Here is a 72089-nt window from a genome sequence, read left to right as displayed (position 1 = left end):
GGGTCCAGCGGCGGTCCGGAATGGCAGCGGTCCGGAACGGGCTCCTGCTACTGAATCTTGTTGTCTTCGGCCGGCGCCATTTTCCAAAATGGCGCCGAAAAATGGCGGCGGCCATAGACGAACACGATTGGATGGCAGGAGGTCCTTCCGGACCCCCGCTGGACTTTTGGCAAGTCTTGTGGGGGTCAGGAGGCCCCCCCCAAGCTGGCCAAAAGTTCCTGGAGGTCCAGCGGGGGTCAGGGAGCGATTTCCCGCCGCGAATCGTTTTCGTACGGAAAATGGCGCCGGCCATACGCGTATGGCCGGCGCCATTTTCTGTACGGAAAATGGCGCCGGCAGGAGATCGACTGCAGGAGGTCGTTCAGCGAGGGTTCCGGCGCCTCGCTGAACGACCTCCTGCAGTCGATCTCCTGCCGGCGCCATTTTCCGTACGAAAACGATTCGCGGCGGGAAATCGCTCCCTGACCCCCGCTGGACCTCCAGGAACTTTTGGCCAGCTTGGGGGGGGGCCTCCTGACCCCCACAAGACTTGCCAAAAGTCCAGCGGGGGTCCGGAAGGACCTCCTGCCGTCCAATCGTGTTCGTCTATGGCCGCCGCCATTTTTCGGCGCCATTTTGGAAAATGGCGCCGGCCGAAGACAACAAGATTCAGTAGCAGGAGCCCGTTCCGGACCGCTGCCGTTCCGGACCGCCGCTGGACCCGCAGGTTATTTAAGTCATTTGGGGGGGGGGTTCGGGAGGGTGGGGGATTTAATTTAAAGGGTCGGGGGTGGGTTTTAGGGGGGTTTAATGTGCCGGTTTTGCGATTTTACGTTTTTTCGATTTTTTACGATTTTTCACGATTTTTCACGATTTTTCACGATTTTTCACGATATTTTACCCCCCAAACGGCAACAATACGATTCCCTCCCCCTCCCAGCCGAAATCAATCGTTAAGACGATCGAGGACACGATTCACATCTCTATCAAATACTTCTAGATCGACTGTCAGAAATTGGTCTTGCTGAAAAAACTCTACAATGGTTCACATCATTTCTTACCAACAGAAGCTACCAAGTTTCTTTAATAATAAAGTATCTAAGAAAATTGACCTCAAAACTGGAGTTCCACAAGGATCTGCATTGTCTGCCACCCTATTTAATATTTATCTTTTACCAATCTGCCAACTACTAGATGATCTACAAATAACATACTACCTCTATGCAGATGATGTACAACTTATTCCCATAAAAAAAACTCCATTGATGAAACATACAAAGATACCTCCATGATACTTGACTCAATAAAACAACTCCTATCAAATTTAAAACTAATAATCAATATTGATAAAACAGAAATAATTATCATGAACAAAAAATCCAACTTAATTCCACCACCTCAATTCATTGCTAACAATCAAATCAATTTTATATCCCCTGTCAATCACACCAGAAACCTTGGAGTTATCATGGATAAAAACCTTTCCTACAATATGCAAATAACTACTAAAATCAAAGAAGGATATCACAAGCTCCTAGTTCTCAGACGTTTAAAACCGTTCCTAAATTCATTAGATTTCAGAACTGTCTTACAACTCTTAATTTTCTCAACAATAGACTATTGTAATTCCCTTCTGATTGGTCTTCCATTCATTAGCATCAAACCTCTGCAGATTCTTCAGAATGCAGCAGCTAGAATTTTAGCTGGAACAAAAAAATATGATCACATCACCCCAATACTAGTGTCGCTTCACTGGCTTCCTATTAAATCTCGAATTGATTATAAGATCCTGACCATCATTCACAAATTAGTGAATGCTGATCACCATAAACATACTGGTTTAAAAGTCACTCCACAAATTACCAAAAAAAATCTTCGATCTAATAACACTTCTTGTCTAAATATTCCTCCCATCAAAGATGCTCGACTATCATCCACTAGAAATAGAGCTTTCTCCATTGTTTGTCCAAAAAAATGGAACTCTCTACCACTTTATTTGAGAATTCAAACCAATATCAAAAAGTTCAAGAAAGATCTAAAAACTTTCCTACATTAATGATCATCTATATCAACAATCCATCTACAATCAACTCAACCAACCAAACCCAGGCATGAAAGAAAAAGTATCTACAACTAGCATCAACCATATTCATTACAATTTGGAACTTATAAGAAGTAATGATAGAATCCCTCCTTTATGATTAATACTATTACTGTTACTTCCCTTTTTTTTTCCCTTTTCCTCCCTTTTTCACCCCACCATCTTCCCCTTCCTTCCATTCCCCCCCCCCATTGTTACTTTTTTGTAACTATGTATAATTTATCTGTTTTTTGTTTGACTTTGTAAATGGTTATGATGGCTGAACCGAATGACGGTATATAAAAATGAATAAATAAATAAATAAATAATAGTTTTTTCATTACAATCTGCATTGATCCTATCATAGTGGGTCATCGGCTTCTGACTTACAGGTTTCGGACAATCGTCTATAAGATGATATTCATCTAATAATTGTTTATATGTGATTTGCATTTTTTCAAGGACGTCACTGTATGACATCACATCTTTTTGAGTATTTAATGAGACATCCACGTCAGCCTCGTTTCTTTCTTTCCAATGAAGAAGACAGCTGAGACTTCGTGTCCATTTTGAAATGGTAGCCTGCGGGTGTTGAGATAAGTGTTCGCTTTTTTCTTTATTATTTAAATTTTTTTTTCTGAGACTGTGTTTTTGTTCATTTCAGGCAAATACTCTTGTGCTAATACCTATCACATGCCCTTGAGGAAGCTTTTCCGTGAAACACCGGCTGTGTAGGGCTGTGTTTACTTTTTACAACAAAGAGACTGCTACTTATATCTTCTTCTATATTTATATTGGAGTTGAAGGTCTACTAAAGACTTTTATATAAAGCTAAAAACTAAAACACAAAAATAACATTTTTTGATTCATTAATAAAATATTTTTGACAGTGATGGTGAATGATTAGAAGACAGGTTGGGTTTTGTGTTAAAATCACAACATCTGGCTTGCTGACACCATCACAGGCTATATTAAAAACTGAATTTGGTTTCCTTGATTATTTACAGTTTACCAATTGGGTTACTGTACTGACTCTCATTGTTTACAAATTTAAGACTTCAATTGCCCCAATATTGACTGGGTAAATGTATCATCAGTACATGCTAGAGATATAAAGGTCCTGGATGGAATAAATGACATTTTTATGGAGCAATTGGTTCAGGAACCGACAAGAGAGGGAACAATTTTAGATCTAATTCTCAGTGGAGCACAAGATTTGGTGAGATGGGTAACTGTAGTGGGGCCGCTTGGCAATAGTGATCATAATATGATCAAATTTGAATTAATGACTGGAAGGGGGACAGTAAGCAAATCCACAGCTCTCGTGCTAAACTTTCAAAAGGGAAATTTTGATGAAATGAGAAAAATTGTTAGAAAAAAACTGAAAGGAGCAACTACAAAGGTAAAAAGTGTGCAAGAGGCGTGGTCATTGTTAAAAAATACCATCCTAGAAGCACAGTCCAGATGTATTCCACACATCAAGAAAGGTGGAAAGAAGGCAAAATGATTACCAGCATGGTTAAAGGGGGAGGTGAAAGAAGCTATTTTAGCCAAAAGATCTTCATTCAAAAATTGGAAGAAGGATCCAATAGAAGAAAATAGGATAATGCATATGCGTTGGCAAATTAAATGTAAGACATTGATAAGTCAGGCTAAGAGAGAATTTGAAAAGAAGTTGGCCATAGAGGCAAAAACTCACAGTAAAAACCTTTTTAAATATATCCAAAGCAGAAAGCCTGTGAGGGAGTCAGTTGGACCATTAGATGATCGAGGGGTTAAAGGGGCACTTAGAGAAATAAGGCCATCACAGAAAGATTAAATGATTTCTTTGCTTCTGTGTTTACTGAAGAGGATTTTGGGGAGGTACCCGTACTGGAGAAGGTTTTCATGAGTAATGATTCAGATGGACTGAACCAAATCACGATGAACTTAGAAGATGTGGTAGGCCTGATTGACAAACTGAAGAGTAGTACATCACCTGGACCGGATGGTATGCACCCCAGAGTTCTGAAGGAACTAAAAAATGAAATTTCAGACCTATTAGTAAAAATGTGTAACTTATCATTAAAATTATCCATTGTACCTGAAGACTGGAGGATAGCTAATATAACCCCAATATTTAAAAAGGGCTCCAGGGGTGATCCGGGAAACTACAGACCAGTTAGCCTGACTTCAGTGCCAGAAAAAATAGTGGAAAACATCAACATCACAGAACATATAGAAAGACATGGTTAATGGAACAAAGTCCGCATGGCTTTACCCAAGGCAAATCTTGCCTCACAAATCTGCTTTACTTTTTTGAAGGAGTTAATAAACATGTAGATAAAGGTGAACCGGCAGATGTATTGTATTTGGATTTTCAGAAGGCGTTTGAAAAGGTTCCTCATGAGAAGCTTCTAGGAAAAGTAAAAAGTCATGGGATAGGTGGCGATGTCCTTTCGTGGATTACAAACTGGCTAAAAGACAGGAAACAGAGAGTAGGATTAAATAGACAATTTCTCAGTGGAAGGGAGTGGGCAGTGGAGTGCCTCAGGGATCTGTATTGGGATCCTTACTTTTCAATATATTTATAAATGATCTGGAAAGAAATACGATAAGTGAGGTAATCAAATTTGCAGATGATACAAAATTGTTCAGAGTAGTTAAATCACAAGCAGATTGTGATAAATTGCAGGAAGACCTTGTGAGACTGGAAAATTGGACATCGAAATGGCAGATGAAATTTAATGTGGATAAGTGCAAGGTGATGCATATAGGGAAAAATAACCCATGCTATAGTTATACAATGTTAGGTTCCATATTAGGTGCTACCCCCCAAGAAAGAGATCTAGGCATCATAGTGGATAACACATTGAAATCATAGGTTCAGTGTGCTGCAGCAGTCAAAAAAGCAAACAGAATGTTGGGAATTTTTAGAAAGGGAATGGTAAATAAAACAGAAAATATTAGGGATGTGAATCGTGTCCTCGATCGTCTTAACGATCGATTTCGGCTAGGAGGGGGAGGGAATCGTATTGTTGCCGTTTGGGGGGGTAAAATATCGTGAAAAATCGTTAAAAATCGTTAAAAATCGTAAAAATCGAAAAATCGAAAAACCGGCACATTAAAACCCCCTAAAACCCACCCCCGACCCTTTAAATTAAATCCCCCACCCCCCAAATAACTTAAATAATCTGCGGGTCCAGCGGCGGTCCGGAACGGGCTCCTGCTCCTGAATCTTGTCGTCTTCAGCCGGCGCCATTTTCCAAAATGGCGCCGAAAAATGGCGGCGGCCATAGACGAAAAAGATTGGACGGCAGGAGGTCCTTCCGGACCCCCGCTGGACTTTTGGCAAGTCTCGTGGGGGTCAGGAGGCCCCCCACAAGCTGGCCAAAAGTTCCTGGAGGTCCAGCGGGGGTCAGGGAGCGATTTCCCGCCGCGAATCGTTTTCGTACGGAAAATGGCGCCGGCAGGAGATCGACTGCAGGAGGTCGTTCAGCGAGGGTTCCGGCGCCTCGCTGAACGACCTCCTGCAGTCGATCTCCTGCCGGCGCCATTTTCCGTACGAAAACGATTCGCGGCGGGAAATCGCTCCCTGACCCCCGCTGAACCTCCAGGAACTTTTGGCCAGCTTGTGGGGGGCCTCCTGACCCCCACGAGACTTGCCAAAAGTCCAGCGGGGGTCCGGAAGGACCTCCTGCCGTCCAATCTTTTTCGTCTATGGCCGCCGCCATTTTTCGGCGCCATTTTGGAAAATGGCGCCGGCTGAAGACAACAAGATTCAGGAGCAGGAGCCCGTTCCGGACCGCTGCCGTTCCGGACCCGCAGGTTATTTAAGTTATTTGGGGGGGGGTTCGGGAGGGTGGGGGATTTAATTTAAAGGGTCGGGGGTGGGTTTTAGTGTGCCGGCTCACGATTCTAACGATTTATAACGATAAATCGTTAGAATCTGTATTGTATTGTGTTCCATAACGGTTTAAGACGATATTAAAATTATCGGACGATAATTTTAATCGTCCTAAAACGATTCACATCCCTAGAAAATATCATAATGCCTCTGTATCGCTCCATGGTGAGACCACACCTTGAATACTGTGTACAATTCTGGTCGCCACATCTCAAAAAAGATATAGTTGCGATGGAGAAGGTACAGAGAAGGGCGACCAAAATGATAAGGGGAATGGAACAGCTCCCCTATGAGGAAAGACTAAAGAGGTTAGGACTTTTCAGCTTGGAGAAGAGACGGCTGAGGGGGGATAAGATAGAGGTGTTTAAAATCATGAGAAGTCTCTAGAACGGGTAGATGTGAATCAGTTATTTACTCTTTCAGATATTAGAAAGACTAGGGGGCACTCCATGAAGTTAGCATGTGGCACATTTAAAACTAATCGGAGAAAGTTCTTTTTCACTCAACGCACAATTAAACTCTGGAATTTGTTGCCAGAGGATGTGGTTAGTGCAGTTAGTATAACTGTGTTTAAAAAAAGGATTGGATAAGTTCTTGGAGGAGAAGTCCATTACCTGCTATTAATTAAGTTGACTTAGAAAATAGCCACTGCTATTACTAGAAATAGTAACATGGAATAGACTTAGTTTTTGGGTACTTGCTAGGTTCTTATGGCCTGGATTGGCCACTGTTGGAAACAGGATGCTGGGCTTGATGGACCCTTGGTCTGACCCAGCAGCACCGCATGTTTTTATGTTCTTATATTCTTATCCTCTTCCTCCGACTTCTCTTCTGAGGAGCTGCTGGTATCTGTGAAAAGATAATGATATGTGAGGTAAGTGAGAAGGTGGTATAAAATGTAGTATGAGCTGGGGGTTGAAAGATGTGAGCTTTTTGTAAAAATGTGGGTTTGTTATGAGGACAGGTTGTGGCAAGGGGATGTGAACTAAGCATTAGAGTAATGTTTATTGATTTAGGATTTCAAGACTATACCTGAGGAGTACAAGAGAATGAGGCTTCTATAAGGCAAGAGTGAATAGCCATGTTCATAGCATACTGGGAGACCCAAGTTGTTTGGCACTGAGGAAGGGGCAACCTTTTAAACTTGGATCCAATATCTTGGTATCTGTGATGATAATTAGACCACTTTGTAAAATAATCTTGTAGGACTGGGAAAACTAAGTTAGAATTATCATTTCCCTTTTCTTTTTAGATATTCCTTTCTCTATGCAGCCCAGCATTCTTCTGGCTTTAGCTATTGCCCTGTCACATAGCTTCTAATGATATAGTGGTATAGTTGGCAGTGTGGTTTATCACATCTGTACCATTTTATTCTTTCTGAATTTCTCTTAGAGGATTGCTTCTTACTAATTTTCACTTCTGGCAAAATGGTTATCAGAAAGCTAGCACTGAGGGAGCAGGGAATATTTCTTTCAGTGATTTATTCTCCAGGAAGTGATTGTAGGTCTTTTATGATTCTTCTGTTTTCCTAGCTCTGAATTGTAGTTTACTACATAAGATACCTACTCTGTAGTTTTCCTTTCTTTTTAATGCAATAGGTTTACTCTTGGTGTTTTAAGAGAAGTTTCAATCTCTTTGGAGATGCTTTTAGGGTTGTAGCCTTTTTATTTTAAGGATTCAGTTAGATAATAAATAATTCCAACATATCACCTTCAATTTTTTTGCTTGTTGACCATTATTTCCAAGCTTTAAATGGGTTAACATGGCAATCACACTTCTTTATCAAAAAATTGCATTGAACTTAAACCAGATGGAAGTTTGCTTGGCTAGAGTTCTACCTTGAACTTTATGCACACCTCTACTAGAAGTTCAAGTTCTGAGAAACATGGATACAACCTGAGCTAAACCAGTCTGAACTGGCTGGATCTCTAAGGATTCCTTTCTCAATTATCTGGAGATTGTACTTGTAAACTATCACTATTACAGTGAAAGCATTTTTATGTAGAGTAATGAATGTGCCAGAAACCAATTAATTGTTGGCAGAACTAAGCAGTCCAGAGTGTGCTGTTTAATACATTTTGTAATTTTACTGTTTTTGTATCCAAACCATTTTGGTGGTAGCCAATCATCAATAAAACAACACTGACTTTGTAATGGTTATGTAGTCCTTTACTATATAAGTCTGGTGCACCAGGTCAGTATTCCCCTTTTCTTCTTGGGACTCACTAATTAAAACTTAGCCGAATAATGGGGTCCAGCCCATAATCAAGCCATTTAAAGCAAACACATTTGTAGTTTTCCTCCAGATGTACAAGAGAGATACATCTGCCAGATATAATTGTGCTTTTGTGATGACATCAGCCATTTTGGGTCAGAGGAATGGTTTATCAAGCCCCGCAGCCTGTCTTTGACAGTGGCCAATATGGTACTTATCGGATGTTAATGTGATCCACTCATTGTTGCTCATTCCCAGATGTAAGAGGTAGTGAACCCCAAGTCTAACTGGCTAATAATTGTTGAAGAACCTATCCTACAGAAATATGTCCAAACCTGTTTTTTTTAAACTCAGCTATACTATACCCTTTTGTTTTGGAGCAGAAGGAAAAGGCAAGAGAGTCATCTAAGAGTGGTAAGTAGCAAGGGAGGGGCACAGAGAGAGGCAAGAAAAGTGCAACATTCAAAACCATCTGCACACATCTCTACATAGGTTATTGCTTCTGAGGCAATGGAGTCAGTATTTTTAACAACTAATTCTAAAGAAGAATCGTGTCTGTGATTCCCTGAATCAAAATTTGAGGAGATAGTAGTTGAAGATAAAATGAGAGGATTAGTCAGAAGCATCTTAGCTTCCAGTTCAGTGATGGAGAGATAGATGATACTGATGGTATCATGATGGTAATAGGAGCAGGATCCGCCGAGGACTGCCCCCACCGCAACGTTGACAGACTGTGATCCGATGGCCCTTTAAAATGCTGGCCATTCTCCCAGGCAAGTCCCTTCAGTTACCTGCAATGCTGAGGGCATGAGTGCAGGAGATGGCTCCCGGACCCCCGCTGGACCACCAGGGAGTTTTGGCAAGTCTTGGCGGGGGTCTGGAGGGTGGAGGGTTTGTTTAAATTCGCTCCTTTAGATGGCTGAATAATTTGGCGAAGATTCATTATATTCGAGGGGAATCGCGATTCGTTTCGCTTCCCCACGAATACAACGAATATGGCCCTATACATTGCGGATTACCAATACATAGGAAACAAATGCACACCCCTACTGCTAACCCCCCTGCTCCTGGATTTATCTCCTTATGGATCCACAAGGTCTATCCCATGCATTTTTGAAGTCCTTTATTGTCTTCTTTCTCACCATCTCCTCCGGAAAGGCATTTCAGGTGTCTACCACCTTCCCCATGAAGAAATATTTCCTGACATTCAATTGGAGTTTTCCTCCCTGAAGTTTCATATCGTGACCTCTCATTCTCCTTATATCTTTCAAATAGAAGAGGTTTGTTTTTAATTGTGCATTGTTTATACCTTTCATGTATCTAAAGGTCTGTATCATGTCCCCTCTACACCTCCTTTCTTCCAGGGTATACATATTTAGGGCCTTCAACCTATCATTATAGGTCATATGATGGAGGCCTCCCACCATTTTGGTCGCCTTTCTCTGAACCTCCTCCATCTTACCTCTGTCCCCTTTGAGATACGGACTTCAGAACTGAACACAGTACTCCAAGTTGGGTCTCACCAAGAATCTGTACAATGGAATTATCACCTCTTTTTTCTTGCTAGATATTCCTTTTTCTATGCAGCCCTTAAATGGGACTTACCTGAGAGAGCCCTTGGCCTGGCTTTGTATACCTCTGTTTGCACCAATTAAAAAACTTTATAGAAAAATCTTTTATACCTAAAAAAGCAAAAGGCAATTATATGATTGGGTATACACAAACAAAAATACTTTTGAGTGATGCAGTAGTATTTCACACCTTATAAATCATCATTGGACAGTGATAAGCACTGGACAAATCAATGGTCTGAATATCATGCTCTACATCAGTGGTTCTCAACCCTGTCCTGGGGACCCCCCCCAGCCAGTCGGGTTTTCAGGATATCCACAATGAATATGCATGAGAGAAACTTTGCGTACACTGCCTCCATAACATGCAAATTTTCTCTCATGCATATTCCTGAAAACCCGACTGGCTGGGGGGGTTCCCAGGACAGGGTTGAGAACCACTGCTCTACATGAATATGTATCAAAATTCATTAATTCCCAAGAAACTTACACATAAGTCCATGTAACTAATACCTATGCATAAGCTTATGTTTTTCCTAAGAAATGACACTTACTTTATGGTGTATACCACTCTATCTGCCTCCATACATGGTTAGGCTTTTACCACTAAAGATTATATAAATATATAGTTCCTAGCAAGTTGTCAGCTGTGTCATTTTCAATACTTCTGCCTTAAGCTGTTTCTGGCTAGGCCTAAAAAGCAGTCTCAATCCTTATGATGGCAGTTAGCATAACCTAACTACAGATGTCAAGCCTGAAATCCAGAAATTCACCATACTTGTTGCTGCAAGATGCTAACAGCGGAGCCCAGGTACAGGTCTGGATCAGAGCATCAGGAACTGGTGACTTTTCCTTGGCATACCTTATCAGGTCTGAAGGAACCAGCCGTGGTACACTGGTTGGGAAACATTGCACCAGATGATCATTCAGGTGAGTTTTTCCTTTTCCCTCTCATGCAAAGAAATGCAAACTGCTTTCCTCTGAACCTGGTCCAATCCAACATCTTACCAGATGGCTGTTCTGAATCCACTCACAGTGCTAAGGAAGGAAAGAAACCCCTCAGCACATGGTTTGATTTTATGCAGTCCAGCAGGAGATATTGTTTAGTTTTACCCGTTATAATTTATTGTATTATTTTCATGTACTGTGAACTGCTTAGGACAGTTCTATGTCTAAGGAAGGCAGAATCCAAATCTAACATAACTGAGGACCTTCATTTTCATTGTCAGCTGTTTTTTTAATTTTATTTTTCCTAGAAATGTCAATGTTATAACAAAACAAAGAAATGGATGCCACAAGATAGTCCTTTTCAACATTTAATCAAGGAGACGTAAAATTCTTATAAACATGCCCTCACGGCTGTACTGGTTTTCCTCACGGCTGTACTGGATCGCCTACCCTGCTGTTTTTTGGGCCCATCAATGTTATAACAAAGTCATTTTTCCACGTATTTTTTTTTTGTTATAATACACAGGAGAAAAATCAGTAGAAAACTCAGTTTTCTACTCATTTTTTTTTATATATAATATTGAAATTCCCAGGAAAATAAAATAAAAACTGAAAACAAAAGTTCCTAAACATAACATAACATGCTAATCATCTATGCTTCTATGGCCAAGCCCCAAAGCAAAGAACATTCAAGCAGCATTGTCTGAATTATCAGGAAGGCTACTCACCATATAAAAATATTGCAGTAATTTTGTTATAGTTTTGATGGTTACTTGGTTTTGCTTGTAAATATTACTATCCTTAACATAAGGCAAGGGGTAACCTGCACGGAGAAGCAGTTGCTACCATGAGAAGCTTGCTAGGCAGACTAGATGAACCATTTGGTCCTTTTCTGCTGACAATACCATGTCGCTATGCTATATAAAAAAGAACATATAAATTCTGATGTTACCCGATTAACAGTGACACAAACTTCCTTGACTGCCAGACATTTTATGCAATAGCATACAATTCTACAACTGTGAATTCAATATATTTATTAAACTTTTAGATTCTACTTTTTGGAACTTCAAAGCAGATTACATTCAGGTACTGTAGGTATTTCTCTAAACCCAGAGGGCTTACAGTCTTGCTCCTAGATTCATCAAAATGAAATAATAATAAGAGGTGTGTTTAGGGTAATTTTAGAATTACTGCATGGTGTGATAAATTGTTTGCATTCCATGATACTTCCTATTGAGAGAGAGAGAGAGAGAGAGAGAACCCATCTAGAAGACCTCCATAGTAGTCAAGTATTTGTATGCCTATAGGAGGCTCATCTAATATTTCGAGGTGAGGTGTTGGTGGTAGTTTAGGTGCCAGTTTATCATGCAGATTGAGATGAACGAATAACACAGTAGACTTAGGTGAACTATACGTAGGTAAACTACCACCAACACCTCACCTCAAGCTAATAGATGAGCCTCCTATAGGCATATATCTACTTGACTACAATGGAGGCCCTCTAGATGGGTTCTTTCTCTCTCTCTCCCTCTCTCTGAAATGCAATTCTAAAAATGTATTACAAATTGCATAGCTTATTACAAAGAAAAAAGTATAACATGTGAGAGTGCCTCTTATTTTAATAACTCCTCCCTGATCCTGCCCCTTCCTGAAATTTGTATTCATGCCACGCAATAGCATTATCATCGCATTGCATTAACTGGGTATCACCACAACACATTTTGATGAATGACCCTGTAAGTTTGTATCTGAGGTAATGGAGGATAAAGTGACTTGCTCAACATCATAAGGAACAACAATGGGACTGGAACCCTGATCTCTCCAGTTCATAGATCACTGCTCTAGCCACTACGCTACTTCTCTATGCTGTAGTAAGCTCTTTTAGTCTATATTATATGAAGGGCAGCATAATTATGTTTTCTTGCTTCCATTCAGGTACTAGAACATAAGAACAGCCATACTAGGCCAGATCAAGGATCAATCAAGCCCAGTATCCTGCATCCAACAGTGGCCAATCCAGGTCACAAGAACCTAGCAGGATTTCAAATAGCAGATAAATTCCATGCTGTAGATAAATTCTTTGCTGCCTATGCCCAAGGATAATCAGTGCCTTTCCCCAAGTCTGACTAAACAGTTTATAGATTTTAACTCCAGGAACTATGCTACACTAACTGCCTTTACCATGTTTTCCTGCAATGAATTCCAAAGAATTATGCATTGAATTAAAAATATTTTCTCTGATTTGTTTTAAGTATGCTTCTTAGTAACTTCATGGAGCATTCCCTAGTCTTTTTATTTTTTGAAATATTAAAAAGCTGATTTGCATTTCTACTCCACTGATGATTTTATAGATCTCTATCATATCTCCCCTCAGTCATCTCTTCTCCAAGCTGAAAAGCCCTAATTTCTTTCTTCCTAAGGCTGTTGTTCCATCCCTTAATCATTTTGGTCCCCTTTCTCTTTCCTTTTTCTGGTTCTGCTATATATATTTTTTTAAATGTGGCACCAGAATTAATGGCTAGTTTTCAAAGTTTAGAAAGGTGAATAGTGGCACGCCCCAGGAATCTCTCCTGGGACTAGATCTGTTCAACTTATTCGTTTATGATCTGAAGAGAAGACTGATTATTGAAGTGATCAAATTTGTGTTATGGTTACGTATGTTTACGTATCCTTGGGTGCTGTGGAGATGACCATGCCCACAGGGAGGAGCACCATGAGGAGCCACAGCACTGGGCTAGACTGGTACTACACAAAAACACAAATAGTTCTTTATTAGACAGCTTGAAGAGAGCCACCAGGTGGCAGTAGTGAGGCAGTCCATAGTTGCAGTCTCAGGGACCTCGGCAGAGGGAGCCCTTCTCTCCTAGATGACGTCAGGAGGTTCCGCAGCATGTCTTCCAGTGAGGAGATACTGTGGATGAGATAGACTGAGAGTTAGAGTACACACTAGCAGGTCGATACAGTACAGTGCGCTCCAGTGGAGCGCACTGTTAACCCGCGATTGGAAGCGCGTTTTCAACGCACTAGCTTTACCCCTTATTCAGTAAGGGGTAATAGCTCGTCGAAAACGCGCGTCCAACCCCCCCAAACCTAATAGCGCCAGCAACATGCAAATATCATGGCGATATTAAGTCGGAGGTCCCGAAAGTTAAAAAAAGTTAAAAAAAAGAAAAAAAATTTGAAATAGGTCCGCGGCTCGCGGGTTGAAAACCGAATGCTCAATTTTGCCGGCGTCCGGTTTCCAAACCTGTGGCTGTCAGCGGGCTTAAGAACTGACACCGGCAAAATTGAGCGCCGGCTGTCAAACCTGCTGAAAGCTGCCTCTCCTGTCCGAAAAGAGGCACTAGGGACGCGCTAGTGTCCCTAGCGCCTTTTTTTACCGCCGGCCCTAATTTAAATAAATTAAATTACTATATTGCGCGCACAGGAGGGTGTCCTGTGCGCGCGCTGGGAGAGCGGGCGTTCACCCGCTCTCCCACGATTTTTACTGTATCAGCCCATAGGTGTTGCTGTAGATATGCAATTTCACTAGGTATGTAGTAGAAGGTATAGGCACCGAGGCAGGGAGAGCAGGCCCTCAAGGAGCGAGTACCTGTTCCCTGTAAGACACCTGGAATAAAGCAGAGGGCCCCCGAGGAATGGGTACCCAGGTTAGCAGTTACCCCGAAGGACAGAGAGCTTCCTGCGGCAGCATGGAAGTGGCAGAATAGCGTAAACAAAAATGGATTCGAGTCTTTGCTAACTCAAAGAGCTAGCAAATTAGTGAAGGTAATATACCTGGATAGCGTGACTTCAGAGTGAGGGAATGCCCTCGAGGTTCACTCCAAGGGTGGTACAAAGATGTGGGTTGCGTGCGCGTGCACACCCTAGTAAGTACCTGGGAGGAGCAATGGCGGGAGGCTGCACCATAGCTGTTCCGGGGACGCCAGAGAGGTCGGCTTGTAGACGCGGTGGTAGGCATCTTTCCCAGGTAAGCGGGAGGAGCCGTGAATAAGGTGAGGCAAACGGGGCGAAGCCATCTAGGACCGACGGATGCAACAGTACCCCCTTCAAAGGGCATCCACGCTGTTTCCTACCAGGTCTTGGTTTTAGAAGATGCAAGTGTTGGAAGTTCTGTAGCATCTCTTTATCCAGGATATTAGACATTGGTGTCCAAGAGTTTTCTTCAGGGCCATACCCTTCCCATGACAGGAAGTATTCCCATACTCTGCCTCGTCTTCTCACATCGAGAACTGAGTCTACTTTGTATTCGATGTCTTCTTCTGCATCTATAGGTGTATCTTCGGGTATCTTGTTAGAGAACTCACTAAGGATCAATGGCTTCAATAGTGAGATGTGGAATGCATTGTGGATCTTTAAAGTAGATGGTAGCTTCAGACTGTAGGTGAGATTGCCCAGTCATCGGAGAATGGGAAATGGTCCAATGAAATGAGGAGCGAAGCGAGCTGAAGGAAGATTAAGTCTTAAGTGCTTCGTGGAAAGCCAGACTATCACCAGGCTTGAAGTCTGGAGCCTTGCAGTGATGAGTGATGTATCCTTTCTTTGCTCGAAGTTCTGCTTTAACAAGCATCTCTTTTGTCTGAGTCCAAAGTTGTTGGATATCTTTGGCAGTAGATTGAGCTGCTGGGGACGACACAGATAATGGTAGTCATCCGTAAACCACTTCAAATGGTGTTGATCCAGTGGATGTTGCTGGATGAGAATTAATGGCAAATTCTGCCCAGGGCAACAGTTCACTCCAATCATTCTGGGGAGTGTTCATGTAGGCATGAATGAACTGCTTGAGTGTCCTGCTCATCCTCTCTGTTTGCCTGTTGGATTGAGGGTGGTATGCTGAGGTGAAGTCGAGAGAAATATTGAACCTCTTACATAGTGCCTTCCAGAAGTTAGCTGTGAATTGGGCTCCTCGATCAGCGACTATGTGCTTAGGCATGCCATGCAGGAGGAAGATGTGCGTAATGAATAGTTTGGCAAGCTCCATGGCAGTGGGTAAGCCTGGGAGAGCCACAAAATGAGCCTTCTTCAAGAACCGATCTAGTTACCCAAATGGTGTTGTTTCCTCCTGAAGATGGTAAGTCAACCACGAAGTCTGTGGCAATATGTGTCCATGGTTCTTCTGGCACTGGCAAGGGTTGGAGTAGACCCCATGGACAACCCGGCGGAGTCTTCTGTTAGCGCAGTTTGTGGGTACTTGCCAGGTTCTTATGGCCTGGATTGGCCACTGTTGGAAACAGGATGCTGGGCTTGATGGACCCTTGGTCTGACCCAGTATGGCATGTTCTTATGTTCTTAGGAAGCGACATAGGAGAATGTGTCTTCCTTCATGGTGGGCCACCAATAAAAGGTTTGAAGTTTAGACAGGGTTCTACGTTGACCAGGATGTCCTGAAAGTTTAGAATCATGGGCCCAAGCCAATAACTTCTTTCTGAGGTTCTTGGGTACACTGGTCTTTCCTGCAGGTATTGAGTGGGTAGCTGATAATATGACCTTCTCTGGGTCAATGATGTGTTGTGGTTCTCCTGGAATATCCTCAGAGAGGAATGAGCGAGATAGAGCGTCAGCTCTGATATTCTTATCTCCAGGGCGGTACTTGAGCACAAAGTTGAATCTGTTGAAAAACAGAGACCATTTCGTTTGTCTATGATTCAGGTGCTGTGCATGGCGGAGGTACTCCAGATTCTTATGGTCTGTGAAGATCATTAATTGATGTTGCGCTCCTTTGAGCCAAGGGCGCCATTCTTCGAATGCCATCTTTATAGCCAGAAGCTCCTTATCTCTTATTCCATAATTTTTCTCTGCAGGAGAGAAGTGATGGGATAAAAATGAGCATGGTTGTGGAACCTTTGAATCACTAGCCTGGCTTAATACGGCCCCAATACCAATGTCTGAGGCATCGACCTCCATGATGAAAGGCTTGGAGGGGTCAAGGTGTCAAAGACACATCTTGCTTGAAAAGGCATCTTTTAGTTTCTGGAATGCAGCTATAGCCTCTGGAAACCAATTAGCAACATTAACACCTTTCTTCATCATAGCCGTAAGTGGCACTGTAAGTGAAGAGTAATTCTTGATGAAGGTCCTGTAATAGTTGGTGAAACCTAAGGAGCATCTGAGAGCTTTTAACCCAGTTGGTTATGCCCAGTTCTTGATACTCTCCAGCTTCTGTGGATCCATTTGAAAGCCTTGATTGGAAATGATGTAGCCGAAGAAAGGCACTGACTCCTTGTGAAATTCACATTTGGATAGCTTGGCATAGAGATGGTTCTCACAGAGCCTCTGTAGTACTCTCTTAACATCCTCCAGATGAGTGGTCATGTCTTGAGAGAATATCAAGATCTCATCTAAGTAAATAACAACACACTTATAGAGGAGATCCCGGAAAATGTCATTCATTAAATTTTGAATGACAGCCGGGGCGTTGCACAGGCCGAAGGGCATCACTAGATATTCAAAGTGACCGTCCCGAATGGCCGTGACGTCATAGCGTGACGTCAGAGTGAGGGAATGCCCTTGAGGTTCGCTCCAAGGGTGGTACAAAGACGTGGGTTGCGCGCACACGCTAGTAGATACCTGGGAGGAGCAATGGCAGGAGGTTGCACCATAGCCATTCCGGGGATTCCAGAGAGGTCGGCTTGTAGATGCGGCAGTAACCATCTTTCCCAGGTAAGCGGGAGGAGCCGTGAATAAGGTGAGGCAAACGGGGCGAAGCCGTCTGGGATCGACGGATGCAACAATTGGCAGACAACACAAAAATATTCAGAGTAGTTAAAACACAGGCAGATTGTAAAGAACTGTAGAAGGATCTTGCATGACTGGAGATTTAAGAACATAAGAATTTGCCATACTGGGTCCATCAAGCCTAGTGTCCTTTTTCCAACAGCGGTCAATCCAGCTGCACTGATGTATTGTAGCCTCTATTTCTACTTGAAGCTTATACTTCCTGCTTTCAGCTCTTGTCACAAATCTTTGGAGTCCTTACTCAAACATGAGCAGCGAAATCAAGATATGGCTCAACTCCTAGGCCTATTCCTGAACAAGGAACCAAAAAGGATGAGGACTTCTTTAGCAAGATCTGGCCACCATTACAATCACAGTCAGCTACCTAGGCCATATGTCAAACCTTTGATGTCTGCTTCTTGGAGCTGGACTTGTTTACTAACAAGGTAGATGCAGAGCCTGTCCTTCTGCCACTGGATCATTCTGGGTAATATCTTAATGCAGATCTCAGAGCCATCATCAATGTCATCCATATTTTGTGTGTACTTGAGTCTGAATTTGAAGCTACTGATTTGCTTTTCTACTATGGTAAAAAAAAATTCAGTACTACAAAATCAGAAGTGGAAGATGACATTTTCTCTTTAGCATAAAACATCTGCATATAGAAAAAAAATGGCCAGTAGGCCTCCCTGATGCCCTGATCCCACTGAAAATACAGAGGCACATTTTTGAGTAGTAGTTTGATGAAAAAGGCAATGAAACATAAAATGTTGAAAAATCTGACTGGGGAGCCAAAGATAAAGAAAATAAGCATGTTTGTAAATGAATGACTAAAACATAGCACAAAATCAATGAATATACCTCGGATCCAAGAAAACATTAGTCTGAAGCTGTGGAAAAAGCAAAACCAAGAGCAGCTACAAGTCTGCCGCCGCATCTTTCAGTCTACTAGAAAGCATCAGAAGATAATTTCTGCTTGGTACCATGTTTATTCATATGACCTATTTTTATGCAAGGTGAACTTCTTGCCTTCAGAGAATCATAATTTTGTAATCTGTCATGGTGTGTGAGTCCGTGGGCTGCGGTGGAGTTGATACTACCCAGCTCGTAAGACATGGCCTGGATCCACACCAGCAGCAGGCAGAATTGCTGCTGGCTGGGACAGAGAGGCAGATTCACTTATATCAGCCTCTTCTCCTGCGGGTTGAGCCTTTGGGTTCCAAGGCCCTTTAAGTATCAGAAGAGTGCAATCGCACACTCCTAAGGATGGGCACAGTGGCACAGGATGCTGGTATCTCAGGATCGGTGTCTTGGGGCCTGGGCCTGCTGAGGTAAGTTGTGCCAGATGTAAGATGGGCTCTGTGATTTCATGGCATTACACAATTATTTAAAGCGTATGAATTAAAAAATTCTTACTAATTCAATAAATATGAACACATAGAAAGAGAAGGCATATATATAGATAGATACATATAGGAAGATAGATATAATAAACCCAGAATAATCATCTATTTATGATTTATGAATACTTGAAACTTTTAACACTATAAAACGTACAGCAGGAAAAGCTAATCTTTTTTGAATACAATATTAGTAGCTGTATGCACATCTGATAAAATAAATTTTGTGTTTTCTAAAGCTCATGTACAGTATCATCTGCGGATAGTGCACATGTTGGCCCAGTGAAAGATTGTCAGAACCCTTCAATGAATCCAGATTTTTTTTTATTGTAAACCACTTTGATGCATTACAGGAAGGATGGTCTGTCACATTATTTAACTAAACTCAAGAAAGTATATTGTTAGGGATTCCAACTAGACTAAGCAAGGCATCTATCCTGGTCTTTAAGCAGTACCCTGATTTACCATAGACTTTGAAGAATGTGTTGATTTATGTATCACTGACCTGTGCATGCTGCTGACCCATCCTAGTCCTTATGATCTCTAAACAATATTAATTTGCAGTAAGTACCATGAAGACAGGGGAGCAGTTAATGCAAATTTCACTCTGAGTATTTGGGAATCCTTAGTTACTCTAAGACCAAAACACCCATATTTTATTTGTTAAGTTGACATATATATAATATTACAGGATATCATTTTGGCTGAAATCCTCACAACAACTGATCTCAATTTGATTAAAGAGATGCTTCACCCTGCAGGCTCTGAGCAAGTTTGGGATTAGTTCTCTTTTGCTGATTGATAAGCGTTGTGTAGTGTTTGATCCAACATCAAGAGCAAGGAAAGATTAAGAGCATAGCCGAAATTTTCTCTCTTTTTTCTTGTTTGTGGTTGGCTAGTAAATGCAAGTTATGTGAGACCACAAAATTACACCTTGACATTGCTTTAGTGTCAGTTTTTCAACGGTCTTACTTTTTCAACAAAACAGTGCCTTGTATAAGAATTCAATTCCCAATCCCCATGGGTGGTCCTTATTCTATTCAAAGTACATAACCTGCAGATAAATGATGAAAAGATCAAATGTCTTCAATATTTTAACTTATTTGCAAAGAGTTTAATTTTGTCAGTGTGCATGAAAGATCACACACTGCCACATCAACTCTGCTACGGAAAAAGTCACCCTTGAAACAATCACAGACACAGACATCTTCTCTCCAGTGATTTTCCTCAATAAATCTGGAAAACAGGTGTGCAGAAAAAAATATGTATCTGAAGCTGCTCCAGCTATGACATGTCTATTCATTTTAGGGACATTTAGCTCCTTTGCTGGCACTTTCATACATGCTCATTCATCTCATAGAAACATATAAATGTAGAACTATAGAAATAACAACAGAAAAAGGACCAATGGTTCCTCCAGGCTGCCAGGCAGGTTACCCCATATATCGGTCAGTACTGCTTGATGTGCTTTGCTTATGGACTTGGCCATAGAAACAGTCCTGTGTTTTTTCCCCAATGTCTGTGCATCAGTACCCCAGACTGTAAAAAAGTCATGGCTCATGTTGGTTGTCTCTGAATCCAAATTCCTCTTTCCCTCCACCCCCCAGCCCCCCTTCATCAAATCAGAGAGCAATGTTGCAGTTGCATCAAAAGCATCAAGGCTTATTGGTTAAGGGTAGTAGTAACTGTTAATCTGTTCAGGTTACCCCCATGCTTATCAGTTCCCCAGACCATAAAAATCGGGGCCCTTGTTGGTTGCTTTCTGAATCTAATTCCCCTTTTCCCCTTTCCCCCCTGTGGTTGAAGCATCAAAAGTATCAAGGCTTATTGGTAAGGGTAGTAACTGCCACACTAGCAAGTTACTCCCATGCACACTTTCTTTGTTTTCTTTAGGACTTTGCTTTTTCCCTTATGTCTGCATATCAGTATCCCAGACCATGGAAGTTGGAGCCTTCAGTTGTCTGAATCCACCTCTTCTTTCCCCCTGACGTTTAAGCAGGGAGCAATGTTGCAGTTGCATTAAAAGCATCAAAGCCTATTGGTTAAGGATAGTAATTTCCATGTCTTCGGTTAAGGGTAGCAACTGCCATACCAACAAGTTACCCCCCCTGCATGCTTATCTCTTTTCCATCCTCTAGTCTTTAGAGATCCACAGTGTTTATCCCATGCCCCTTTGAATTCTTTGACTGTTTTGTTTTCACCACCTCCTCTGGAAGAGCATTCCAGGCCTCCACCATCCTCTCCATGAAGAAATATTTTCTGACTTTGGTTCTGAGTCGTCCCCCCCTGGAGTTTCATTTGTTGACCTCTGGTTTTATTGTTTTTTTTCCAACAGAAAAGGTTCAAAATTTGTGCATCATTGAAACCTTTCAGGTATCTGATGGTTTGTGTCATATCTCCTCTATACCTCCTTTAGCTTCTCCTCGTACGACTTACAATACAGACCCCACACCATTTTTGTTGCCCTTCTTTGGACCACCTCCATCATGACTCTATCCTTTTTGAGATACGGGCTCCAGAAATGAACACAGTACTCCAGATGAGGCTTCACCAAGGACCTGTACAAGGGCATTATCACCTCCTTTTTTTTTTTTTTTTTACTGGTTATTCCTCTCTATGTAGCCCAGCATTCTTCTGGCTTTAGCTATCATCTTGTCACATTGCTTTGTCATCTTCATATCCCCAGATGCCATCACCCAAAGATCCCTTTCTTGATCAATGCACCTCAGTCTTTCACCCTTATCATATACAGCTTTTTTGGATTACCTCATCCCAGATGCTTGACTCTGCACTTCTTGGCATTGAATTTCAACTGCCAAATCTTCGTCCACTCTTCAAGCTTTCTTAACTCTGTTTTCATTCCCTCTACTCCTTCAGATATGTCCACTCTATTGGGGAAAAGTCTTCCTCTTTTCAAACTCTTTCCTCTGGCTCTTAACTCGAGTTCCAGAAGATGTCGTCAGGCTAATACTGCCACCCTTCCCTGATGCCAATACATGCATGTCATAAAATAGGCTGACTGCATGCACGAGTGAGCAATTTTTCTGTGTAAGTCGGGAGATTTTAATAGACATGTGTGCCGACAGCATTACCAGTTTCCCCAGTTCATAACCAGTTCACCTAGATAAGGGATAAGACTTCCAACCCCCCTAGTTTAATAGCCTCCCTTCTCTCCTGTAAGCCCTGGCCTTTAAAATACCGCTGATATGTTTGTTTTTTTTAATGACTTACACGCTATCCAAAGCACAAGAAAGGTTACATGGCAGGGGACCCTGGTGTGTGCTTGTGCACATAAGTATTTGCGTGCTGATTTCAGTGTGAAATTCAGGAATGCTGACCCCCCAGATCACACCAACTCTCCACTCTTTTTTTGAAAAAAAAATTGTTTGTGGGCGAAGCAGGAGATATACGTAATTCCAGGTAGCTTTTAAAATCCACTCAGCTTGCACAAGCCCTACATGTTTGCATATCCCCTAATTGATGCATACGCCAGGCTTTTAAACTTCATCTGTAAGATTCTACTGATTAAACGTATACAATTCTTTTTGGTTTCTAGCTCTTCAATATCTGATTCAAAGAATCCCAGATAAGATTCTTTCTTGGAATTGGTTGATGCAAATATTGTGCTCACTGCCTCAGAAGCAGGAGCCAAAGGGAAGCATGCTGCTGGTTTTGGGCATTGCACTACTGCTACCTCTGCCCTGCTAATACCATGCTTGAATGAGTACCCCATCTGTTCCCTCTGTTCCAATAAAAGAGAAATAGGAACAGGCAAGGGTGGCATATGCTCTCCAAATGTATTTCTTGTGCATTAAGCTGCCTTCCTTGTCGACCATTCTGGACCCAAAAAAACTCCATGTTTTAATTTAGGTGCAGGACTGCCCCTTTTATTGCTGCCCCTACCAAAGCTGCCAACCTTGCCAAGATCCCCTCATCTCTCTTTTCCTGAGCTGATGGAATTTGTTGAAGTACACTGCCTACTAGGGGTTTGGATAATACAAATGAATATGATACCAGAACTGCACCTCACTAACAGTATCACTGTATCAAAACTGTGACTCACATCCACCCACAGACACATATACAATGTATGTGTGCTGTGCATATGCAGCAGTGCCGACTGACTCCAGCACAAAAAAACAGTTAAACTCTAACAGATGAAAAAAAAAAACTGGTAGCCTGGTAAGAGACTTTTCTTCATTCTCTGAGTGTGCTGTGCTAACCTCACTGTTCAGAGACAAAAAAATCACTAGCACTTCCAAAACTGCAGTTTCCACACTGTCTTTTGCCCTGACTCTCCCCATTGAAGAGAAAAATCAAAATCAGCAGCAGGGAACTGCCTCTCTTCTTGGCACAGTGAGTGAGACCACTACAGCACAGATAAGATTAAAAGCAGTCCTTTATGAGTGCCCAATCCAAATGTTAAGATTTTTTTTCAACTTCTCGGCTTCTCTTAGCATGTCCTTCTCTGCAAAGAGCTAGAGAGGAAATACAAACTGCTTCTTGCAGTTGGGTGTATTTGTTAGTGGGTATCAAACATCAAGAAAACACTTGACAGAAGATTGGTCTATATATCAAAGCAAGATAAGTGTTATTTATCCTACATTTGCAAAGTACACTATATAATACCCACTTTAATTTCATTGGGAGAGAGACTGTTCAAAGTAATTTTAAGTGCAGAAGAAAAATTACAAAAAAAAAGTGTTTTTCATTATGTTCACTCAAGAAGGTAAATGATTATACCACAGCAGGAGATAAGCCGTTTGTTTGGTGGTTTCCACAATATATGATACCAGAGACAGCCTTTAAGGCACCTAAGCCCCTCTTTTTGTTTTCTGGACTTTTGAGAGTACACCTAGGGGTGAGATATCAAGGCATGTTTTTCTGGCTTATAACCCTTACCAGTAATTCAATATAACTTTATTTTATCCATTCCCAAGTTTATTTATGTATTTACTTATTTATAAAGTGGCCTATGATCCCATCACGAGGTCCTTTTTTGTCCCAGATAATGACATAATGAGGTTGGCAGTGTAGTGAGTGAACTATACCATTTGCTAAGGCACTCCCCTTTAGGACTAGCCATAGTGGCACAGTCATGGGCTTGGAGAGAAAGAAACCTGAGAGTGTTCTCATCTGAAGGGTTAGAGCTGAGAGTGAGAAGTCCAGTTTCTCAATACTCTGAAAGAGTTTGGAATTGGGAAAAGTGGAAAACTTCCCTTTTGGCACTATGGTTTCAGAGTCATATAGAGAGCATAGAGGTGTCACATAGACCATTCCCTGTGGTGGTGCTTCTGATACACAGCTAGATGTAAATGCTCCTGTTTTCATTATGAGGGGTGGACAGTATCCCTGATCTGAGGGAGTAAACCTCTCCCCTGGACTTGTCCTCCTATGCCAAACAAAGATCCCCAGGAAACCAATGAGAAGTGAGTGTCAGGTGTCTATCCTGAGGGGTCCTGACATGTAGTAGGAGGGGAGAAGGAGAGAGCTGCCCATTCAGTGCTCTGTGTCCAGTGAGCCAGGAGACCATCAGAATTCAGGAAGGGAGAAGGAGAAGTATGGGAAGAAGTGTTTCAGGTATAAGATGGATCCCTAGGGTTAAGAAGCCCATCATCTGTCAACAGGAAACCTCAAACACCAAACACAGGAGTGAAATGAGGGAATAAAAGCCAGGATCTGTAATAGGTAAGTGCATTTGTTTTTTAGTTTGTACAGTTCAAACAAACCAAAAATAAGCCTCAGACAAATATACAAAAAAACATTGTGTATATTTGCATTCATTCTTTAAAAAACATGGGCCTCCGGTGTGACCAGGCTTTGGTGAACTCCTATTCCTGGAGCCTTGTCCGAGGCTTGGGCCTGTCATAGAGATCCAGGCCTGAGTCTAAGCCCAGGTCCGATATCATGGCCTGGCCAAGGCCAGGTCCCATCACCTATGCCCGACTTGGGAGCCCGGCCCGAGGATGAGTCCTGGTCACCAGTGCCCAGTCTCAGGCTGAATGCTGAGGCTGGGTCCTATCACCAAGGCCAGAGCCTGGACCTAAGCCTAGGCAGGACCCTGTGGCCCAGCACAAGGCTGGCCCTCAGTTGCTTAGGCCTTGGTCCAATGCCAGGGCCTGGCTGAGGCCAGGTCCCATCACTGAGGCCTGGGCTTGGGCCTGAATCCTAGGCCTAGGCCTAATGCCAGAGCCTGGACTGAAGCTGGATCCTGTTTGCTGAGGACCTGGCCTAGGTCTGAGCCTAGCACTGAGGCTTGGCAGAGGCCAAGTCCCATTGCTGAAACCCAGACCTAGGCCCAAGACCAAGGGCTTGGCCCAGGTCTGATGCTGAACCTGTCCCAGGCTGGGTCCTGTCTCTGAGACTATGGCTTAGACCCAGGGCTAGGCCTTGGTTTGAAACTGGGGCCAAGCTGAAACCATGTCCTATTGCTGAGACTAGGGCCAAGACTCAGGCCCAGACCCAGGCCCATCTCTAAGAATCGACTGATGCCAGATCCCATTGCTAGTGCCTGGTTCTAGGCATTGAGGACCAAGAACAGGCTTTCTAACATCTTATTTCTTGTTCTGGCAACTAAAAATGATGCCCTCTGCTTGGAGGATGAGCTGCAGTGATGCTACTGTGGCACCATCCTCCAGATAAGATGGCATCAGTTTGTTGTATGAGCCTAGACCTGGGCCTTGGTTACTGGGTCCTGGCCTTGGGCAGGGCCCTGGCATCAGGACTAGGACTAGGCCCTGGCCAGGGCCTTGGCATCAGGACTCAGCCTCAGCCGGGCCCTGGTGTCGGACCCTAGTGTCGGCACCTTCATCCAGAGAGGATTGGCACCATTTTGTTGTACAGGCATCTTGATGACTGGGACTTGGCCTCAGGCCGGGCTCTGGCATTGGGCCTATGCCTAGGACCAGTCCAGGACCTCGGCATTGTGACCCAGGCTTAGGTCTCAGGGTCTAGACCTAAGCCCAGGCTCAGGATCTGGTGATGGGATCTGGCCTCGGTCTGGGTCCCAGGCCTGTTTTTCTATTACTGTGAAGTTAATGTAGCCTCCTTCCATTGAGTTCATTAGGGAACAAAAACAAATATAACATGAATTAATTTTATTTTTTGTTTTGAATCTAAGGAAATGAATTGAGATGCCTCTGATATGAATTAAAAACCAAATCAATTTTTCCCCTCTGCATATTCCTAATCAGTAACCTGATACATTCCGGTACTTCAATTGGATTTTCAATTCCAAGACTATGCAAATAGCTTTTTTCTGCTTTTGAAATGTGATTAATAAAGACTTATTTCGGAACACCACCCCTTATGTCAAGTGTCTTCTTGGTTTCTCACCATCTAAACATGTTAGGCCCTAGAGGTTATACCCCCTTCCCTGCTTTGGGTAATCCTCATCAGGGCTGAAGTTCTGAGTTGGGAATTAGCCCTGGAATCGAGTGTGCTCCCATCTTAAAGTTATATCCAGTGTGGGGGCTACATATTTATTAGGTAACAGATGAGATACAAACAAAGCGACAGTCAGGCTGCTTATGCCCTAAAGATAACTTTCCCAAAAGCCAGCAATCAATAATTAAAAATGTTCAGATCAAGTGGAATCAGATCTATTTTCAGCACAAAAACTCCTTGTTGCATGAAACTGAGTAGAAAAGTTAACAATCTTCCACTAACCTCCAGTGACATCCTAACTGCTGAATGTTTTCTGACTGAGACAGTGCATCGGCATCTGCTGCACTGCAACCCAAAAAAAACTATTCTCTCCAATAGCTCCATAGCTCTTCCAATACATATTTGACCAAGCCTTCCTCCCACCCTCTGTTTGCGAATACAAACCTTGAGCACCTTGTTTTATCTTCAGAACCTGCACCTTTAATTTTGTTTTGCTCTTCTATACCTATGAGATCACCTACAAAGGGGATTAGGGTACCATTTACAGGGGCCAATACAATGATTATAGGCTTCATCCAGACAAAGGAGTAAACCTCTGTTTTACCACCCACTCACGCTTACCAGGCTTGCAACCTCTTCACAACTCATGTCCACTCAGTTCTTCATATCCTGCACACGCCACTGTCCTCACCATGTGTACCAGCACCAATCGCCATGCTCCAATCCAGCACACAGCCTTCTTATGTGGCTGATGTGGCTCTCGGCACTAACCACTGATGGGCTGCTGAAATCCAGGGGGGCATAACTCTTCTCACATTGCACCAGTTCAGACTCATATGATGCCTCCATGTTATATCAGCATGCTGCCCTTCCAAAATGAGATCCCACAGGTTCAATATCCATTTTCATTTGTAGCTGTCTAGCACCTCTACACAGTAGTATTTGAAGCAACTTACAGAAAATTGTATCCTGCTGTCAAAAACAAGTGAAATCCCAGTGCTCTTAGCTTACGCACAAAAGAAAGGAAATAAGGAATAAAACAGAAAAATGATTTAGATATTGTCTGATGAACGTGGAATGGCAGGGAATAACAAGAGAAGACTTGCAGCAGAGAATAAATGAAATAGAAATGGTCCAGCTCCTAATTTTCTCAATGAATGCTATTTCCAAGTGGTTAAAGAAATCCAAACAGATGTTCTCTGGGTAGACTGATTGACAGTGTGGGCACAGCCTGAGAGCACTTTTGGTTCTTTGATATGGTGGAGTTACTGTCCAATACACGGCATACTGCATAAACTCCTTTTGTCAAACCAGAATGTGAGAAAATCCTACATGTGTTTTGCAATTGCAGTTTTTAAGTACAGGCCAATTAGGGTTTCTGAAGGCTGAATGTTTCCAAAAGAGAAAAAAACAGCGACTTTGGTTAAATTTATTGAAAGTTATTTATACTTCAGTACTTGCTGTTCTGAAAATACTTGTCCCCTTGGAAATATGATTCAGAGCCCCTGAACCAAAGAAATATTTTTCCTTTTTCCTGTTACAAACGTGAAACAAAAGAATCGGAAAAAAAAACCTCCCATCTCATTAACAACCAGCTCTTATGGTCTTCCTTTAACAATGAAAACAAGATATGTCAGTTCACTAGGTGGGTGGCCTTTTATATGTGCCAACCTTGCAATGAACCCCAAAATGTATAGTAAGTTATGTCTTCCCTTTACAAGACTTTTAAATATGTGCCAAAAATCAACAGCATTGCACACTAAGGGGATTTCAATTTCTAATTATTTGAGACTGAATTTCATATGACATGACTTTCCACACATTTTATATTATTTTTTACTTCCAGTCAATCCCGCTGCCAAACCCCCCCCCCTTTTTTTTTTTTTTGTGGGGTCTGGCAGTTTCCTTTCCTCCTGTTCCATTGGACATCCAGCTCAACCAGAACCAGCCATGGGCCTTCATTCACAACTAGCTGGGTTTATTCCCAGGTTTTATAGTCCCCCCTGCCTAGGCCAGCTATTGCAGTGACAGTCCTCAGCCAGGTGCCACAGGCTATAGTGCCCTCCAAATTCTGGCATGCCTGGATCCTAAATCGGGCCAGTAAATATTTCACCACTGTGTAATGGCTGAGGCTCTCTTCCCCCTCAGAGGCTGTGATCACTGCCTTTGCAGTATCTTTAACCCCAGGTGGCCTGGGGGACCAGAAGTTGGTCAAAGGAATGAAACCAAGGTCTTCCACATACACTGCTGCTGAGTCACTGGCCTAGCCCACCTAAAACAATTTAATACTTGGATGGCTTGTCTCATATGATGTTTCCTGGCAAAGACCTATCCATAACTGAAAACTAGGATTGCTGCAAACTTAATTCATCTAGATTTTAGCTATTGGTCTCTTTGGTCTGTGGTTGTTGATCAGTTCATAGAGAGCATGCAGTCCAGGATGAAAATGTTTAAACAGCCCAAGCCTATTAGTAAAGGAGTCCCGTTGCATTAAAAGATGTTGGATGAGTAATTTGTCTCTATACTACAAACTCTGACAGTGAGGGAGATTTGAAGATTATCCAGGGGTGGTGGCTGATCTGAAGATGCTAATTATATCTTCAAAAAATGACTTTTGGGGATCATATATCAACTCAGGCAGTTGGAGAAAAGAATCACAAATTTAACAGAAACCTTGGCTGGAAACAGAGGCAGGCAGGAGCCCATCTAGATTGGACTTCCTTAGAATCCTAGTGGATTATAGGAAAGACATTATCAGAGAGGGACGGATTTTAATTTCAAAGGTTGCCCTACTCTGAAAGTAATAGCATGTCTTCTAGACAGTAGCTTATTTGCTTTCATAAGCCCTAAGGCAGGTAGAAATAACTGTAGATGCACACCAATGACATTTTTACTGGAAACTCTTAGCAAATAAAATGAGCAAAATACTAAAAGTAAATGTTTAATGTCTGAGATTTTCACTACACATCCAGAACACATTCAACATTCAACAACTGTTTGCAAGGTACAAATAAGCTACAAATAGCTAAGTAGACTACAACATAGCTGGATTTCATCTGTGGGTGCCCAAAAGCATTGGAAGGGATAGGGGGTCCCCCAGAAATCACTGGAGGTACAGGGGGGACCTTCCCTTCCTACATTGCCCTTGCCAAGATCTTCTTTCTGTTGGCATTCCTGCGCACTTTGGAGTCGCCGCCACTATCCTGTGAAATGGTGCCCTTCCCTCAGCAGCAACAACTCCTAGAAGGAAATTCAGCATGGGACCTGTGAGCCATCACATGCTCTCAGAGGCCCACTGCAGTGGCACTGTCTCCACCCGCACAGGCTTCCTGTTACAATGAAAACCCATATGATGGGCAGAGTGCTGCAGGGCATGTGAGCAAGTGAGGAGTCTCAGGCCCCAGTGATGAAGTTCCTTCCAGGAGTTGCTTCTGCAGCTGCTGTGGTGTGGGTGCTGCTACGCAAGACAGCAGCATGGGCAAAGGCAATGGTGCCCTGGCACCCGTGATGATTTGGCACCTTCAGTAGTTGCCTACATTGCCTATGCTTAACTGCAAGTCTGGACTGCTGCAAAACTAAAATCAAAGCATTAAATTGTGGATGTAATAAGCTTTTTCCCAGAGACACAAAAGGTAACATTTTCAATAGTGCTTCTAACTGCAAAGATAGGCACATAGTTTTCAACTTGCACAAACCAATTCAAACACAAAAGGGCCTGATGCACTAAATGGTTTTCCCCATTTTTGGAGAACATTTTCAAAGGCTTATTCAGGGTGTAAATGAATAGTATAAGGCGTTGCCCTGGTAGGTAGACTGATTCAGATAAGTGGGTTTTCAGCATCCTGAAAATACAAGCATATGTAGCCCTCGTGAATTGAGCAAAAGAAATCTCAGTCAGCAGCATTCTCAGTCTTTAGCCGGGATCATAAATTTGCTGCTGCCACAATCCCAGCCAGTGCTTTCCTCGTTGCTATATGAGCAGTGTAGCCTAATCCTGACTGAGGTTGCCAAAGGAACCGGGAGGGTAAGGGGGCTGGTGTGGTGGAGTGGTAGGATGACAAGGTGGTGGGGTGATTGGAAAGAGGTAGAGGAAGACTATTCATAGCACAAATATGTTGAACTGAGGAGCATACAGGGGGAGAGGTGAGGCCGGCCCTGTTCCGTTTTTACTTTTTAAATCCTCTCAGAGGACCCATGGTTATAGCTTAGGTGGAAGGGCTGTTATTTGGGCCACTAGGCCTTGTAGTAATTTTTTTTAAACTCTGTATAGCCAGTTAACCAGCAATATTCTTCTGTCTATAGCCAGTTAAGGCTAAAGCAATCCGGTCATACGAGGCTGGATAACTTCACACCTATCCGGCAATATTAAAAAGACAGCCGGCTATCCAACTACAGGTAATCAGAAAACTTTAATCAGGAATATTCAGAGGATATTTATCCCTCTGAGTATCAGGATAATTTATCCAGCTAACTTTAGCCAAATAAGTTATCTGTTGCTGGCCTTTTTGAATATTGGCCTCAAAGATTACTGATTTATCAGGGTACACAGTTTTCTTACAGCATTAATAAAAGCAACAATGGCAACAACAATAAAACACATTTCCTCCAAGAATCCCTTTTTTTCATGGCATCAACTCCTTTCTTTTCTTCCCTTTTAGTATAGGGTTTAGCCCTTAGGCCATTCTGTTCGGACCAAATAGTTTTCAGTACTAATAAATCCTTTTACATTCTCTTCCCTGATCACAGAAATGGAGTTCCACTCATGAAAATCCATGATTTCTCCCAGGTAGCTCAGTAGCACTGCCCAAGAGTATATTCTGTGTCTGTAAGCGCCAGGCCCTGCTGAATACTGGCTACTAGCTGCAAGGAAGGAAAGAGAAAGTGCCCTACCCTAACTTCACTATAGCTTCTCACAAACCTCTTCTGTTCTCAGTCTCAAATCCCAGTGAGTATCAACTGATATTAAGCTTGGGTTCACTCCCCCTTATGAAAGGTATATATTACAGGTTCACTGTGTGCTTGCAGAAAGACACAAGATTGGAATCCCCCAGGGTATTTCCCTGATGAGAACCACCCCATCCTAGATACGAGGCTGGATTTCACCAGAATCTTCCCCTACGGACAGGACCCACTATCCTAAAGTATACTCATACTTATTCACTCTATAATAGATTCCAGAGTAGCAGTATTTTATTATGTGCCCAGCAGAAAGTAATGCAGCAAAGGTATTACACATAAATACAGAGCAAAGACAATAGTTACAATAATAAAGCAATGCCATAAATTCCTTCTCTCTCTGTTTTCACAAGAGCGCAGAAGAGCAGCACAGCTCTGTTGCTTCTAGTTATTCAGGACTGCAAAAATCTTCTCTCCCTCAGTTATATCCCAATTTCCATCTGTGCTTATGAAAGTATATATTTGAGAGACTGCATACCATTTTCCCAAAACAACTGGCATTTTCTTGTGATTCTGCACATCTGCTGTTTACTTTTTCCTTTCCCACACTTGTTCACAATCATGTGACATGTGACAGTGTGAGAACCCTGAGTCCACTAAAGGCCTAGCTTCTGAATACATCCTTAACCAGATTTAGGATAAGTAATTCCATTACAAAACAGGAGCGAAAAGGAACAGAGCCTAATGGGTCAAGTGTACTCAGTATACCCAGAATGGAAGAAAGATTAAACAAAGGGTGGTTAGGTTCAGGCACTTATTAAAACAGTACAATGTATATTCTTAAGTCAAGGTAGCAGAATGATAGGAAAAACAATTGTTAGTATTTGGGAGCATTTGTATAAGCAGAGCATACTGTGATATCTGTTCAAATTAGGCAATAACAAGTTAAAGTGAACTTTGAGAATTCCACTAAATATAAGTGTAATATTATTGCAGCTAAGTTTTCATTGCATACTCTTCTAAAGTTATTTATTTTGGTCTTGCTTATGTGTCCCATTCATCATTAGGATTATTAGAAATTGTCAAGATATTTATTTTATTTATTGAAATTAATTAAATGCAGATTGGAAAAATGCCAAGACCCACAACATTAGCTACCAGTAGACTGAAATCTTATTAATTGATCTTGTTTTATTCTTGTGTGAAAGCAAACATATTTTCAATGTGTAAATCTCTTAAACTGTCAACACAATTCATAAACTAAGGAAGTGGAGGGAGGGAATCTGTGCAGCTGTGGATTTAATCTGCAGCATGGACGACAGCTCTTCTCCATTCCCCCCTCATATGCCACCCCACCAACCTCCACATACATACAGAAGGGCATTTAAAGAAACTTCAAAAAACCAGAGCTAAAGACATCACGGTATAACAAGAATAATGGTAACGAGAGAACATATCTCTCACACTGCAAAACATATCTTCTTTTCCATAAGGGCTTCTCTTATAAAGAGGGGGAGCTGAATAATTTGACTGGAAGCAAACCAAATTCTTTCATTTATTTCCACTCTATTATTCATCTTTATTTATCAATGTCACATTTGTCATTTCTATAAAGGGCTAGGCTTTTTTTTTTTGCTTAGGATATGAAAAGTGAAAGTCAATGTCTGGGGTTTGAATAATAACAAGGTTAACTAGTAAATGGGGAAGAATAAGATTGGTGATGTTTATGCTTATGGAACCCATTGTATTTGCCGGGTGCACTGCCGTTAGGCTATGTACATTGCTTTAAAAATCACAGCACCTGTGAGGGCCACAGATCAAGAGAATTCTGCCAGCTTTAGTTCGGGAGAAAAATTATTGAGGAAATCAAGTAACACTTACTGGACTTACGGTATGTTTGCAGATTTTTCTAGAACAGGACTAGAAAGGTCACCAAATTTCTCATATGCTTATATTTGGGATAATCTGAAGGGTGATTTTCTAACATTCAAGAGAGTACAATATCTAGACAGTTAAACTAAAGAAAGAATTGAAAAAAAAATTTGTGAAAAGGAAATCTGGATTCTGTTACCTCAGCAAAATACCATCTGGCTGCAACTGGAGGCTACATCTGGATGGAAACTCAGCAGCACCGAGGAGAAAAGCTGAATCCACAGTCTTCAGGTTTTAAGGAAGGGAAGGAGCTGTGCTTTTTTTTTTTTTTTTTTACTGCCTGACAAATTTGTGTTTTGTTCTGAGTATATTATAATCCTGGGTATCACATTCTATACTATAAACAAGATTAGCATGGACTAGAGATTCAATAGGAGATCAAAGCCATAATAATATTTCTATTCAGCAGGCTTCAAGGGCTTATTGACTTGATGGGTGAAGTCATATCTTATGTGCAGATTTTATGTTACTGTTTTGAAATTCCAAAATCTAATTTTGTTGATTGCGTTGTTTGAAAGCAGAGCCCAGCTCATTCTTTTCTTAAACATTTGTTCCTGGTAGTGGTATGGATATTTAACAAAGATTTGGATACCTTCCAACATAGGGGTTCAACCACTCAGAGGCCAAGCAGCTTATCAATATATGCACAGCAAAAAGTCTAAATAGCGCATATACATAAAAATATCATCTGATTCAAATTCCACAAGATATTACTTTTTATGTTTTTGCTTTTTCTTAAAATGTGCAATGCCATATATGATTTGTTGTACGGTCTGTATTTTGCTTTGGTGAAATTCAGACATTTTTTTTTCTACAACCTGCTAATTAGATTATGAAGTTTTGCAAATTTTCCACAGCTTTCCAAAACAGTGGCCAAACAAATACTGCAGTCTGTTTGTAATCACCAGTGAAGCAGGGAAAGCAGCATGAATTAACCTAGCTTTCATTACCGTGAAGAATCTGAAGGGGTAAGAAAAGTTTAGCTAATAACATGAGCAGATGTACCTTTCTCAAGGGGATCACAGGACAGAAACATCTATGCATCCCAAAAGGTCCCACACTGTATCTTTAACTTTTATAAAACAGTTCAATGTGTCAATTAAATCAGTGTAGTTTGCAGTGGCAGATCCCCAAGTCTGCTGCACTTAGATACAGAAAACGTGCAGGAGTTCTGTTACCATCAGTGTAGATGCTCAGCGGTGTCCAGAGGTTGGCCAAAATAAACCTGCCATGGACCACCACACACTAAAGCTTTTAAACAGATCCTACTAAGTGTTGAGAAATTGGTTTACAGAGAATTGCAGCAAAGTCCAGCCAGTCTGCCCAGATTTCCTGCACATTGCACATCTTAGTTGATCTCCAGTTTTAACTCTGCTTTTCTACCACTAAAGATTCTCTATGCAATATCCCACACTTTCTTGAATTCTGTTACTGTTTCGCTCCCATCGGCTCCATTGGGATGCTGCAGCCACCATCCCTTGCCTTGTGTAAAGGAGGCAGAAATTACTGTCCACCACTGTTATGTTTGTTTGACAGCAGTACAAAAAAAATCTGTTATTCTGCCTTTCCTGTCTTGGCATGTTTTTTTGAGTTGGTGTACTCTACGGTACATAAAGGCAAGAAAGCTGATATTAATAACACTGTTTAATGTACCCTTTACAAGAGGAAAGGTTGTCAGCTTCCAAAGGAGGAAGAGAAAGCCAGTAGAACAATGTGGATCAACTGGGGACATGCCTGAACTTTGCAGCACCAACGCTAACTCATTCATCACTCACATAAAAGAAAGAACAAAACAGGATTAAATAAAGTTATTTTCAGATACTAGGCATGCAAATGATGTTGTTCAATTATGTGTTTTACAATGCAGGTATGACTAAATCAACATCAGTTTAACATCAACAAAAGAAAAGTTTGCGTTTTGCACAAACGCCGCTTAAAATACCTTTGCAGATTTAGCCTTATTTACGTTAGCAGAACCTTAAGAGGAACAATAGAAAAGGTTCAAAGTTTAACTCATAATCATAAGCAGGCCTGCTGATTTTTTTTTTTTTTTGGAGGTCATATTTAAATGTCCTTTTTCTCCTCAGGATGAGCTCTAATTTCATAATATGACGGTTTTATCCAGTTAACAACTTGGGTTTGGCTTAGAACTCTAATCTTGGAAAATGAAAAGTAATGGTTTAAAAAGCTCAGGCTCTCAAAGTAAGGAATACTGCAGCTTAGTAAAACCATATGTTGCTTGTGGGGACCTTATTACAACCACATTCATTTCAAACATTACTGCTGCCAAATCACGTTAGCCATCTCTAAAGCTCCTCTAGCTGCTTCCCAAATGGGGGCTCATATGGCAGGCTCTGTGCTTTTCAATGAGGTATTAAGACAGGCTGTAGTGCTCTATGCTTGTGAACAATCTTTTCTATCTGAGCACAAATTTCAGTGATTGACCAATTAAAAGTCTGTTTGTGGCAGTGATTAAGTTTCAGCTTTTTTTTAAAGCCATAGGAGCTGATAGACATTTTATCTTCATGCACGGCAAGGTCTTCCATTGAAAGCCAGTCAGTTCCATCTGTGATAATGTATTGTAATGAGATGCATGCTATGAAGGGGAAAGGAGAACATAGCAAGGGTAGGGTTGCTATTAGAGGGGAATCCTTAGACTTATCAGTTGGGGAACGCTCTACCTCATACCCCTCAATCAACTGTGCAAGTGATAAGGGAGATTTTGGGGTGACTGACTTGCAAAGGTGGATATTGTGATACGAAGCTATGAGTTTCACAAGAGGGAAGTATGACACCTTCGTCCACAAAAAAGTATCATTGCATATGCAGTAAATAAGCACAATGGGATTAGATTTTGAAAAGAGTACAATGGTTAATGCGATGGATAAATGTAAGTGGTTCCCACAGAATCATATTCTCAATGCAACAATTGATAGTAACGTTAAAATGTCCAGAACAAAACCAAATTACAAATACATTATCTTAGAAAATGATGTTTCAATATTTTGGTTTAGTCAGATGGCATAGCTACTGTATGTCAGATGGAACTGAGATATTACAAGGCTGATATGTATATAAAGAAATAAGCATGCCCAGCCAAAGTGAAGAATTGGGGCAGAAAGCAGACAACCCCCTTCAAGTCCAATGGAAAGGTTTGGTATGGGGTGCCAACAGCCCCCCACCACTGCGCACGCACACACACACAAAGAATTAAATGTAGTGGTCCCAGGGCACTTTGGTTTTAGCTGCTTCCGGAGATTTAATGTAACATACCATAGATTTATTTATTTATTTATTTATTTATTATTTTTGTTATACCGAGTTTCATGACTAGCATCACATCAACCCGGTTTACAGATAACAATGTGTGTAAAGCATAGCGTAACGTAATAAACAATATTCCCAATAGAAACTTTAAACTTAAATACAGTAAACCAGTTAAAGAATGTGAGAAAGTTACAATAAAACAGGGAAAATTAACTTGGAACTGGAAGAGGGGAGAGATTGAACAAAGCAATATTTACATTTCAGCCAGTTTCATCAATTAATGTAATAGTATAGCAAAGTGAATAAATATGACTATGTGAGTAAATATGACGGTACATAAATATGAAACGGTAAATAAATAACCAAGTGAATAAATATGACATAGTTGTGAATGGTAATGATATGATAAAAACTCAGCAGGTATTGATGAGTGTAAGTTTATGGTTGGTGTTTTACAGTAGATGCAATGATCCTCCTTTCACCAAATCCCCTCCCAAAAAAATCCTTCTTCAGTTAAGCCAGGAGAACATATGGCCATCTTGGCTTGTCATCTATCATTGTTCTAACAGCAAAGTTACTAGAGTCTGCTGAAGTGACACAACATGCTATGGAGAGAGGACAGTAAGCCTGTCAATCCCTGGTTTGACATTGGGAATTATGTTTGGGAGGGGGATTTAGGAGAGCCATCAGGGCGCTCTTGGCCACCACACTTAATTCCTTAGGTGGGTGCGGTCTGTTGGCATTTCTTGCCAAACTTTTTCTATTCATTGAGAGGGGGGGGGGGAGGGAATTTTCTTTGGCACATCCCAATAAACCTTTTCTATCCAGTAGGAAGGAGGGGGGTGGGGGGGATGGCAGGGAGCTGTTGATACCACCTGCCAAACTTTTTTTTCTGGTGGGCAGGAAGAGAGACTGTAGGCCCCTGCCCCACTTTTAACTTTGGTTAAGCAGGAGAGTGGATTGCCAGCCAGATTAAGTGGTTACTACTAAAATAAGTTCTAGCCACATAGATTTCTCCAACTGACCTAACGTCACCCCAGGCCTATCCAGAATTTCAGCAACTAAATTTAACTGCTCAGTGATACTTAGAGCCCTATTTTCCAAGCATGCTTCCCATAGACAAACTTGGAGAGATCTTTAGTAAATAGACCTCTATTAGGTAGCTAAATTTAGCTAGTCAGGTAGCCCTGTTAATTTTCAAAGACTTTAATCTCTCCTTAAAATCTCTGTATTCTCATGTTTCTCTAATGTGGCTAAGGTATCCAAGAACAAAACAGGAGTATGGGCACTCCATCACTTCTTAAACTTACTGACAGCAGCATAGATCCAATTTGAAGAGGCAGTACTGCAGCTGGAAAGTTCAAAGACAGCAGGGTACAGATAGAAGGGTGCTCTGGAGGACAGAGGAAGCAAGAAGGAAGCAGGCAGAGTGATGGGTATGTGCTATAGGAATTATAGGAGTGCATGGCCAAGATTGCTGACCGATTGGATATCAACTGCAGAACTCTCTCTTCTATGCTCCTTGTTGGTTTTTTCCTCTGCTGTATTGAATTTCCTTGGATCTACATAGCGAAAAGGAAAGGGAGGGTCAAGAGCATTCCACCTGTGGCTCAATGTGCCTTCCTTTGGGTCAATAGACTTTTATGGCAGTCTGGTTGTTCTGCTTGGGCTATGTCCTTGGAGGGACTGGGCCTCTTGGTTTATTGGTGAAATTCTCCTTTGGACCTTGCTTTGACAATGAGTCTGGACCTGCAAGTACCTTCTACACTACTCACGTTGTCTGGAGCAGTTTCAATGGATTTGCCGGTGAGTTTGGTGATTCCCAAAGTTGTGCTACAGTTGACTAACTGCAAAGGTGGTAAGCCATCAACACAGAACAATGTTGAGCAGGATACTGCAGTTTCTTTGCTCTCTAGGACCATGGAGAGTCCCTCGCTGTTGTAATCCGGGAGGATTTCCAGGAGGGTGTTGTAAGCCCTAGATCAAAATCCTCTTGACCTTGGGGCAGTTACAGTATTGAACATGCAATTTCCTGAATGCAGTGTGAGATTTTTCAGTGACATAGGAACCCAGCTTGATCTTCCTCCTGGGGACATCTTTGGAAGAGATTTGAAGAGCCATTCTCTATATGGAACATCACAGATTGAATAGGCGATTCAGATAAATCTATTAAGAAACTGAAAATACATGAATTCTCTCACATATAAACTGTGAAAGACAGGGCAGCTCAAGGCAATTTGCCACCTGAGGTGAGGGATGAGGAGCGCTCCCTCGCCCTGCCCCTCCTTGCTCCGCCCCTTTGCCCCTCCTCCCTTCATTCACTGCCAGTGTGCTGGCCTGTCCTCCAGCGGCATTGGCGTCCTTCCTCCATACCACTGGCCTGGCTTCCAGTGGTGGCGGCATCCCTCCTCCATGCCGCTGGCCTGACCTCCAGTGGCAGTGTCCCTCCTCCACGCCACTGGCCTGGCCTCAGGTGGTGGCAGCCTGCGACAGCGACCCTCTTTTCTGCCTCTGCCGACCTGGGTCAGCAGCCTCGGCAGGGGCAGGCAGGGTGAGGTGGACGTCACAGTGGTGTTCTGAGAGGGGCATTTTTTGCTGCCTCAAAATTCTGCTGCCTGAAGTGGCAGCCTCACCCTGCCTCATTACAGAACTGCCCCGGTGAAAGAAATGATAACTAGAGTTCAAATGTTGGAAAGCCAGGTTGGTCCTCTCTAGACTATGTTATAATGTTTTGAAAACTTATCTTGTGATGTCAATATTCAAAAAAATGGAAAATGGATAATATATCCAGCTAAAGTAACATTATCAGGGATATTTAGTGGGATAAACATCCCATTGAATAATATCATTGAATAATGGTGTCCAGGTATACATACCCAGATTACTTCAACCTTAACTGGCTATATTCAAAGAATATAGCTAAGTGGCAATCAATGCAAAAGAAAACAATGTAGCAGGTCTGCTGGCCCAGTCCCCCACCCTACCACACCAGTGACACTGTAGACCTGATACCCCCTCTCCTTCAAGCCCTCTTCCTTTACCAAAGATAAATAAAACATTTAAGGAATTTTGGGCCAATAGCTATCCCTCACCCTATGGTTTCTCAGAATAACCATTCTTCCCTCCTTATTCCCCTCCACCCTCCACCCTCTCCCCATCACCCTCAACCCTAAATCTCCTATTCCACCCAGCACCCCCCAACCTCCTCCAGGCCATGGTACATTCATTCTTCTTCCAGTGACTTCCAGCTATTTATTGCTTTTTATGTGTGTAACACAAAATGCTATTACCTTTAGACAGTCACAGAGAACAAGGTGTCACAGTCATTGCACTGCACAAGCTGAAAATGCAGAGAATCTCTGTGAGACAGTGTACATACTTTTCCTGAGGACTAATGCTGTGTTGGCTCTTAGCTCTGTTGATATACTTTATAACTCTATCAAGAGCTTACAGATTCCTTCTTTCAATAACACTGCAGTGCCCAGAACACACTAAGCACAAGCAGAAGCACAGCAGTATGCAGAAACATTGACTAACGCTACACTTCCCTTCTCTCGGTTCTTTATAACTTCTTGGAATGCTCAACTCTGAAGCAAGGAGTTTCATGATCTGTGTGTTCACTTTCTGGAATCAATTACACAACTGATTGAAAATGGAGACTCTTCAATGTTTCACTTTCAAATAAAAAAACCCCCCCGAAAAGAAACACAAGCTGGGATAGGGTGGTTGAAAGATTTACTTAGATGAAATCAGGTTTTACTTGAGGCAAATCTACCTGGTTAAAATCATGACTCCCTTTCATTGACTAAAACTGGGCAGTTCAAATTACAAACCACACAAATTTAGCTGGGCTGGGACAGAGGTATACCTGGTGCAGCCTTTCAAGTTTAGCTGGTTAGCATGATATTCAGCACTAACCAGCTACTTTTTGCCTGGTAAGTTTAGTAACCCAAATAGGATGCTTACATTTTGAACAAGTAGATATAGTTGGATATTCAGCTGCACTATTAACTGGGTAAAAGTGACTGAATATTCATTCAAGATAACTGGGTAAATATACCAGGTTTTCTCACCCACCTGAGGGTTTATGCAAACTAACCCCATGTAATGCCCCCTTGACTGCTTCCTGGGTCTGGGACTGACCTGGCGGGAGCCCTCCTAGGGCAGAGTCCATCAGTCCTCACGTTCTTGGCACTTGGTGTCTGCACCTGGGGTAGAAGGTGGGATTTCCCTCCCTTCACCCCAGGAGAACAAATGGGACTGTGATCAAAGCTGGCAGTATGTATAAATATACACCGGTTTATTAGACTATACAAGTATATACATTTCTGCATGGCTATGTACATTGCTAATAGGATGTTGTTGGAATCACTTTTTGTTAATTTTTGCTGAGGATGCATATAGAGGTTAGGCTGTATGGATTCAGAGTTTTCACCCAGACACAGACTAGTTTGAAGGCCACAGGCCAACCTCTGAATGAACTCCTGTTTACTGTCTTGCACTGTGAAATGTTTACAAACAGGCAAGAGTGTTTATTTAGTTATTCCACTAAGTCTACCATGAGTAAACTAGCAATTAACTTATTCTAAAGCCTAAGAGAGAGAATGAAGGCCCCACAGATGTTTCTGAAAACTGATAAGAACACAGAGGGGGGGAACGCTATTGTGTTTCACAGGTGTATAAGGGGAGACAGTGAGAAAGAGAGAGAGAGAGAGCCCTGGACATGATGGGATGGCTGATCCTTTGGAAATGTGAGCTTTTTATATCTATGTAGCAATTGTTATTACCTACCATTACTTCTTCTATTTAATCTGATTTTATTTGTTCTATCCTCCTATTGCTTAAATAAACTAACTTTACCTGGAACCGTGATGTACTGAATCAAAGTTTGTGTGTGGATATTTGCATTGGGGATAAGCCCTTGGGTTCAAGCCCCCAGGTATAATCCCAGTAATTGTGTGTTTATATGAGATTAGCCCCCCAGGTCAGAGTCCCTGGGCAGGATACCAGTGTGCACTATCAGAATGTATAACAGATGTCAAGCAGCACATTTATCTACTCATGGTTAGCAGTCTCAGTCTACACAACTATATTCATTTCTACAAGGTAGCAAAGAACATTTAATGTTTGGCAATTTGGGGTTGTTGTCTTCCACAGTATACCACCCTATAGAATAGAAGCGACCTCTTGCGATCCTGCTTACTAGAGCATTAGTATTATCCTCCCCCTTTTATCCCAAGTCTTACCCATGTGAACAGATGCAACTAGGCTGGTGGGGAGTGTTGCCCTGGGGGGAGGGGGGAGGGGTTATGCTGTATCTAAACAGTGTCCATCCACTCCACTGAAAGGTCTATGCCAATACAGAGGTCCACATCCTCCTGGGGGACCTGACTCTGCTTCCAAGTCTGTCACTAGGGTCCATGCCCTCCTCGGGGATCTGACTCTACCTCCTGGTCTTCTGCTGGGGTCCTCACCCTCCTGGGGGGCCTGATTCTTCCTTCTGGTCAGTTGCTGGGGTCTACATACTCCTGGAGGACCTGACTCCACTTCCCAGTCTGCCACTGGGATCCATGCCCTCCTGGGAGACCCGATTCTGTCTCCTGCTTCGCCATTGGTGTCCAAGCTCTCCTGGGGGACATGATTCTGCCTCTTGGTCTGCTGCTGCTGCTGGGGTCCATGCCCTCCTGAGAGACCCGACTCCACCTCCCGGTCTGCCACAGGGGTCCACATCCTCCTGGAGCCTCCACTCTGCTTCCCATTCTGCTGCTGGGGTCCATGCCCTCCTGGGGGACCTGGCTGCCTTCCAGACTGCTGCTGGGGTCCCCTTGCTCAAGGGGGACACTCCAACTCTGGGTCTGCTTCTGGAGTTCATGCCTTCCTGGGGGACCCGACTCCACCTCCTGGTCTGCCGCTGGGATCCCCTTGCTCAAGGGGGACAGCTTGATCTACAGATCTACCGCTGGCTCCCCTTACTCAAATAGGGGGACCATTCCACCTCCAGAACTGCTGCTGTCCTTCAGTTCTCCTCCCTCAGTAGGAATGTTTTCCCTGGCTTGGGTTTACAGTTCCACTAGGCTCATGGCTATTTTAACATTCTGTGGTTCCAGCCCACTGCAGTCTCAGCTTTCAGTGATTTTAGCTCCACTTAGCTCATGGCCAGTCATGTGTTGTTACCCCACCAGATAAGTCACCTTCTCTCAGCCTAGCTTTTGCTTTATTTGTTGTCTGACCCTGTACGGCTCACCTCTTAGCCAAAAGGCCAAGAACCAGGCAGAACCATAGAAAGAGACAATGTGCACACCCTTCTATCCTGCCTGGCTGTTGTGTTCATGCCTGTTTTCGCCCTCGCTCCACCCTCTCTACCTCTGTAGCGACTCCCTTCAGGTCTGACGGACAGTTGCTGCCACGGCTTCTCCTCGCCGCTTTTTCCCGGAGCCCCCAGGCTGGCCTGACACTGCGGATCCGCCATGTTCCTGATGACCTAAGGGCATGCGAGTGTGTTCCAGAGTTTGTATCGGCAAGGGCACAAACCTCGGGGGCGTCCCCCCATAGAGACATCATCCGCTTCCACCTTAAAAGGTCTTTATTTGCAACTACGAATCAAGTTAGCAAGGGGAATTCTTTCTCCGCTGCTCTGCCTCCACAAACTTACCAAGGGGTACCCGCTGTTCTGGGGCCCAGCTCTCTCTTCTTGATTTCAGATTCTAAGACGGGATCTGGTACTCGCTCCTCGAGGGCCTACGTCCCTGAATGCTCAGAAGACTCCCTATTGCCTGGAAGCGATTGCAGACATGAACACTGTGAGTTCTGTTGCAGACAGGAACCGGTACTCGCTCCACAAGGGCCCATGTTCCTAATACTGAAGACTCTGTTCTGTCTAAGACGTTATCGTAGGTACGGAAATCGTGAGTGATTATTGCAGATTGCAGATAGGAACCGGTACTCACACCACGAGGGCCCATGTTCTTAAAACCTTTCAAATACTCTCTTCTATCTCAGAAGTTATCACCTAACTATATCTTGTGAATTACTATTTCATATTGCAGATAGGAACCGGTACTCGCTCCACGAGGGCCCATGTTCCTAAAACCCTTCAAAGACTCTCTTCTATTTCAGAAGCCATCGCATACACAGATATTATGAGTTCTTATTCCAGATTGCATTTAGGGACCAGTAGTCGCCTAAAGGCTCCTGATCCTGAATATACTAAAGACTCTCTGTTGCATAGGAGCCATTACAGATATATCTACAATTGTGAGTGTATCATCTACTGGTTATGTATCCAGCATACCCTGTCTACTCACTACCTATAGTCTCTCTCTACAGCTCAGCAAACCCAGAGATCGCAGTTCCAGTATCGGAGGGACTTCAGCCCTGCCGGGTACATCAGCTCACTACTGCTACCTCTGGTGGTTCTACTATCTGTCTAAATAAAGAACTATCTGTGTCTGTTTCCATACTCCAGCCTAGCCGGTGGTCCCTCTCAGGATATCCTCACAGTAAGGGGTCTGATGATATTTCAATTTCTTGGGCTGGCAGCTTAAAGTACATAATTGCATTGTCCTTTTTTTTCTCTGCTGAAGTTCACTTAAATGGTAGCATGCACAAACATTTTTTTTTCTGTTTTCGAGTGTAACATATCTGGTAGAAAATTCCATAATTTGGGGCCTGCTATAGAAAACATATGGTCTCTTGTTTGCATTAGATGTGTACTCTGAATTGTAGGCACAAGTAATAGTCCTTTTTTATGTGATCTTAGCATTCGTTGTGGTGTGTATGGTTGGAGTGTCATGCCTATTAGGCTGGGGTTTCTGTTGTTCATGATATTAAAGATTATTGTTACTACTTTATAATGGATTCTGGATTGTACTGGCAGCCAGTGCAGTGCTATCAGAGAGGGGGTTATGTGGTCAAATCTCCTTGTCCCTATTAAAAGTCTTGCTGAGGCATTTTGTAATAACTACAATGGTTTTAATAGTCCTGAAGGTTGGCATAGTAATAGGGAGTTGCAGTAGTCTTTGAATATTAGTGTTTATAAAACACAGTGCGGAAGTCCTGGAATGTTAGTAAATGTTTCAAATGATATAATATTCATGGCTTGAAGTATCCTGTTTTAATTAATTTGCTTATATGCTTTTTCATTGTAATGTTCTCAACAATCCATATATGAGTGAACTTATGACGTGTTGAATTCCTTTGGTACCTGAAATGCTAGCAATCTTTTTAACTATCAAATTCTGATTCTTCCCATACCTTATTAACCTTCTTCAGTAAACAGCCTTCTCAGATATATAATTCTCTAAAGCTTTGAATGTCAAATCATGTTTCTTTTTAGAAGCAGTGGTAACTGGGAAAGCAGTCTCATTTGCATCCTCACAGGGGCACAAGATTTTCTGAGGAAGCACTTTCTGCCATCCTGGGAAACATTAGCAAAGATAGGCAGAGATCAGTTTACAGCTCTGAGAAGCTCAACACTGCTGTCAGTTATTGTTGGAGAAGGAAGCCAGCCAGATTTGAACTTGTATTCCCTTAGCTGACAATCTGACTTGCTCAGCTAAATGATTTTAGAAAGATACCATCAGTAAATCACAAGACTGTGCTTAAATTGGTAGAGGGAATCTCCTCACTTCCCTCTCTTGAAAAGTTCATACAGCTAAACCTTCACTGAATCTTCTGATTAGTAACTCCTTTAGTCTTTCAATGTTTTATCTCTGTGCTGTCCTCAGAACACAATCTCTACCTTGTGTTCCTAGATAGCAATTAACCTTTCCCCAACTTCACATACCAGATAAACTCGGTTCTTGATTACCTTAATATTTATTAGAATGATAACAATTCAACATTTACTGTAAATGAGAAGGCACCAAGAGTAGCTGCACAGATTGAAGAGCGTGCTGCAGCTGTTATAATTTTTCTGGAAGCCCAGTTAGTCTGTCACAGAGTGTGAGCCCTTGACTGTAGTGTAGTTAACACAGCCTAGCAGAAAAACTGACTAGGCTCATACCAACAGAAGGCAGACGTGCTCTGACTGCAAGGTCTTAGGCTTTACTTGTACCAGCTCTTCCCCCACAGGTTGATCCCTTGGGTTCTGAGGCCGGCAGAATTTAGGTGAGAGTCTAGAGAAGAGAAAGTAGTCAGACGTACTGGCCCAGGCAGAAGTTAGGGTAGATGGAGATCAAGTGGTGTCGGTGTACAGGCAATGGTTGGGGCAGGCAGATATCAGGTGGCATCATTATCCAGGGAATGGTCAGGGCAGGTGTAAATCAGACAGTGTCAGTATCCAGGCTAAGGTTAAGCACAAGAGAATAATTTGGAGGGCAGATAGAAACAGAATGGAGTAAAGGTAGGACAGGTTGAAACAAGGTGAAGGCAGGAAGGGTTGGAGCAAGGCAGAGGCTGGAGAAGCAGGAACAAGCCAAAAGGCAGGGCAAGCAGGAACAAAGAACCGAGAGAACAAGCAAAATGTACTGCAAGCATGGCACGGGACCTGTTACTAGGATGCTGGTTGGTAGAACTCATCTTCTTTTATGTACCAGAGTTGGAATGACATAATCAGTTAGCACCCACAGGAAATTCTAGCGACATAGTCTATAAAAGGGATATAGGAATGCAGGTGATTTCTAGAGATGTGAATCGGAACCGGAATCGGTTCGGTTCCGGTTCCAATTCAAATCTTATAATTTTTATATTCCGGCCCGATTGGTTTTTTGTTTATCGTCTGTGCCCGATCCGATAAACAAAAAACCCACCCTGACCCTTTAAAACTGACCCCTTAGCCTCCCCCACCCTCCTGACCCCCCAAAAAATGTTTTAAAATTACCTGGTGGCCCAGTGGGGGTGCGGGGAGCAATCTCCCGCTCCCGGGCCATCAGTTGCACTAATAAAAATGGCGCCGATGGCCCTTTGCCCTTACCATGTGACAGGGTATCCGTGCCATTGGCCGGCCCCTGTCACATGGTAGGAGCACTGGATGGCGCCGGCCAATGGCACGGGTACCCTGTCACATGGTAAGGGCAAAGGGCCATCGGCACCATTTTTATTAGTGGCAGCCGACGGCCCAAGAGCGGGAGATCGCTCCTGGTGCCTGCACTGGACCACCAGGTAATTTTAAAATGTTTTTGGGGGGGTTGGGAGGTTGGGGGAGGCTAAGGGGTCAGTTTTAAAGGGTCGGGGTTGGTTTTTTTTATCGGGCCATTGGCGCCATTTTTTTTTGTGGCAGCCGACGGCCCGAGAGTGGGCGATCAGTCCCGGGGCTTCCACTGGACTACCAGGTGATTTTAAAACATTTTGGGGGGGATTTGGGAAGGTAAGGGATTAGTTTTAAAGGGTCAGGGTGGGTTTAGGGGTTGTTTTGGTGTGCTGGTTTCCCCCCCCCCAAATAACTCCCGTTAGTGGACACAAACCCGATTAACGATTTTTCACGATAAATCGGGGGAATTTCTATTGTATCGCACTCTTTAACGATTTTTGATGATTTAAAACACATCGGACAATATTTTAAATCGTCAAAAAACGATTCACATCCCTAGTGATTTCAACTAGACCCTAGGATGCAGCATGCTGCAGGAAGCTATGCTAGTAATGTACGCGATATTAGGGGTGTGGAACTTGTCTGCTACAGTTAGGGTTGCCAACTTTTCCATGGAGCAAGACCAGACACTTTGAGGGGGGGGCCGCCCCATCCTCTTTTTTCCCTTTCAAATCGAGCGTTGATTTTTTTTCTAGGTAGATTCTGCCTGCCTGTCTTTGGGGCTCAGTTGGACTCTCCTCTTCCTCTGTGACTCCAAGGAGGACAGCGCAAAGTAGAAACAAGTGCAGCATAGCTATGAGAGAGGCAGAGGAGGAGGAGAGTCCAACTGAGCCCCAAAAACAGAAAGATGATTGCAGTGCTGCCAAGTTGCCACCACTGATTGGCCCCCTGGTCTTGCCTGACTGGGCTTTACAGTGTCTAGTTACCCTTGTAACCGGACACTACAAAAGTCTGTAAAGCCAGGCTGTCCGGTTGAAAACTGGGCAGTTGGTCACCCTAGCTACAGTGCATCTCGTGGCCCCCTCTCTCACACCTATCAGAGCTGGTAGTGCTACAGAGCTGAATAGTGCAGGAAAAACCAAGTGTTTTATCCACAGAATTAGATATTTATTTCTCAGACTTTGCAGGATTAGCATTTAGAAAAAAATGAAACAGTACATGTATCTAACATCCTGGCTACTGAGCATCAGTTTATACTAAAGAAAGATTAGCATTGTTAGTGGCTTTAAACATTCCATAAACCTTATTCTGCATAAAGTATTAATACAGGGAACTAACTGGCTAGCCCCACCTGACTCTAGAAGATCCCCTCTGTTTACATCTAGAGTAGTCTCTGGGTGGAGATCTCATGGACCGTCTCAAAGGAAAGGCTTGCTTCCTTGGTTCTGGTCCTGGCTGAGCTGACGAGGTATCTCTCCGCTCTGGGCCGTTCTTGAATTCCTGGCAGGCTGACTGATACTTGGCAGTGCTTTCCTCTCTCCAGTCTCCTGGACACTCTTGGTCCTCTCCTTCGTCAGCTATCTTTGTTTTTTTGTGTCTGTCCTTTCTTATAATAGTCAGCTGATGAATATGCATAAAGTTCATGCATAGTCGCACAGTGGGCAGATGGTGTCAACTCTGCATTTCAGATTGCTTTCCTCCCCTTCACCATCAGGGAAGGGGTGTCATGGCTTCTGCCCTGGTGACTCTGGACTGTCTTGTCACATCTTGACTAGTACTGTTTTGCCACATCAGCAACATTCATCCTTTCAGATGCTTCCCCCTTCATCCATGGGGGGGACGATACTCCCCCTCCCTGATTAATTTGTTTTTCTCCTCACTGCCCTGGGTTGCCCAGGGGCTGCTTACTTTTTTATTTAGAAAGGAGTTTATAGTCAACAAATTAACCTTGAAAAGCTGGATAGCATTGTTTAGGCTGGTCAAAGCTCTCACCTTGTTTCTTGCTGCTGACACAGTGTTTCTTGGCTCGACATTTGGCTGACAGTTTTCTTGGCTGGAAAATATATGTCAGTATCCATCTTTTATGGTCTGAGTCCCTTTGAGGTCAAGATTCATATTTTGTTGCCTCCAGTGGCAAAAACATTGGGTATTTCCCTACAAGAGTGACTGGAGGTAAGGGGCATTACTCACAGGCCAATACTGTAAAGTGCGCTCAGCTGAGTACACTGTTTAACCCGGGCTGGATGTGGGGTTTAGGGCATCCATAATTGGGGTTTAGCGCATCCATAATGTGTGTCCAAACATCCCCAAAACTAATAACGCTCATCACATGCAAATGCACGTTAATGAGGCTATTAATCATTCACCACAGATATTGCAAAAGAAATTATGTACCCGATCTGTACATTTTATGTTCAGAAATTAATGCCTGCCCTTAGGCAGGCGTTAATTTCTGAACAGCCTGAAAAAGTGTACAAAAAAGCAGAACATACTGCTTTTCTGTACATCCTCCAACTTAATATCGTGCAATATTAAGTCAGAGGAAGCAAAGGTTAAAAAAATGTTTTTTTTAAAAGTGTGCCGGCAGTTCAGGTTAGGTAACCAGATGCTTAATTTTATGAGTATTTTCCTAACTGACAACCACCTCTCCTGGGCCAAGAAGGCACTAGGGGCATGAAATTGTCCCTAGCGTCTCCTTTTAGCGCGACCCCTTATGCTGTATCGCGCACCCAGGAGAGGGGGCTGTGTGTGCATTGCAAGAGTGGATGCTGAAAATGGATGCACGTTTTTAGCGTGTCTGTACTGTTCCAGCCTGATAGTCTGAGAGAGGCACACTGCAGCTGTGATAGAATTTGTGGATGAATGAGTTGTGAAAAATGGTGCTTTCTCAGGAGATAATGGAAAAGGATTCAGAATGAGCACTCTGAATGAGCTTTAGTTTGCAAGAGCCTTTTCCCCAGCTGAAAATCCCTCCAGGTAATAAACTGTCCTAGGCTAGAAAGGGGAGAAGAACAAAGAGAAAAAAGGGCAGAACAGGAATAGATCCAATTAGGAAGTTCAAAACATCCAAACAGTAGCTAACAATTACCAATCAGAGTAAAAGATTTATAACCCACAGAAAATATAAGCTAAACAATATCACAAGATGACACAGGATGGGAGTATAATTATACTGTGGAGACAAAACAGTGTTCATTCTGACCACTTTGATGGTTATAGTCTCATCCATCTTAAAAGCCAGACCCTTGGTTCCTGTATCAATAGACCCACTGTCTCCAACCATCCTGACTTCTGCTGTCATTCCTATCCAAAAGACTGATGTGAATCTGGCACTGCTTGGAGAGGTTATCACCAAGACTATGCCCAGCAGAAATGGGAAGATCTGTAAAGTTGAAATGCAGACTGCCAGACAAGGGACTGTAAAGAACTTTGGGCTAGATTCATCAAAATATCACATCTGATAGGAAAAGCAGTGTGTTTTATGGTAATAGCCTATTTATCACAATGTGTGTTATCTTAGTGCTTTGCACAGGTATTATGAGAGAGAGAGAGAGGGAGGGAGAGAGAGACTGAGAGAGAATATCTACAAGACCCTTGTAGTAGTTAGTTATTTATGCTGCTATAGGAGGCCACTTAGTAACTTGATGTGAGGTTTAAGTAGTAATATAGGGGTTAGGGACCACTTTACATGCAGAGTGAGACATATGAACAGAAAAGTATAGTCTTGTGAAGATTTGATGTCCTTCGGAGTGAGGAAACTCAGACAATGATGAGATTTGAACAATGTTCTCTCAGTCTAGCGTGATGGACTCTCTATCTGAGTAACATCATGTTAGGTTGAGAGAACCTTGTACAAATCTCACTGTTGTGTCAGCTTCTTCACTCCGACTGGAAGATTGGGCATCCAAATGGCAGATAAAATTTAATATGGACAAGTGCAAGGTGATGCAAATAGGGAAAAATAACCCATGCTGCAGTTACAGATGTTAGATCCCATATAAGGAGTTACCACCCAGGAAAATATTATATGCATCATTGTGGATAATACATTGAAATCGTCAGCTCAGTATGCTAAGGCAGTTAAAAAAGCAAACAGAATGTTAGAAATTATTAGGAAGGGAATAGTGTATAAAATGGAGAATGTCATAATGCCTCTGTATTGCTCCATGATGAGACCACACCTTGAGTACTGTGTGCAATTCTGGTCACCACATCTCAAAAAAGATATAGTTGTACTAGAGAAGGTACAGAGAAGGGTGACCAAAATGATAAAGAACATAAGAACATGTCATACTGGGTCAGACCAAGAGTCCATCAAGCTCAGTATCATGTTTCCAACAGTTGCCAATCCAGGCCATAAGAACCTGGCAAGTACCCAAAAACTAAGTCTATTCCATGTTTCTGTTGCTAGTAATAGCAGTGGCTATTTTCTAAGTCAATTTAATTAATAGCAGGTAATGGACTTCTCCTCCAAGAACTTATCCAATCCTTTGTTAAACACAGCTATACTAACTGCACTAACCACATCCTCTGGCAACAAATTCCAGAGTTTAATTGTGCGTTGAGTGAAATAGAACTTTCTCCGATTAGTTTTAAATGTGCCCCCTAGTCTTTCTATTATCTGAAAGAGTAAATAACCGAGTCACATCTACCCGTTCTAGACCTCTCATGATTTTAAACACCTCTATCATATCCCCCCTCAGCCGTCTCTTCTCGAAGCTGAACAGCCCTAACCTCTTTAGCCTTTTCTCATAGGATAGCTGTTCCATTCCCCTTATCATTTTGTTGCCCTTCTCTGTACCTTCTCCATCGCAATTATATCTTTTTTGAGATGCGGCAACCAGAATTGTACACAGTATTCAAGGTGCGGTCTCACCATGGGCTCCCCTGTGAGGAAAGGCTAAAGAGGTTAGGGCTGTGCAGCTTCGAGAAGAGATGGCTGAGGGGTGATATAATAGACTTCTATAAAATCATGAGAGGACTAGAACAGGTAAATGTGAATAATGTATTTACTCTTTCGAATAATAGAAGGACTAGGGGGCACTCCATGAAGTTAGCAAGTAGCACATTTAAAACTAATTAGAGAAAATTATTTTTCACTCAGCGCAAAATTATGCTCTGGAATCTGTTGCCAGAGGATGTGCTTAGGGCAGTTAGTGTAGCTGGGTTTAAAAAAAGTTTGGATAAGTTCCGGGAGGAGAAATCTATAAACTTCAATTAATCAAGTTGACTTAGGGAATAGTCACTGCTACTAATGACAGTAGTATGGGATCTATTTAATGTTTGGATGCTTGCCAGGTACTTGTAACCTGGATTGGACACTGTTGGAAACAGGATGCTGAGCTTGATGGACCACAGTCTGACCCAGTATAGCAACTTCTTATTTTCTTATGTTATGTCACCACAGCAGCAACAGCACACAGTAACTCTGAGTTAGCTGCTGAGCTAGAAATGCAGCATCAATATACGAAAGCAGCTGCTGCAGAAACCCAAGGCGAGAGCCTTGAAGCAGCTCTGGGACAGGAAAACAGGGAAAGCCAGATTGATTCGGTTCTCCCAGAGGATTCTGTTCAGCTTACTAGAAAATCTGTCCTAACACTTGCTTCTGAGCACTTTCACAGGCACATCCATTACGTCTGCAGCTCCTGCTCCCCTCTCCACAACAGCAGAATAGAGGACCCAGACTGATGCCCCATACACAAAAGCGTCACCCTCTAAAGGAATCTCATAGATTTAGGGAAAAGACTTTAACAGTCTAAAACTTGCTGAAAGAGTATAGAATCGGTTACAGATACTGCTCAAAAAGTCACCTCTCTAAAAACTGTAAAGCAGTCATTAAGTGTGCAGAATGTAAAGTGACAGACATGTCACAACATGCCATCCAGTAGGGATGTGCAGACAAAAGGTTTATGTTCATAAGTCCATAAGTCGAAAGGGGGGGTCAATTTCGGTCAATATGGACATATGTAGAATTCCATAAGTTGAGTCTATGTCCATACGTGCACCGATTCCCTAAATAAAAATTTAAACCCCTCACCCTCGTTTTGGCCAGCTTGGGGGGGCCTCCTGACCCCCCAAGCTGGCCAAAAGTTCCGGTTGGGTCCAACGAGGGTCCCGGAGCGAACGCGCGGGGAATCACGTGACGTCCGCGTCACTCCGACATGACGCCGACGTCACGTGCTCCTCGCAAAGGAATACAGAAATGGCGACCTGACTCCCCGCTGGACCACCAGGGAGTTTTGGTAAGTCTTGGGGGGGGGGGATTAAGGAGGGTGAGGGGTTTAAATTTTTATTTAGGATCAACAATCGCGATTTCCAACGTATTCAACATAGCTATGTTGAATACGTTGGAAATCCGATCGTTTTCGCCTCATCACTTTTTTAAGTTAAAAAAAAAAAAAAGTTGCGTTTTACATATGCGGTCAAAACGAATGCACACCCCTACCATCCAGATGCTGCAAGTCTAAACTCCCCAAATGCTGCTGCCCATATTGAAGCACGGCACAGAGAACAGTATATCAGAGATTTTGGTACCTGAAGTCACACCCAAATGCACTGAAGTCTGTGAAAAATGCCATGATAGAAGGTCCTGTTCCAAGATATGCCTAGCTGTGCTGTACCCCAAGGGACAGCCTCAAAGGTCAGTCAAGAATGTTCATGATTATGGATGATCAAAACAACAGATCCATGGCAAGGTCAGAGTTCTTTAGCCTGTTTAACATAAAAGGTTATGCCCCATACATGCTCAAAATGTGTGCAGGAGGAGAAGAGACAACAGGGAGCAGTGTAAAGGGATTTGTGATAGAAGCCATAAATGGTAGCATCAGATCACCACTTCCAACTATCTTAAAATGTTTGAACTTGCTAATTGGATCTATTCCAGGCCTGCCCTTTCTCTCTCTCTCTCTCTCTCTCTCTCTATTCTTCTCCCCTTTCTATTAGTCCCTTAACCCAAAGCAACCTGGGACAGTTTATTGCCTGGAGGAATTTTCAGTTGGGAAAAAGGCTCTTGCAAGCTAACAACTCATTCTGCATCCTTTTACATTAGCTCTTGAGAAAGCATTACTTTTCACTGCTCACTTAGCCACAGCTTCTATCACAGCTACAGTGTGCCTCTCTCAGACTAGCTAGGCTTCCAGAGAAACTTTTCACATTTGTTTCAAGCTCTTCAATATGTGCAGTCTCTCTTGGTGCTTTCTCATTCACTGTGAGTGTTGAATTGTTCATCATTCTAATAAATGTTTTGGTAATTAAGAGCTGAGTTTATCAATATCTGAAGCTGGGTAAAAGGTTAACTGGCTATCTAAGAACACAAGCTAGAAACTGAGTTCTGAGGATTATACAAGCACTGTCCTTCTTGAAACCCAATTGAAGCAGTGAGCGTTTCTAGTTGCTTTTTTATTTGGAACATTGGTAACTAGAGTAGACACCTGAATACAGATCTCTGTATCCATTTCAGGATTTAGCAGTTCAAAGCAGACTGCTGAGTTTGGTGCTATCTTACCAGAGCTCCAATGAAACTCTGGACGTGTCAATCATGTAGTCTGTATTAGGTGAGACAAGGAAACAGATCTCATGGCATGGTCATTAGGGTTCAGTTTAGTGGGAATGTAGTGCCACTACTGTGGCTGGGTTAATTTTCTGATCCATTTAATCCTATTGTTCAAGTCACATTGATGTTCAAGGGTAGGCTCTTGGTGTTTCCAAATAGTTGATGGTTAATTGAAAGGTATTCACCCAATGTTAACCAGATACATTTACAATCAATAGAATTTTTAAGTGAATAAAGACACTTTAGTAAAAAAACATGATTTGTTTCTCTGAAGTTGCTAAGCTAGCAATAGCATAAATTGTAAAAGATATTAAACATTCACAAGAACAGTGTCTGAAATATTTCTTAAGCAATATAACACATGTATTAGCATACAATTATTTACTTCATAGACTAAAGCACTTGAATTATTCTTTATATTTTTTCAGGTACAAATTTAGGGCTGGATTCATCATTCTTCACAGAATGATGAATCCAGCGAATAACAGGGCAGGGGGGCAAAGGGTGCCGCGGGCCTGCGAAAGGCTGCAGCTGTTCACACCACGGCGGTACAATTTCACCAGCCACGGTGCGGCCGGCTGCAGCCTTTTGTGCAAATAGCACCACCGTGAAAGGTGGAGCTATTTGCTGCGCTACTGCCGGCGATAATGTTCCTCACATTATCGCCAGCAGTGGTGCGGCGGCCGACTCCTCCCCCTCCCGCCCCGACTCCTCCCCTCCAGCTAATTAACATCCTATCGCATGCGAAAAGCCCCATTATTGTTTCTTTTGCTAGTGTAGCTATGTTTATATTCCTCAGTCTAAATGTAAGAACTGATTCTTTGTATGATTTTTGTTTTTTTAGAAGAATATTTCCAAGAAAGGAAATCAAACCTAACCTAAGGTAAATATTGTTATATGTTCTTTTTATATTCCCTTTTGTATGTCAGTCTTGTCTTATGTGCATATTTTCTTCTCTCTACTATCCTATTTTCTATGTGTCTTCTATGTCTTACATGCTTGTACTGTTCAGTTTTTGAGTGTGCACATACTTAACCTTCCAGTTTCAAGTACAGGAGCTAGCATCCAAGGCTTCTTAGCGTAGCTAAATATTGTTGGATCTGTGATACCCAAAAGTAGTGAACCTTTTGAGGCTAGAGACAAGCAGCTAAATAGCAATGCTTGCTAGTATTGATAGGATCCTCCATTCTTGACTGCGTCATCCTGAACTACTTGTTAGGATTTGTGGGTTTGAGGGCCCCTGGGCCGAGGTTGGAGATGGTACTGCCCATGGGGAGGAGCCCCGTGAGCCTCACCATCAGGAGGCGAGGTCTCAGCTGTGCTGGAGAGAGAGAGAGGAGAGGCAAGAGGAAGCTAGAGAGAGTGACCCCAGGTGGTGGAGTCACAGAACGTCAGTGCAGTGAGCTGATGTGAGAACTAGCTTGAGAGTCCTTGAAACTTTATTAGAGAAGTAGAGTGACACTGCCCGCAGAGCAGGGATTGTGACAGAAAGACACACAGGCACTGGGAAGCCCCAGGGTCTGTGAAGTGGGGTATACCCATGGAGAAGTCCTCTATAGTGATGATACGGTAATGGTCCGCAGAGCAAGGTACACCAGTGAGGGGCCTCAGTAGTGTTGGTACCACAAGGGTCCACTGTGCAGGGTCCACTGATGAGGGTCCTTCAGTAGCTATGGTACGGCAATAGTCTGCAGAGCGGGGTACACCGTCAAGGGTTCCTCAGTAGCGATGGTACAGCAATGGTCCGCAGAGATGCGGTTCTCACTGTAGCAGAGTGGAAGTTCCAGAAAAGGCCCCGGGGAACGGAGTAGGCAGAAGTCCAAGGTGGAAGACCCTCCGAGGAATGGATAGCCAGAGACAGGAAGGGCCCCCGAAGAGCGGGTACCTGGAACGTCTCACGCCACGGAAGCAGGAGCTGGAACAAATGATTGTAGCGAGTGAAGCGGATTCAGCAATGAGGGAACTCATTGCCAAGTCATAGGTAGGCAGAGCCAGCTGGCTTAAGAGTCCTTGAAGAATGAGGTCATCCGAGGGGGACGCCCCCGAGGTTCCCACCATGACATGCATAAGACTGGCCAGGTAGCGTGTGCGCATGCCTAAGGAACTCCGAGGGCAAGATGGCGGTTGGCAGCGTCCAAGCCGTCCAGGGGACCCGGGAACCAGGGCGTGTAGGCTGGCGATAGCTGGAGGAGGCTGCGAGAGGACCTAGAGGAGTCAGTGTAGTCAAGCAAGAGGTGAGCAACAGCGGTCGCAGCGACCGACGGGCATAACAGTACTATCTACTATCCTATTTTACCAACAAAACAAGAGATACTGCCTTCCTTTCATTGAGGATTCTTCTGCCTCCTAGGGGTATCCATTAGTATATGCAAACTTAAAGGTGAATTTTAATTAAAAGCCTGACGCATGCATTAATTAAGGGATGTGTGAATATATCAGGCCAGTGCACGCTGAATAGATTTTAAAAGCCACCTGATACATGTGTACATACCGCTGTGTGCACAAATGAAAGGTTTCCAAAAAGGGGCAAGGCACGAGCATGGTCTGGGCAGTAGGGATGTGCAGAGCAAAATTTTATGTTCATATTTTTTATGTCCGAAAGGGGGTCCCACTTGCGGCCAATATGGACATAAAAAAAATCCAATGAGTTGGGTATATGTACATATGTGCAAAAAAAAAATTTAAACCCCCTCACCCTCCTTAATCCCCCCCCCAGACTTACCACAACTCCCTGGTGATCGAGCGAGGAGTGAGGACGTCATTTCTGCAATCCTTGGCGAGAAGCATGTGACGTCGGTGGCACGTCGAGTGACGCGGCGTCACGTGATTCCCGGCTCGTTCGCGCCGGACGGCTCGTTCGGCCCAAAAAGAACTTTTGGCCAGCTTGGGGGGGCCTCCTGACCCAAGCCCCCCCAAGCTGGCCAAAAGTTCTTTTTGGGCCGAACGAGCCGTCCGGCGCGAACTTGCCGGGAATCACGTGACGTCGCGTCTGAGTGACGCGGCGCCACGTGATTCCCGGCGAGTTCGCGCCGGACGGCTCGTTCGGCCCAAAAAGAACTTTTGGCCAGCTTGGGGGGGTCAGGAGGCCCCCCCAAGCTGGCCAAAAGTTCTTTTTGGGCCGAACGAGCCGTCCGGCGCGAACGAGCCGGGAATCACGTGACGCCGGCGTCACTCGACGTGCCGCCGACGTCACATGCTTCTCGCCAAGGATTGCAGAAATGGCGTCCTCACTCCTCGCTCCATCACCAGGGAGTTGTGGTAAGTCGGGGGGGGGGATTAAGGAGGGTGAGGGGGTTTATATTTTTATTTTGGCTCAACAATCGCGATTTCCCACATATCGAACATATCTATGTTCGATATGTGGGAAATCCGATCGTTTATGTCGAATCAATTTTTTAAGTAAAAAAAAAATATGAGTTGCGTTTTACTAATGCGGTCAATCCGAATGCACACCCCTACTGGGCAGGGCATGGATGTTCCATGAAATTTGTGCATACTTACTCATACTGGCATGCACTGGGGTCCCCTGCTGTGTAACATTACTTCTGCTATGGATGATGTCTAACTAAATCAGCAGGGTTTTAAAGGTTGGGGCTAACAGTGGGGAAGGGAGGTTATTCAATTAGGGGATTCTGGAAGTCCTATTCCTTAACTGGGTGAACTGGGAGAACCTTTAATGGCGTTGGCACGCATGCCTATTAAAATCCTCCTACTTAATGATAGATGTAGCATTTACACGCATAGGCGTGTACCCATTTAAAATCGAGTGCACATGTGCACACGGTTAGGCTATTTTATAACGTGTGCATATACACACATATATTTAAAGCTGTGTCCATGGGCGCAGGTCGATGAACGCGTGCACGTGTATACCCACACGCTGCTTTGAAAGTTACCGTCCCTATGAACTGAGATTTCTATTCTAATAAATCAAAAAATAATTTGTCAGTCCTGGCTAAAATACACGTGAGGAACTTAAATATGAGATGTATGAGGATTATAGTTTTGAATACAGAGACAGGTAATTTAGAACTGCTACTTGAAGCAGTATTGGAAAATTAATTAAGGAGAATATGAAAACAGGTATGTTCTGTGGAGGGAAATACTCACACCTGTCACTTTGTTATCTCTCCTATAATCTTCCTTTTTTAGCTTAGACTCCATTAGGATCCAGGACTCTCTGGGCTGGTATTAATTATTGCACTTTAAGATAACCGTTGCTCTCTTATAACAAGCAATCAAGGTTGTCCTTAATTATCAATTCCTTATTGCTGAATTCCCAGTCCTTTGAGACTTATTTCAGGAATTAACTAATAATCCCGTTATATGAGCCTGAGTTTATTGTCTTAGGGGGTTATTTTCTAAACCTTTATCGCATGTGAAAAGGGGCTTTTCGCGTGCGATAGGATGTTAGTTAGCTGGAGGGGAGGGGGAGGAGCTGGCCGCGGCACTGCTGCCGGTGATAATATCATTATCGCTGGCAGTAGCGTGGCGAATAGCACTACCTTTCACGGTGGCGCCATTTGCATCTGCAAAGAATGATTAATCCAGCCCTTAGTACTCTAAATAGCACTCTCTCAATATTAATTTAGCTTATTATTCCAAAACTATATTTTTAAACCCAAATTTCAATTTTGGTGACTAGTAAGTTAATTTTTCATAGCGCAAGCCTATTATGAACATGGTGCTTATTCTCATAAGGCTTATGATTTCCTTTTCCTTTTGAAGAATTTGAAGCTTCTTTAGCACAAACTAAGCTTTTGTGGCAAAAAATCTTGCTTTTTGGTCCTTTCATTTCAAATTCCTTTCAAACAACTAAATATGCTGATGTAAAAATGCGCATCAGCTGATATAAACCGTCACCTATCTGCTAGAAGCATACTGCCTCTTCTTACCTTTTCAGACTTCACTTTTATGTAGAACATAAATCATTCCCACATTCATATGAATAACTCTATTCCCTCGCTATGTATAAGTGATTTGTAACATTGATGTAGGCCTGAGAGGAAGCACACAGTTTATAAAATATTTAGCGTAAATCTCTGCAGGCTCCCTTAACTTGCAAGCTCTGTACCATAAACACTTCTGAAAGTTGGATTCTTAAAATCTGTGAATCAATTGTTGCAAAGCTTCCCATGTTCTCTATGTGGATTTTATATATAGCTGAAGCTGAAGTGAAACCTCTTCACCTTTCATAACACAGGCAACATGGCCATGGAAAAAAATTAAAAACAAAACTTTTGCTTAGTGTCCTAAAAAGGGTCCTGAAAGCACAATTATACCTTTTTCCATTGTCAGGTATCAGAAACGTTTAGGGCTTCAGAAATTCTGTCCACCAGTGATGGCAACAAAATCAAATGCCATCAGTTTTGAAAAAAAGCTGGAACTAATTAGTGCCCTTTACAAGGTGTCGGCATTTTGACCAACATCAAGCGGTCTGGTGAAGTTTCCATAGTAGATAAAAAGTTAAAAAAAAAAAAAGAAAAGGAAAAGTGGTATACAAAGCTTCTGCTTTGGGGGATCACATAAATATGCTAGTAAAGCATTTTGTTAAAAAATAAAATGAAAATTTTGGGAAATAATGTGTCATTTGTAGTCAGTTTAGCTCAATCTCTAGTGGTGAGAGCCAGCATTTGATTATGTGTAGATTCAAAATCAATTCATCTTCCTTAGATATGATGATGTAATGAATTTGTTTGGCAGAATACATGATGCAATAGTTCTTTGCGCTATTTGTTTATAGATTAACTCTGGTGCTGAGTCTGAAAGCCAGTGCTAGGAGTTACTCACAGTCGTGGTGTGGAAGAAGGATGAAATATGAGGTAGCAGACATTCTCATAAGTGCTTGACAAGCTCTTTGCCAACTGGTAGGTCCAAGATCATTTTTTATTTTGTGAATAAATACTTTTTCTCATTATATTTATTCTTTAATTTAACTAATTTAACTTATCCGATTTAATTTTTAAATTTTTCAGACTAAAACTATTTTTTATTTTGTATATATTTTTATTTAGTTTTTTAAAATTATTTTTAACTACTTTATATATTTCCATATATTTTAAATGCTTTTTCTCTTCCAACAAACTTCCAAGCCCATTTTCTGCTAGCCTTCATAATTTGGCTAGTAACTTGATGCTATTTGGGAAAATCACCAAGACCCAATCTAACTGATATTCCCTAAGATGGGTTCTCTGCCTTCTTGGAGCTTCACACATATTCTATTAGGAGAAGTGCTCTGCTTGGTTGAATCTTTCATGTATTTCCACTGTGTGCCACCATTTGACACTCATTGTCTGCAGACCCAGATTGTTCTATTGTTCATGGACTACATCTAGAATATTCCTTGGGTGATATCCATAGACCAATGTGGGTGAGAAGTCTGGAGAGGTCTGTTGGATGTCTCTTTTGGCAAACATCTCTAGCTGAGACTGCATTGTACAAATCATCTCCTCTTGTTGTACCTATCATTGATTCAAATGAAAGAAATTCTTCAGTGATATCAAATTTGCAGTTAATTCCTCTGACTATATATGTAACGCCATCCCCAAACCCGCCCTGAGTTGAATGTGCCGATCTACAATGCTATTCAACCTATTAAAGTGCACTCTCTCTCTCTCACAAACACACACAAAACTGCTGTGGTTGCACAATAAAAACATTTATTTATTTATTTATTAGTTTTATATACCATCATTTGGAAATACCATCACAACGGTTTACATATTATAAAAATTAAAAAGGTACATGAAATCAGAAATTACAATTTACACTATTGGAGCATAATGAATGCAATATAAAAGTAAGGGATAAAAGAAAAGATAAATCATAAAAAAGAAAGGCCTCATAGCTAGAACACTCCCATAATCCAAAGATCTCATTTGCAGGAAGTACTCCTCAGTGAATTCCGCAAAAAATTAATCTGTGCCCTGGTAAGCCTTCGAGAACAGCCATGTCTTTAAATCTTTTCAAAATAATTTTAAATTGGATTGTAAGCGTTGTTCAGAAGGAAGAGAGTTCCAAATTTTAGGGCCAGTGAGTGATATAGCTCTTGCTCTGACCTGACTGAGGTGAGCTGATCGGACAGAGGGAATAGCTAATAAACCTTTGCTTGCAGATCTAAGGTTTTGTTGAGGAAAATGTAGGTGTATGGTGGCATTTAGCCATTCTGTGTTTGCTGTAAATAACTTTGTGTAATAAACATAATATCTTGAATTCGATCCGGTGTTGGATTGGAAGCCAATGGAGGGATATTAAGACGGGCGTTATATGGTCAAATTTCTTTTTTTCTGTCAAAATTCTAGCAGCTGCGTTCTGTAAGATTTGTAAGGGACGGAGAGTAGAAGAGGGGAGACCAAGTAAAAGGGAGTTGCAGTAATTGGTATTAGAGAAAATGAGTAATTGTAATACAGTTCTGAAATCATGTTGAGTTAAAAGTGGTTTTAGTCATCCTAAAGTCAAAAGCTTGATATATCCATCTCTGATTTTGGTGGAGATGTGTTTTTTAAAGTTAAGTTCACTGTCTTTGATTATGCCAAGGCCTCAGGCATGAGCTACAGGCTCAATTTTAATTTGTTGGTCTACTAGTTTTAATGCTGGCAGCTTGGTGAGAGATGATTTTCTGACTAGGAGTATGATTTCAGTTTTATTAACATTAAGAATCAATTTTTTTATTTTATTTATTTAACAATTTTTCTATACCGACATTAAAATACACATCATATCGGTTTACAATATAACAGCATGTAGAAAATACATAGAACGGGGAGGTGGGGGGGGGGATAACCAGCAAAAAACAAGAGTTAGAGGGGGCTCTAACAGGGAGCCCGAGGCAATAGCTAAAAAAAGGGTGGGGGGGCGTGATAAGAGGAGCTATTTACACAGAAGGGGTGGGGGGTAAAATTGGGTAGCTATTTACAGGGAGGGAGGAAGGAAGAGGGGGCAGATATTTACAGGGGGGGTGCAGGGAGAGGGAAGATAGTGGCAAAGTTAATCCGGAAAGGCTTGGTGGAAAAGCCAGGTTTTTAGCATTTTGCGGAATTTATTTGGGCATGATTCCAGGCGGAGGTTTGAGGGCAGTGCATTCCATTGAGTTGGGCCTGCAATTGAGAGGGCACGGTCTCTGGTTGAAGTTAGTCGGGCCCTTTTAAGGGGTGGGACTTGTAGGGTAAATTTGTGGTTTGCTCTGGTGGGGCGGGCGGATTGTGTGAAACGCAAGGGTTCACTGAGCCAAGTGGGTTAATAATTTTTTTATGATGAATAAATATATAGATGTCATTTCAAGTGTGCAAAGAAAAACATTAACTCCTCCCACATGCATACTAAATGTAACATTTACATACTAAGGTGTATTGACTATTTATTGCACACATTAGAGCCATTTAATGCACATTTGGGCCCTAATGCATTTTGATGAATGATCTGGTAAGTTTGTACCTGAGGCAATGGAGGGTAAATTGACTTGCCCAAAGTCATAAGGAGCAGCAGCAGGATTTGAACCTTGGCTTCCCTTGTTTGTAGCCCACTGCACTAACCACTAATATCCGTTTTTATAAACTTGTAAAACAATTTTTAAGCTAGAGTTGGTGTATTAAAGCCTAAATAATCCATATAGCCAACAGAAGGCAGAGGTCTTGGGAAACTAAATTGGTACCCTGGTCAGTTAAGATCTTCTGTGATAGTAAAAGATCTTTACTAATGTAATAGAATGGGAGGTGAAAATATAATTACATAAAATTCCATTGATTGCATTATGTAATTAACGTCTTGGATGTTACACAGAACAAAAAGGGTTAAATCCAACTTTCTCTGTGAACCCAGATAATAGGGAGAGGAAGCTTCCACTAGATGAAAAGGGATGGTGTTTTTAAATATTTGTAAGGAAAGCAGGGTTAGATAAAGATCCTCCCCTGTTTGTTCCTTGACATGATGGTTTATTGCACAGGGAGTTCAGATTCCAAGAGAATGTGGAGAGATGGATCTTATGGTTTCACAATGAAATTGTGATCTTCTCAACTGTATTATCCTGAGAAAGATTTGAATGTGTTTTGCCTGTTTAACACAAAGATGCCAAGGAGGGCCAGAGTAGGTGGATACACATCTCCCACATACACACATACATGTGCACTCCCACCCTACACGCATACATCCCCATACACTGAACCCACACATAACACACCCACACTTACACTCCCAACTCCATTGCAACATTATACACTTTTTGACTATTAGTAATCCTTTTCATATCTATCTGTTACAGAGGCATCAACATCAATGATAAATAACATGGCATTCTATGGATACAAGAATCTGTAATCTTATATTTGTAATCAAACATACTCTTCCAAATAGCAGGGATATCTGGGCAGGACCAGATATAGAGATAAAAGGTTCCAGCTTCTTTTTGACATTTGCCACAAAATGGTATGTTAGATCAGTGTATCCCAACCAGTGTGCCTTCAGACCTGATCAAGTGTACCACGGAAAAGTCACTACAAATCCAGACCAGCACCTGGGCTCTGCTTTCAGCAACTCACAATGACAAGAGATACCAGCAGTAGCTCTTAATCTTGTAGGAGCTCTGTTCTGAGAACATGTGTACTTATGTATGCTTCTTCTTTCTAGCTATAGCATGGCCCCCAGACTGTGGTAATTCATTGACAACATTCATGGCACAGATAGCTGGGACCTGCCTTGTATGGCACAAACATTTCCTCATCTTTGAATCTTTGAATCTTTCCTTTCACTCCAGAATGAGTGAGAGAGGGAGTGTGTACTCTGAAACTGGATGTGACTCACTCTGAATACTGTGGACTAAGGATGGGTATTCAGGAGAAATTAAATAAGAATTGAGACGAAATTTCCTATTTTGTTTCAGATCGTTTTCAAAACAGAATGAGTTAAATTCTGATGAAATTTTGTCAGAATCTCGTTTCATTTTGAAAACCTATTAAAAAAAACCCTTGCCAATCTGGCCTAGGCCTAGGCCTGAAGCTGGGGCCATGTCTAGGGAGTAGGTTGAGACTCTAGCATCTCAGCCTAGGCCCATAGCCTGGCCTTGCCAAGGCATAGGCCACGACCCAAAGAAAGGGCCGTGGCCTATGCCTGAGTATGATACTGGGATCTCAGCATAGGCCCTGGCCCTATGCAAGGGCCCAGGCCTGAGAAATATCCTAACAACCCACCTATACTTTCCAAATCCTACGTTGTCTCCTAGTCCGGTCCCAACTTCAGGGCCTTGGCCCAGACTCAGGCCTAATGCTGCAATATGGCCTGGAGGCCAGGTTGTGATACTAGGGCCTCGGCCTGGATGCCAGATCCCAATGCCTAGGCCTTGGCTTAGCTCAGGCCCAGGCCCAGGCATAACACCATGGCCTAGCTCAGAGGTCATGTCTCAATGCTGGCAACTCATCTCAGACTTAGGCTTGATGCTAGGGTCCAGCCAAGAGGTTGGGACTTGAGGCCAAGGCCTCAGCCTGGACCCAGGCTCAATGCTGGAGCCCAGGATCAGGCCTAAGCTCTGGAGCTCCTCTTCAGCATCTTCTTTCTTTAGCTCTTCTTTGCCAACTGGCGCTGTCCACTGGGGTTATTGCGCCAGAGTTAATTACCTCTGGCACACCCTCCCCAGTGGAGGGTGCCATTTTGATTTACAACAGTTGAATTAGCTGGGGGAACAGTGTCAGCTGGTGAAGAAGAGCCAAAGAAAGAAGACACTGAAGAAGAACTCTAAGGCCTGGGCTCCAGGCCTGGAACTGACCCTGAGCTGAAGACCAGATGTCAGGACCTGGCCTTCGAGCCAGGCCCTGGTGTTGAGCCTGCATCGGAGTCCTGATCTAAGCCAAGGCCCAGGTGTCAGGATCCAGCTTTGGCATCGAGCCTGAGACTGGGCTGAGGCTCCAGCATCAGGACCTGGCTTCCAGGTTGAGGTTGCACCATTGAGTCCCAGCCTCAGGGCCAGGCCACAGAATTTGACCTGAGCTCAAGCCTTGGCCTATGCTGAGGTTAAGGCATCAGTCCAAGCCTGGGCCTTGCATTGGGCCTAGGCCAAGGTTGTGGTGGCCTACTGCTTCCTAAGCTTACACAAATCTGAAGCCTCAACCTTGCATAGGCCTAGGCTATGGTAAGTTACTTTGACCTTGTCCTAGGCCCCCATGGTAGGCCCCAACTTGGGCTGGGGCCTAGGTCTCATCTATGGATCCCCCACAGACTGGGTAAGTGGGGGCCAGGGAGGATCCTGGACCTGGCATTTTTCCAGGTGGGATGACGGGAGGCCCTGGGAGGCCCCGTTTCTTTTATTTTTATATTTCCTATTTATTTTTTGGGGTGGGGTTCAATGTTTATTTCTTTTTTTTAACTAAAGAAATGAAATAAACATTACACAAAAATGAAATTTGTGGGGAAAAAGCCCCTCAAACACAAAATGAAATGAGGTAACTAATTAATCAAGCTGCCTGCACCATACCAACTTCTCCCTTCTGCTGCACTTGTGTATAGAAGGAGTTTTTGAAATTTGGAAGAGAGATTCATGAGGCATTCAATTCTTTACCAGTTGTTTTGTTTAAGAGTCTTCCCAATGGCTACACTACTGCTCCATGGAGGTTGGTATGCCATACTACATTTTTATTAATGTAGATATGCCTTGGGTTGGGAAATACTGTGTTAGATAAGCCTGCTTTATGGACTTGCATGGGGCAAAACTATATATGATGCATTCATTTAGAACTGACCTCCCTTAAACTCACATTTTCTGTGATGAGTTGGATTATCTTATAGCTATTCTGAAATGATTCCATTGTAAGGCCCTGTATCCCTTCAATTTGCCATTTTGCAAGAGGTTGAGCTAATGTATTACTAGGTTTATTTGTTTTAGATATTTATAAATTTCAGATATAAAAATAGGACATGAAAACTTTTACCAAGCTGGACCTCTGGGGAGCATACATCCTAATCAGGATTCATCATGATGATGAATGGAGAACCGCTATCAATATCCGCAACGAGCATTATGAGTTAGGGATGTGAATTGTGTGCCTGATCGTTTTAACGATCTGGATTGGCTGGGGTGAGAAAAAAATCTGATCGGCATGATTTTTTTGGTAAAAAAATCGTTTTTCTGAATAGTGCGCACTAACGCGAGTTAGTGCGCACTATCAAAAATTGTTACTTAATAGTTTAAAAGTAATGTTTGAGGAAATGTTCATTACTAGAGGTGCACACTAAGCCGCACATGCTTGGTACTGTCCCCGGTGGCCATTTTGCTACCAGATATAGCACGCACTAGCCAGAAAGAGAAAAAAAGTGCCAGCAGGCTGCAGCAGTGACAGTGCCAGCAGTAGCCACTAGCCAGTAGCCCTAGCCTCAGCATGCTCTTAAATTTAATCACTGTAAATATAATAAATTAATAATAAAGTTTTTTGTTTAGTTTTTCTATAGTATGTTAATGTTTTGAAGCTCAGGTTCAAAGTTTCTTTATTAAATGTTTTGTTTCACTAAAGTAGAATATAGAGAAGTACTTAATTTCATTTTATGTAAAGTTTCTTTAGTTTAATACACAAAGTACTTCATTTTATTTTATTCTACTCTAGTGAAAAAAAGAAGTTTAGTTTAACACAGGAACTGCAAACTTGAGCACAGTGAATGGGGGGGGGGGGGGGGAGAGGGATTTGAAGGGGGAGACAGCCCCTGCATTCAGCAGCTCTGATTTTCTGAAGAGATCTGTCCTTCAGAGACCAGGGAGTGAGACTGCTTGGCCCTTCACCTCCCCCTTTCCCTTCTCTTTGTCAAGCTACCAACCGTTTCCATTTCCCATCCCCCATATATTAAACCATCACCTCAGTGGGAACCTTGGTAACATCAATAAATAAGAGGGCAGTCAACAGGAATACATATTCATTCCTAACTGACCTGAAAAGTGTCATATTGTATCATTTTCTGTTAGTGCGCACTAACTCCTGTTAGTGCGCTCTAACTCCTGTTAGTGGCACTAACTTCCTGTTAGTGCGCACTAACTCCTGTTCGTGGCACTAAGACAATTAATGATTTTTTTACGATAAATCGGGGGAATTTCTATTGTTTTGCACTCTTTAACGATTAATGACGATATTAAAAATATCGGACGATAATTTAAATTGTTAAAAAATAGGGATCTATTATGAGTATCTGGTGATGTCCTTCGGGCTGTACAATGCTCCCCTGATATTTCAATCCATGATTAACAGGATATTTGGGGACCTTCTCTACTCCCAAGTAGTTGTATACCTGGACAACATCCTAGTTTTCTCTAAGTTACTCACCAAGCACTGAGACAAGGTGAGGCAAGTTCTGCAGAGACTCTGCGACCATTGCCTCTATGCCAAGCTTGAGAAGTGTCACTTTGAGCAAGAGAAGCTCCCCTTCTTGGGGCACATTATTTCCTCTCAAGGTGTCAAGATGGACCCTGACAAGATAAAAGCCATCTCGGAGTAGAACCAACCTTTTGGCCTTAAGGAATTGCAATATTTCCTGGGGTTTTCCAATTACTATTGGCAATTTATTACCAACTACTCCTCACTGGCGGCCCCCATGACCACCCTAATGAAGAAAAGAGCCAACACCAATAACTGGCCTGCAGATGCTACCCAAACATTTGAACAACTTAAGGAAGAGTTTACACGGGGTCCTTACTTGCATCACCCAGATATGACAAAGCCTTTCATCAAGAAGGTAGGTGTGTCCACCCTTTGGAAGGTGCTGTCCTCCTTCAGCATAACCACAATGATGACCTGCTCCTATTTCTCTAGGAAATTATACCATTGGGGACTGTGAGCTGCTTGCAGTTAAGCTGGAGCTGGATGAATAGAGGCACCTACTGAAGGGAGCCAAGCATCCCGTGACCATCTATAGAGACCACAAAAATGTTGAAAATGTAGCACAAGCCCAGAAATTGAAACCCAGACAAGCTCACTGGTCCCTGTTTTTAATATATTTAACTTTGGTTACTATACCAATTTGCTGACAAGAATCGTTGAGCCAATGCTCTCTCTCAGTCATTTGATACAGATGGAACACAACAAGCTTTTCAGTACATCATCAATCCAGTCAAGTTTGTGCTCACTGCTGCTTTCAACGGCCCTTCTAGCAAACTGTAGTTCCTCTACATCTACACCAAAAAGTCCTAGAATAGGCACAAGACTCTCATCTGTATGGGCACCCAGGCATCACTCGCACACTGGAATTAATTAGATTAGAAGAAATAGGATTAAGAAACTTGACAATCAAGTGGTTTAAATCATACCTAAATAACAGATACTTCCAAGTGCAAATCAAAGAAGTAATGTCAGAAAAAATAAACCTTAAAACAGGAGTTCCACAGGGGTCTACCCTATCCGCCACATTGTTCATCATATACATGCTACCTTTATGTCACCTACTAGCAGGTTTAGGAATTTCGCACTATATCTACGCCGACGATATTCAGTTAATACTCCCAATTGACGACACAATTGAGAAAACATTAAACTTAGCCAACATGTACCTAGATATAATAAAACAACTTCTAAACCAAATGGAACTAGTGATCAATATAGAGAAAACTGAATTCTTACACCTAGAATGAAAAAACATAACGATCATTCAGAACCCAATCACACTCAATAACAACCAAAAAATACATCTAGCTGAGAAAGTAAGAAACCTGGGAATGATAATCGACCCAGAACTAAGTATGAAACAACATATATCTCAAAAAGTAAGAGAAGGATATACCAAACATGACTCTCAGAAGATTAAAACCACTACTAACGCCCACCAACTTCCGATCAGTCTTACAAGCCTTAATCTTTTCCAGTACCGACTATTGTAATGCCCTCCTGCTGGGCCTGCCATACACCACAATAAGACCATTACAGATTCTACAAAACACAGTGGCAATAATTTTAACTGGGAAAAGTAAAAGAGACCATATCACTGAAACCTTAATAGAATTACACTGGTTACCCATTGAACAAAGAATACAATACAAAACTTTATGCACCATTCATAAATTAATACACGACAAAAAAGCAGAGTGGCTGAACACAGCCCTCCGCGTACATACCCCCCACAGAAATCTAAGATCAGCAAACAAAGCACTGCTAACTATTCCGTAAGTCAAGACGGCAAGATTAACACAAGTAAGGGACAGGGCCCTATCCCTAGCAGGACCTATAATATGGAACACCATGCCGGTAGAAATCAGATTGGAAAGAGACATCAAAACATTCAGAAAAAATCTAAAAACATGGCTATTTAAGCAAGGATTCCACAAAGAGAGTTGAGAGTAGAACCCAGGGAAATGTTAGTTGCGGTCAGGCAAACTCCCACACACACACACACACCTTTCTTCTTAAAGTGTGTCTTCTCTTCTATATTCTGAATTCTTCTTTTATTTTAAACAACAAAGAACTAGAGTTAAGCAACACCAATCTTATAATGGAGTTAGAAAAACTGGACATGACTTATAACACTCATCAAATAGTATTTATTATGATATTATGTTACAGTATTTTTGATGGCACCTGTTAAAGAGTTAGAATTCTAGACACTTTATACAACATAGTTTTTGTGCCCTGTTGTGAACCATTGCGATGGCACCCGCTTAACGACGGTATAGAAAAGATTTTAAATAAATAAATAAATAAATGTGTCACTACTAGTGGCCTTGCATGAAGAGTGATGTGCAGCATTATGTGGGTTCCTGCCCTACATGTGCCATGTAAAAGACTGACTGATCATGACTATGGAGGCTGTTACAATCACTGCCAGCTTCCAGGGAACCTTGGATGCATGTGACCACCAATTCTATTTGTGAGCTCCCTCCCTCAAGTGGTCACACCACCATATGGGTGGTTGTAGGCAGATTTTCCAAAATGGCACATTTTGTTCCTCTCCCAGGACTCTCGCCTGCATCTAAACTAGCCAAACTCTTTACTCAGCATATTTTTCATCTTCATGGACTTCCTCGCCACATTCTCTTAGACTGGGTGGTCCAATTTACTGCCAAATACTGGGGAAGCCTATGCCAGAAGTTTGGGATTGCCCTTGACTTTACCTCTGCTTACCATCCCCAAAGCAATGACCAAACTGAGCGAGTTAACCAGAGTCTCAAAACCTTTTGGCACTCTTATGTGAACCAGAGACAAGACAACTGGGCATCCTTGCTTCCTGGGAAACATAATAACCATGTCAACAGTTCTACCGATCCTTGCCATTCTTCATTATCTTTGGATGTCACCCACATACTCTGAGGCCTTTTTCTATGCCCAATACTTGCTCGGCTGCCAATTTAATATGGCAAGAGCTACAGGACCTGTGGGCAAAGACTCATCAGCTGATAGACCAATTTGATCAATGTATCAAAGCCCAAGCTGACAAGAAACAGCACCCTGCACTCATTCTCCAGTTTGGTACCATGGTCTGGCTTAGTACCAAGAACCTGCAGCTTAAGATGCCATCCGCAAAATTTGCACCCCGGTTCGTGGGGCCTTTCCCAATCGAGTGGCAATTTGGTCACTTATAAACTCAAGCTTCCTGCATCTTTCCAGATACATAATGCCTTCTATGACTCCTTGTTGAAGCCCATACCTCTTTCTTGGCCACCCCTCCAAAAACCTGAAATCACCATCAAGGAACACCACCCAATGGAAGAAAATTTAGATTCCTGCAATGTCTGGAATCAAATACAGTATCTCATCGTCTGGAAGAACTACAGACCTGAGGAGAATTCATGGGAACCTGTCAGCAAGCTCCCCAGCTGGTGGAGGAATTCCACCACAGGTTCCCCTTGAAGCCCAGACCCAGAAGACTGGGGAGGGGGCTTTGGAGGAGGGAAACTGTTACACCCCTCACCTCTGATCTGCCTGCTACGACCATTGTTTGGATTGGACACTAGATCTAGATAGCCCCAAGAACCCACCTAAATCCCATAGGCTCAACCTGCAGGGGAGGCAGCTGGTGTAGGTGAAGTTTCAGTTAGTCCTGCCTTTAGGTTTTTATGCCAGCTGCCAGTATGGGCCTAGTGGGTTTGCTAGTTAGGCTGCGTCAACCACACCATAGTCACAAGGGTCCACTTTCTTCATCGGCATTACAGGTATATTTTTGGTTAGCATCCCTTCTAGCACAAATTAAACTAATGAAAACTGATTTTATGGGTACAATGCTAGATTTAAAAAAATGAAATTAAAATAATTGAAAAGGGGTTGTTATTAATAAAATCCACATAAATGAGCAAATAGAGTCAACTGGAGGATTTTCTGTGCAAATGAAAATTTTAGAAAAGGCCATGGAAGAACTGAAAAAGTGTCAGAATGATTTAGAAAATCAAAAGAGATGATCTAACATAAGAATACTAGGTATTCCAAAAAAGGGGCCAGAAGAAAACACAAATCAAATCACTTAGGTAAAGTGCTCTGTTATGCTATCATGGGACATGAAGAAATTAATGACTGGAAGCTAGATAGAGCACATCGTTCCTTTAAAATTCTTTATTACTTTTATAAAAGTATGCACTTAAGTTAACCTGCACAAGGTATGCCTTGGAGACAACAGGCATAAGTTTGTGCAGGTGAGTTTGTGTGTCTAACAGAGCACTTTCCTGGGAGTTTTCAAAGCAAACGTATGACATAAACTTGCTTTGAAAATATGGGGTAAAGTCTGATTATAAAAGTTTCACACAAGCTTTACCCCTACCTACACAATTATAAAATGACCCCTCAGAATAACTGAAATGCTCAAAACATCAGGTCTTCTTTAATTTCTGACTTTACAGCTCTCTTATAGAATGAGCAGGTCATCTTGTTCAGGGATCTGGTTCCCCTTGTAAAAATAAGCCAAAGTTCAAATAATCCCAACAGAATATTGGCACAGACTTAAGGCTCAACTTCAGGTAACAGATGCCGTCTCAACACCTGCAGAGAAACATAAACAAACTACACAAAAAAAGACAGATGCAAAGAAATGTCCTCTTTGTTATCATCTTTAACAGGGCATCTACTGTAGTCTCGCAACAGGCAAGGGCTTGAAGAATGCAGATATTGAACTGGAACAGCTTCAGAAAGTTCCTAAGGCAAATACCAGGCAGGATCTGGGATGTGTACATAGGATCCTCCAGGCAAAATTCTGGTAATAGAATAACTGTGGGGGTGTCCATTACTCTTCTCAATAACAAGTTAATGTTTTTGAAGGCTTCTGCCATGATCCACTGCTCAGGCTTCATGACTATAGAAGTCTTTACCAATGGAGGATCCTGGGAAAAAGAACTGTATGCTTGCTGGATCCCT

This window comes from Rhinatrema bivittatum, chromosome 1 (genome assembly GCF_901001135.1).
Source record: "Rhinatrema bivittatum chromosome 1, aRhiBiv1.1, whole genome shotgun sequence".
In the NCBI taxonomy this organism is placed as follows: Eukaryota; Metazoa; Chordata; class Amphibia; order Gymnophiona; family Rhinatrematidae; genus Rhinatrema; species Rhinatrema bivittatum.
Note: the sequence above shows the minus strand (reverse complement) of the source record.